Raw genomic sequence first — 72,089 nt, 5'->3', positions numbered from 1 at the left:
TCTGTAATAACTTTCCACCGTTTTGTAGAAGATGCAAACAATGAATATACGTGATGCACCACTCCCAAAAAAAATTAAGCTTGCGAACAAGAGTTTACCATATCACAAAGTGCAAGGTTAAGACTATGACAACCACAAGGTGTGTAGAATGCTATAGGATTTATCTCTAAAAATCTTTTTTGTACACCTTTATGTTTTCCTTTCATAATAGAACCATTATTTTACCCTTTTCCTCTTACATCACCAATATCAAGTTTAAGCTCTTGCAAAATATTTACAAGTTCTTCCAAAATTCCTCGTCCTGATGTATTATCCACCTTTAAAAATCCTTAAAAAAACTCCTCCATCTTTATTGGGGTTGTTGAAATATTCATGTATCTTAATATAAGTGACATTTTTTCTTCATGGCTTACATCCAGAGTACAATCAAGAATAACAGAAAAGTACTTTGCTTCTTCAATCTATACTTTGCTTCTTTAATCTTTTGGATGATTAAACTTTTGATCTCATCTGCTATTCGAAGAATAAATTCATTTTGAATTTTCTGACTAAGATAATGATAATGAATTTCTTTCTCCTTAACTCGACGAACATGCTCTTTCATTATTGGATCAAATTCGGCAATCATTTCTATTATACTTAAAAATTTTCCATTATTTTCTCCATAAAGCTTCTCATTATCTCCACGAAATGCCAAACTATTTTTAGCAAGTGTTTTCACAACAACAACTACTCTCAATAGTACTTTTCTTCAATGTTCTCGTTCTTTGTTGATTTGTTCTTCAACACTTTTATTGATTGTGGCATTTTGTCGTAATCTAATCTCTAATCCAATCTAACACTTCATGTTAACAATGTGTTCACTACTTGTTTCATGACTTTTAAGTCTGTCACTGAGATTTCTCCAGTCTCTAACTCCAGCATTTGCCAATTGAATTTTGTTTGCATCATATTTGTACAACTTACAACAAAAACAAAAAACCTTGTCCAAAGAATTTGAATAGATTAGCCATTTTCTATCATGATGTTCACCATTGGATAAGTTACGAATGTAATGTGTTGAGGAGAAATATTTGCCTTCTGAATCTTTTGGAAAATCAAGATTATCATTTCTTTTGGGGCCTCTTTTAACTAGTAAGTGTCTCAATCTTTGATCAATATTTTTCCAATTTATTGGGTCATTTATGTTTGAAGGCCTTCTTTCAAGGTTTTCTTCTTTTACCAAATCTTCATGTTTATTTACATTTACTTCATGTTCATTTACATTGTTAGGTTCTTCACATTATTCAATGGAATTTCTATTCTCATTCAAATTTTCATTAACCAAATCCTCACTTTCTTGATTTTCAGGTTGTTCATTTTCAACATTCACCGAATCTTAAACTAAATTAGAATATGTATTTCTACTACCAGTAATAAATTTTTTAAGTGCTCCTGCTTGAGATCGATTGAATTCTTCAATTTTTTGTTTCTTTATCCGTTTATCATGTCCAGACATATACTTTCTAGGAGGCATGATATCCAAATTTAATTCTGAATCTGCTACAATCTAATAAATATCGAGAAAAATTTAATTCTGAATCTGCTACAATCTAATAAATATCGAGAAAAATAAATTAATCAAGAATTCCTACCAAAAAACATGTTAGGGACTAAAATATATCAATAAATATCGAGAAAAATAAATTAATCAAGAATTCCTACCAAAAAACATGTTAGGGACTAAAATATATCAAATATTTAAATTGAAATTTGAAATTAAACAATAAAATCTGTATTGGTAAAAGATCTTACAATTTCTTCTAAGTTTGAACTTTGAAGATGCTTTCTTTCTTGACAATCCGCCAAATCCCGTTTGATTCTGTCCTAATTCACAAAACCCTAATTAATTTTAGTTTTAATTTCACAAATCCATAATTCCTAAACCCTAGTGAGAACTGAGAAATTACAGAGAAAGTTAGAATCCCTAACCTTGGTCAATGGCGGTGGCCGGCAGGCGAGAGGGAGGAGGACAAGCCGGCGGGCGATTGGAAGAAGAGATGTTAGAGAGAGAGACCTAGGGTTTTCTTTTTCTTTTTTTGTGAGAGCGATCAGCAGCAACTAAGATAGGGATGGAAGGGGAGGAAAGGCGATAGGAATCCATTATGCTATTAGAACCCTCTAACAATTTTACACAAAAGTCCTCTTACTTTTCGATATATATATCTATCTAAAATATATCAAATATTACATTAAGGGCCCTTGTTTTTTGGGGGCCTTAGGCGAAGGCCTATCCGCCTATACCCAGGGCTGGCCCTGCATTTCACGAGGTTATCACATCTGGCAATAAAACTTGACATTCTGTGATTTTCAGCTCCCGTCCACGTGATAGATTCTTGACTGAATCTCTGGCGGAGCTTCTCGAGAATGAGCATCCATTATTATTTAAGCCCAGTGAATATGGAGACTATGTTTGGTTTGCTTTCTGAAAAACTGGTTTTAGATCTACCTAGGCGTTAACAGATTATTGTGGGGTGGAGAGGCGAGGATCAAGAGGAGCTTAATTGATTCTTAGTCCTTATTGTTGAATTAAACCATTGAAGTTGGTTGTAAGTTATGAGAATTATTTGGACTCATCTTTATATCATGCGCGTAAATGCGAAATAAATAGATTGGGACAAGCTCATATTATCTTTGAGCGTGCTCTAGCGTGATATAAGTTCATACTGTAAACCAACGTCAACTATTAAAGTGTATTATTTAGCGCTATCTTAAGTTAGTTGTAAGTTATGAGAATTATTTGGATTCATCATTACATCAAGCATGTAAATGGTAACTAAATGGATTGGCACAAGTTCATATTATCTTCGAGCATGCTCTAGCTTGATATAAGTTCATATTGTAAACCAACGTCAACTAGTAAAGTGTATTAGTTACTCGTATCTTTGATTTCTGTTTTGAGTAATGTTAAGGGAAATAAATTGTTTCACTTGAAAATGCTCTGAGCATCCACCTGCCTTCATTTTTGGATCATGCTTAAACACACATCCCTATACCCTATGTTCCCCAAAATATCCTTTTGATTTATCTTTAACCTCTCTCATCTCTCTTCTCCTCCTCACTCAGATCTATCTAATTGTATTTACAAGGCTAGGGTTACAATGTGCGTAGATTTACAAAAGAACCCTTATAGGGTTAATTACAGGTTGTACACATACATACTAATGCTCCCCCTCAATCAAATAGGGGAACTGTGAGTGGGGGCCATAACCACGTGAGGGCCACAACCACGTGATAGTCCTTTCTCCGCGTGAGTTCTCTTTATATGTGAATAGACGCACACATGTACAGCGGGTACATGGGTTTCGAGTTTAATTTTTTTGACTGCATCTAGGATATAAATAGGAACCTGGTCTTTCTCCTAGGGTTGTGTGCATAAGGGGTTCGTGAGCAGAGACTTGGCGGCTACAGCAGGTGGAGAAAAATTATAGCAGCTTTTATTAGGGTTTTGAGCATCCATTGGTGGAGATATTTTTGTGAGATTTGAGAGTTTATGTGAGGGTTTAATTTGTGTGAACCCTATTTGTATTCTCTCTCTAATAGTAGATCTCCCCCCTCCTTACCCCATGGACGTATGTACTTTGTCAAACCACGTAAAATTAGTTTGTCTTGCTGTTTGTGTGATTTATAATAGCTTATTTAGGTTTTCTTGACAGGTCAATCCTAGAACTGATGAGAGGAAGAGCTAATATCCCACTTTGTTAAGATTTTTTACTCTTGGTTCTTGTTTCCTTGGTAAAATAGAAATTCCTATTGTGATATTACTATCTTGTTACGCCGAGGTGTTGTCAAAATTTCTGCTACACACAACAAGTGGTATCAGAACCCAGATTTCAAATCTAGGATTTTGGAATTAGGTGGAGGAAGATTCTTGTGTGAAGCTTGGTTCTTGAAGTTTTAGGATTCGCTGGAGATAGCATTAGGAGTTATCATTGGAGATTTCGCTTTCCCCGTGTGGATAGGAGATCTATTTGGAATCTGATCTAGCGTTTAATTGGGTAATTCTTAATTTCTATCAAAGTTTGATTCTTTCTCTACAACTTGGAGTTAGTTTGCAATGGGAGAAGAAGGTGAAAGTAGCAAGTCGATTGCGAGTACAGTTCAAGTTGGTTTTTAGAACACCAAAATTAGTATGGTAGAGTATGATGGTAAAATCAACTTTGGTTTATGGATGAGCGACTTACAAGATGCACTTAATGCTCAGAACTTGGAGGAGACCATCATGGTCCATGAGAGACCACTAAAATATAAAGAGGCGATATGGGAAAAGATGAATAGGAACGCTTGTAAGGTGATCAGGTACTATTTGAAACAGGAGCTGAAGTATGATGTGATTAGGGTAACATCTGTAATGAAGATGTGGGGAATTCTAAAAAATAAGTACCTTACGAAGAGTATTGAGAATCGGTTGCACTTGTTGCGTAGGTTATTCAGATTTTAGATGTCCAGAGGCACCCACTCGTGGCTCATGTGAACAACTATACAAAGTTATTATCAGACTTGGTGAATGTTGATGAGAAGATTTCAGATGAGTACAAGGCTATTATCTTATTGGGCTCCTTACCGGATGAGGAGCATGACATCTTTATGCTCACTTTGTTGAACGGAAGATCTTCTATTAGTTATAGTGAAGTTACTAATGCATTGACGAATTATGATTTGAGGAGGAAGGACGAAGAGACTTCCCGTGCTAGTACTTTAGGTGAGACCTTATTGACGAGAGGTAGAAGTACATATCCGAAAGGTGGTAATAAAGAGAGGTCAAAGTCAAGAAGCCGTCACCAATTAGCAAAGAACCAATGTGCATTCTGTAAGGAGCAGGGACATTGGAAGAGAGACTACCCGAAGCTCAAGGAGAAAGAAAATGGCAAGAAAAAGGGCCCGAAGGCCAATTAGGTGAATATTGCGAAAGGTGGTAATTCTGATGATTTGAGCTTTTCTCTACCGATTACTCCAGAGGTAAACCACATAGATGCATCAGATTGGATGCTTGATTCCAGTGCTACCTATCATGTGACCCCTAAGCGAGATTGGTTTGCATATTTTGAGAAGCTCGACGGGAAAGTTGTAGTCATAGGAAATGATTAGTCCTGTGGTATTTGTGGGATAGGTACTGTACGGATCCGGATACACGATAGAGTAGTTCATGAATTGAAAGAGGTGAGATTTGTTCCTCAGCTGAAGAAGAATCTTATCTCAGTTAGAGCTTTGGAGACAAAGGGATTCAATGTGACTTTTAAAAATGTTGTAGAGAAGGTTACTAAGGGATCTCTAGTGGTGATAAAGGGAGTCCGCAATCAAAATTTATACTATTTGAAGGGGAGCATCGAGATTGGCCAGGTTGTTTCGGCTATTTCAGAGGCGGACATGAGTAAGCTTTGGCATTACAGGTTATGACACACAGGCGAGAAGTCACTGCAGGCGCTGTGCAAACATGGGCTATTGAAGAGAGCTAAGAGTAGTAAAGTTGAATTCTATAAACACTGTGTTCTTGGTAAGAAGACGAAGTTGAAGTTCGGAATGGCCATTCATAGGATGAGGGGCATCTTGAACTACGTGTACACAGATGTTTGGGGTCTCATGAAGACTGCATCACTTGGTGGTCGACATTGGTTCGTCACGTTTATTGATGACTATTCTAGGCATTGTTGGGTGTACACCATGAAGCATAAGAATGAAGTCCTAGATTTATTTGTGGAGTGAAAGAAGAGATTAGAACTACAGACTAGGAAAAAGATCAAGATGTTATAATATGACAACGGTGGTGAATATACATCAGACCCCTTTCAGCAGCTATGTCGAGATGAGGGCATAGAGAGACACTTCACGGTTAGTCATACACCACAGAAGAATGGGGTGGCAGAGAGGTTAAATTGGTCTTTACTGGAGAAGGTCCAATGTTTATTGTCGCAGAGTGGTTTGGAGAAGATCTTTTGGGCTGAGGCACTTTCATATGCGAGCCACCTCATTAACAGGCTGCCTTCATCTACGATTGAGGGGAAGACCCCTATGGAAATATGGTCGGGAAAGCCAGTATATGATTATGACCAGCTCAAGGTATTTGGGTGCCCTACATTTTATCTTGTTAGAACAGATAAATTGGAACTTCGAGCTAGAAAGGCCATATTTGTAGGATTCAAACGTGGTGTCAAGGGATACAAGCTATGAGATCAAGTTGATAGAAAGATTGTGCTAAGTAGGGATGTCATATTTGATGATGGTTCTATCCTAAAGCTTCCTAGCTCTCATCAGGTAGAGAGCGACCCGACAGAGGAGATATCATAGGTGGTGGAGATCGATACAGCTCCACAGTATCCAGATGGTACATTATCCATTAGAGTACCAACTGAGGTGACGCCAGGCGAGCACGACGGTGACACGGAGGATACGGGTACTGATGTGTAGGATCAGGGACCGACGGCTCAGGTTCAAGACTCTATTACGGTTCGGAGACAAAGGAAAGACATACGGATACAAGCATGGTATACCGATACAGTAGTTGCATATGTATTTCCGATGGAGAGTATCAATGAGATGATGCCTACTACATTCATAGAGGCCGAGCAGAGTTCGGAGGCTGATTCGTGGCAGGTAGCTATGTAGGAGGAGATTGAGTCTCTTCATAAGAAGATATATGGGAGCTTGTTGAGCTTCCAAAGGGGCGGAAGACAATTGGTTGCAAGTGGGTATACACGAAGAAGGAGGGCATTAAAGGCATTCCATTGAGGTTCAAGGCTAGATTGGTTGCGAAGGGCTATGCATAGGAGGAAGGAATAGATTATAATGAGGTTTTCTCTCCGGTAGTAAAGCATTCTTCGATTCGGATTTTGCTAGCTTTGGTGGCACAGTATGGTTTGGAGTTAGATCAGTTGCATGTGAAGATGTCATTTCTTTATGGTGATTTTGATGAAGAAATATATATGACTCAGCCATTAAGATTCCGAGCTGTAGGGAAGGAAAAATTAGTTTGCAGATTAAAAAAATAGTTATACATGTTGACCCTATAGTTTTGATGATGATTTGTCAAACAATTTATCGCTAATATCTTCTCTAGTTTTTGTGTTTATGTTTCTCTTTTTAGGTATTTCAACACACGTCAATCAAGTGTTCAAGATTCAAGTTCATATGTGTGGATTTACCTAGGTATATGTTTGGTTTACTTACATATATTGTATGATTATATCTAAGCTCAATATATGTACACTTAACACGATTTTTGACGTTTTCTATCATATAAATGATTTTTCATCAAATGTTGTTACAATAACTTTTATCTCATGTTTACAGCTCTTTCATACTTCATTATATACATATAATACATGCATAATATATACATACACATTTACAAGCCGTATGTCAATTTTCATGTTCATGAAAAATAGGTTTTCTGAACACTTTTCAAAAACAGGAAGTTTTCACAAACGAAAATTGATTTTCCAAAAATCCCTTATCAAACATGTTTATTTCATCATTTAGAAACTTTCCCCAAAGTTTCACTATTTTTGGACTTGATTTGATATTTTTAATGAATTTTCAAAACAGCCCTAAAACCTGTCAATATGCCATATATCAGATTTCGGTCGACCGGTGCGGTCGACCGCCAGTTGATTTTTTCTGGCCTTAGTTGTTTTTTGCTCGCGGTCGACCGCACCGGTCGACTGAGAAAACATCCAGAGACTTCTCCGGTCGACCGGTGCGGTCGACCGCCAGCTTTAAGTTTTTATTCTCTGAGTTTTTGAATTCTGCCGGACCGATCGACCGCCGAACTGTTAGAACTTTACAACGGCTAGTTTTTTTACAGCTGTTTTGAAACTGTTTTTTTAGTCTTTTACTTATGTTTTTGCTGTTGTATTGGGGTGCTATATATACCACATTGCTGCTCATCTTCTACATATCCAAGAAATCCAAGTTTTGTGTTTAACAAAATATTAATTGTGTTTAAGAGCTGTTTAATAGTTGATTTCATCAATCAGTTTTCAAGAGAAGTTTTTCTACAACAAGAAGTGGCTTTCAAATCCTATTGGAATCATCTCTACTGTTTTTCTTGTTTGAGAACTTGAGGAGGAGGACACGGGCTAGGTTCCTACACTTAGTGTGTAAAGTGTGTTTGTTGAGTGATTGTGTAGTGTGAGAGTTTTCGGTGAACTTGTAAACCGAGTGTGTAGAAGTTCCGGCTTCCAAACCGGATTGTGATAGTGGATATCTCCTCGAGGTGAGGAGCGGGGACGTAGGTCGTGGTGACCGAACCTCGTAAACATATCGTGTGTTTGTGTTTTGCTTGTCTCATATTTTATTTGTGCATATTCTTATTGTTCTTATTGTTCATATCTATCTCTTGCAAGAACATATTGATCTATATAATTTTAATTAGGATTTTATTGGGATTAGATTAGCATAAGACCCTAATCACCCCCCCCTCTAGGGTCTAACAATTGGTATCAGAGCTTGGTGCTCTTTGATTTAAGGACTAACCGCCTTGAGTTAAAGATCCATGTTATTGTATTTGTGCTAATCTAATTTTGATTACATTGTGCTTCTTGCATTTCATCTTTATGGATATGTATGATTCATCTTACTTAGGATATGCTATTAATATTGCTCCTCGTTTGGATATTTTTTCCTATGCTCAATGGCGTATTAGATTCAAACTTTTTATTCAATCTAATCAATTTGATTTATGGGAAATTATTGAGGATGCCTATGTTGTTCCCATTTTTGAAAAATCCAAATGGTGTGAGAATGATAAAAGATTGTTTAACATGAATAAGCTTTTGTTAGAATATTTGATTAACGTTTTTCACTCATCGTTTTCTAACACATTTGCTAATTTTGATAGTGCTTACGCTTTATGGAAACTTATTGAAGCACATAAAGGGAAATTGGAGGCTATTCAACAAGCGTTGGAAAATCCCGCTTTGAGTTCTAAGGAAGCCTCATCTCCATGTACAATACCACTAGGTGATAACCCTAGTGAGGTATGCGATAACGATAATATTATTACTTTTGATGAACTTGCTCTTGAGTTTGAAAAATTACACAATTGCTATATTGATGTAAAGAGTAAGTATGTTAATATGAAATCCACTCATGAAACACTAGCTACTAAGTTTGATTTTATTACAAATGAAAATATAATTCTTAAAGAATGCAATAAAAATTTGAAAATCGAAAATGCTAGTTTGCTTCATGAAAAACGTGATGCTATGTTAGAAGTAGATAAGTTAAAATCTATGATGAGTAATCTTGTTTATTCTACTTCTAGTAGCAATGCTTGTATGCACAATGATGAGTTGAATCAAATGAGAAAACGAATATCTACCTTAGATTCAACACTAAACACTTGTATTGCTAATAATAAAAAGTTTATGGACTTATGTGCAAAGCTCAATGTTAATTCTTCTAAGAAACTCATTCACTATGCACATATGTATGATAAAATTCACAAATGCTCTATTTGCGGTCTTAAAGGCTATTTAGCTCAATTTTGTCATAATGCACCAAAAATTAATAAGCCTATTCATGATTGTACATCCCATCAAGCTTCTTCATCACATACGCATGTACACACACATAGTATAAATCATAAACATGCTCATGTCACATACGCATGTACACACACATAGTATAAATCATAAACATGCTCATGTGTATAAATGTGATTATTGTGATCGTTTTGGTCATTTGGCCATGTTTTGTTTCGATTTGAAAAGAAATTCTCGTTTGCAAAATAATTACAAAGAAAAATCTATTTTTGCAAATGAAACACGTGCATTCCATTTCGGTCAACGTAAACCATTCAAACCTCTATATTGCACAAATTGCAATCGTATGGGTCACGTTTACAATTTTTTCTTTGATCGTATCGGTGCACAAAATACGCCCAAATGGGTTCATAACCCTAGGGCCTTGAATTTAAATGATAGGGGTCATGTCCCAAGTTCTAGTGGTACCAAAAGTTCATAACCCTAGGGCCTTGAATTTAAATGATAGGGGTCATGTCCCAAGTTCTAGTGGTACCAAAATAATTTGGGTACCAAAATGATTGTTAAATGATAGGGGTCATGTCCCAAGTTCTAGTGGTACCAAAATAATTTGGGTACCAAAATGATTGTTATATTATTTCTTTTGTTTTTTTTGATGTTTTGTTTTATTCTTATTTTGAATAATTGTTTTTTTTTGAAGTTTTTAATGACAAATTGTATTTTTTTATGCTAAAAAGAATTATTTGTGTGATCTTATAGCTAAAAATATTTATATATATTTTATAAAACATTTGGTATATTATCTAACAATTTCTTAAAGGTTTAGGTTGAAAATCTTTAAAAACCAAGTTTTTACATTGCCTATACACTTTATTTTCTCGCGGTCGACCGACCTGGTCGACCGACGAAGTCTCTGTAAGTTGTTTCGGTCGACCGCGCCGGTCGACCGACAGAGAGTTTTCAGCATCGATTTTTGATTTTATCGGGTTCCGGTTTTATTTTGGATAACTATTTTGGACCCGAACTCTTCACCACCATTGATCTAATCATGAGTCAATCCCAGCCCTTCCTTCATCTCTCAAAAGACCCGACTCCTCATCTCTCATCTCAATTTCAAAATCAAAGAACTAGGGTTTGAAATCTCTCTCGGTCGCCTGATTCAGTCGACCGCTGCTCCTCTCCGTCGAGTTCCATCAGTTTTTTGCTGGGTAATTTCTTCTCTTATCTCTTGATTTCAGTGTTCTTATGTTTATATTCTCAATCTAGGGTTTTTGTTTTAGGGCAGTTCTTAATTTTCTCTAAATTTCCTTTTGTTGTTTCCAGGGGTTTCTAATTTATATTATATCTCATATCTGATCAAAACCCTAATCTATCATGCCTCCTAAAAAGAGATCAAAACCTGAGTCTAGTTCATCCTCTATAAAAGCTTCTCATTATGAAGATTTTCTGTTGTTTAAATCCCTAGTTAAAAAATATAGGGAGTTGTGCAAATTGAAAATCATTCCAACCATATATATCAAATTTAATCACTTAGCCATGTATGACACTCTCACAATTCTTTATGATGTTGGGTTGGCTAGGCTATTAGATGAGGAACATAAAGTTCCTTATTATCCTTTTCTAGTTTATCTGTTTTATGCCAACCTGTCTGTAACATCCTCTGCTGATGGTCGTCAGACCATTACTTCATCTGTTAAAAATGTTGCAATATCCTTTTCTGCTAACGAACTTGCGGGGATTCTTAAAATCCCAACAGGTGACGTTGACCTCATGTCTATTGAACTTGGTGATCCAGCTGTAAACCAACTCATGTTTAAGCCCGGTTGCTCTTATCCTATGAACAACAATTCTCTCAATCCAAATGCCAAACTCATTGCTAGAATCGTTGCTCAAAACTTGATTCCTAAAACCGGTAGTTTCGATCACTTTGCTTCTGACAAGATAAATGTTGTATATGTCATATTTGCCAAAATAAAAGTAGACTGGGCAACTGTTTTTCTCAATAATATGGCATCAAAGCATGTTAAATTTCTACCCTTTGGTTCCTTCATCACTCTTATCCTTCAACACTTCGGTGTTGATCTCACCAATGAAACCAAAATTGAATCTAAGAAAGATTTCTTTGATAGGGTCTCTCTCTCTCGTATGCAACTTTCGAGGTCCCTATCTGATCCTGTTGTGCCATCATCTTCTCGATCTAGAGCTTCCACCTCTTCCTCTTCTGATATTTGTGACCGTCTAGATCGTCTTGAGACTCAGTTCTCAAGTGTTCAGAAGCATGTCTCATTTATTCAGAGGGATGTTAGGACTATTCTATCCTATCAGCGTCAGTCTCTTGGGATCCCGGATCCTGAGTGTAATAACTCTATATTAGTGTGGAACTATGTGACTTTTTATGTATGGTTTGCTGTCTTGTGAAACAAACTATGTTTATGCAAAACTAAGTAGTTTCTAAATGCTTAAGTGATGATTTGTGATTTATTGTGTTAGTTTATCTTTTCTGTGATCAATGCATGGTTGAAACAAATGTTCATGTTTTGTTTGTGGAAAATAAGTTGCTAATGATGAGTTCCTTGATTTATATACTGTTTATGATTATTTTTGATGGATAATTGTTGTTTAGCTCCTATATATGTTCAATAGATGTCATTTATTCAATTTGACAGGGGGAGCTTTTGGTATACATTTTTTATTATCTGTGCTTATATGCAGGGGGAGCGTTGCTCCTATTTTTTTTCCCTTCTTCCCTTTTTGATGTTGTCAAAGGGGGAGAAAAATCCACATATGGTTTATAAATTAATTCATATTTACATATGGTTTATGTGATCATTCATGTATGATTTATTCATGTTTTGGCTTATATGTGGGTTATTAGTTTATAATTCATATTCATGTATAAATTGTTTGTCATCATCAAAAAGGGGGAGATTGTTGACCCTATAGTTTTGATGATGATTTGTCAAATAATTTATTGCTAATATATTCTCTAGTTTTTGTGTTTATGTTTCTCTTTTCAGGTATTTCAACACACGTCAATCAAGTGTTAAAGATTCAAGTTCATATGTGTGGATTTACCTAGGTATATGTTTGGTTTACTTACACATATTGTATGATTATATCTAAGCTCAATATATGTACACTTAACACGATTTTTGACGTTTTCTATCATAAAAATGATTTTTCATCAAACGTTGTTACAATAACTTTTATCTCATGTTCACAGCTCTTTCATACTTTATTATATATATATAATACATGCATAATATATACATACACATTTACAAGCCGTATGTCAATTTTCATGTTCACGAAAAACAGGTTTTCTGAACACTTTTCAAAAGCAGAGAGTTTTCACAAACGAAAATTGATTTTCCAAAAATCCCTTATCAAACATGTTTATTTCATCATTTAGAAACTTTCCCCAAAGTTTCACTATTTTTGGATTTGATTTGATATTTTTAATGAGTTTTCAAAACAGCCCTAAAACCTGTCAATATGCCATATATCAGATTTCGGTCGACCGGGTCGGTCGACCGCCAGTTGATTTTTTCTGGGCTTAGTTGTTTTGTGCTCGTGGTTGACCGCACCGGTCGACCTAGAAAACATGCAGAGACTTCTCCGGTCGACCGGTGCGGTCGACCGGTGCGGTCGACCGCCAGCTTTAAGTTTTCATTCTCTGAGTTTTTGAACTTCGCGGTCGACCGGACCGGTCGACCGCCGAACTGTCAGAACTTTACAACGGCTAGTTTTTTTACAGCTGTTTTGAAACTGGTTTTTTGGTCTTTTACTTATGTTTTTGCTGTTGTATTGGGGTGCTATATTTACCACATTGCTGCTCTTCTTCTACATATCCAAGAAATCCAAGTTTTGTGTTTAACAAAATATTAATTGTGTTTAACAGCTGTTTAATAGTTGATTTCATCAATCAGTTTTCAAGAGAAGTTTTTCTACAGCAAGAAGTGGCTTTCAAATCCTATTGGAATCATCTCTACTGTTCTTCTTGTTTGAGAAGTCTTCTAAACTCTTATATAGCTTATTATTTCATTTTCATTTCATTTAGCTATATTTATTGAGTTTGTTAGACCCTAGAGGGGGGTGATTAGGGACTTATGCTAGTCTAATCCGATTAAATGCCAATTAAAATTAATTAACAAGTTATCCTAGCAAGAATGAAATACCACAAGATATATGAGCTAGGATAAGCAATGTAAGCAATGAGATATATCCTATATGATGAAATATATATGCAGGGATATATAAACTAATACAAGAGTAAACAAAATGAAACAAGATAGAGGATAATATGAATAATGAGACAATGCACAATTGGCGATATAAGATAAATGCAAAAGCAAATGCGCCAATGACAAACTCAAACACACTCAAATGATCACGGAATTCGGACCTTCCGTCCTACGTCTCCGCTCCCCACTCCCGGGGAGAAATCCACTATCACAACCGGGTTTTCTACGTTCACCCGAATAAAGTTTACACCTCACAGTGTCGATTTTTAACGCTCACCGAACAACGTTCACTCCTCACACTCGGTTTTCTAGCTCACCGAAAACTTCACAATACACTCGGTTTCTAGCTCACCGAAAACCTTACAACACTCACAATGTAACAAATATAAATTTGTTCTCTACAATAGATGAGAACATAATGAAGCACAACTCAATATTACAATCTCTCACAACCCTAATATACTATGTATGCAAATACAATAAGCTCAAGTGGGTGTGTGTAACAATGAGATTCAATAAATCAAAACTAAACTCAATTAAAATCTAGCATATAGAAATTATAAACAAAATAATAAATAGCTAGAAATGAGTTTAGAGATTCTTCTCTGAATAACAAGATGGAGAGATGGAGATTGAAGCCCAAACAAGAAGATGATCTCCTTCACTTGTGAAAACCAAAACATCTTTAAACCAAACCCTTAAACAAGCTTAAAACAAGCTTAAACTCTTGTTAAAATCTTTTAAACCATTATCTTGCTTATCTTAAAAGTATGAGGACATAGGGTATTTATAGGTTCATCAAACAACCCCCAAAACCCAACCAAAACCCTTAAAAATATTAAAATAATTAAAGCTGGAAACTAGCCGTTACTGTTCAAACGGCTATATATAAGTCGACTTAACAGGTGACACAAGTCAACTTGACAGAAAGAAAAACACATGCAGAAAGACAGTTTATAAGTCGACTTATAGTAGACTTATAACAAGTCGACTTAGAGTAGACTTATGATAAGTCGACTTAGAGTAGACTTATAACATGCACAAGCAGTTTCTGCAGTTCTGGAAAAATACGTATCTGACTTTGTAAAATCAAATAAAAATAGTAAATAAACTCTAAAAATCATGAAATTTTGAGAGAAGGTTCTACGCATGTATATTAACATGTTAGAGAAAGAATTTCTGAAAAATAACTTTCCAATTGAGAGAAATAAATATTTGAACACAGATAAACAGTTTCTAAAAAATTGCTGAAAACTCGGTTTTGTAAATTCAATTGAAAATAACAAAACAACTTCAAAATTAGTAAAACTTGGGTAAATGTTTGTATATATGAATATAAACATGTAAACGAAGAAATTTGTATGTCCAAAACATGAAAAGTTGATATACATGAATTTTGCAAGTATGTCCAAAACTCATGTGAAAACTCATGTATTTTGCAAGTATGTCCAAAACATGAAAAGTTGATATACATGAATTTTGATGTTTTGACATAAACACAACTTTTGGAAACTTTTGTATGGCTTTATAAACTTAGGAAAAGATATAAAAACATATTATCAAGTCCATAAACCAAGACACAATATATTTTCAAATATGATAGAATATGAAACATATGAACATATATATGAATATATATTTGTTTCATATCTAAAAAATCAAACCAAAACATATATGTATATATATAACTATATATATATATATACAAAAACCAAAACGTGTATGTGTGTATATAATTGAGCTTAAAGTACTAACACACATAATATAAAACCTAAACTAAATTATACCCAAGCTAGATGAAGGTCTTCAATAAGCTCAACTTGGTAAACTATGTGGATGAAGCGGGATCTTGGATCTTTAACTTGAATGCAATGCTTCATTCCATAATTCTGCCAACCTCCATTAGATATGATCGTTATGACGCAATCCATCCATCCTCCAACTCGTTGTTTGCCTAGAATAAATACGAAAACATAAACACTAGACAAACAACATTAGATGTAAATTGTTTGTAAATCATCATCAAAACAAGAAGGCCAACAATCTCCCCCTTTTTGATGATGACAAACAATTTACAAAAGAAATATATGCATGAAGGAAATGAACATATACAAGATAATACACATGCATATAAACAAGGAATTTGTATACTCACAATATTTCTCCCCCTTTGACAACATCAAAAAGGGGACAAAAGAACTAAGAGAGCGAAAGCTCCCCCTACAAATAAGCATGGATGAGTATGAAGCAAGTATAGGGATTGCTCCCCCTATCAAAAATCCTCATGAATATAAGTATGGAATGAATACTAAGGCATACATATGTGAGCAAGCATAAATGCTAAACACAACTCACATACAAAGAGATAAAGAGAACACATATGAATATAACAATATGAAAAATAGTGTCTCATATCAAAGAACATAAAAACCATGTGTAAAGATAGATTTATGAAATCAAGAGAAAAAGAGATCAATCAAATAAAATCATAAATCAAAATTTAAATCATAAAACCAAATCATCATTGATTTTCAAAAATCAAGAGAGGCAATTATATCTAGCTATTGAGCTAGTATCAACCCATGTAATCATTTAAGCATCCGGTAAACAAGATTTGGGAATAAACACCCAATGATCTGGGGGGTTATATAAACGTAGTCCTCTCATCAAAACAAAAATAATAATCATGAAAACAAAAGATTTGATACAAGAAAGATTGTTTTCATAACCAAAAGATTTTAAAGCATAATTTTCAAAACCAAGAAAAAAAGCTAAAAACATTAAAATTCTTGGTTTAAAAAATCAAATTTGTTTTGGTACCCAAGAACTCTTGGTACCAAAAGATTTAGGGACATGACCCCTATCATTTAAGCTCAAAGCCCTTGGGTTATGAAACCATTTGGGCGCATTTAGTGCACGGGTCCGGTCATAGCAATAATTATGCAAATGGCCCATTCGATTGCAATAAGTGCAATGAAGAGGATGCATTTGGTTATGTTGACCATGTGGATGTGCACGAGGAATATTTGCAAATAAAGATGGTCTTTTAAGATTATTTTACAAATGAGAAATATTTTGAAACAATGTTGGACTACTTGAAATATTTTGTGATTTAGAAACTTTTCGCAAATCAAAACAAAACTTAGCTAAGTGACCAACTCTACCACAAAAATCATAATGATACACATTAGCATGCTTATGATGAGAAATAGGTGCATGTGTGTGTACATATGATGAAGAAACTTGATGAGATGCACAAAAAGGATTAATATTCTTATGTTTTTGTGCATCATAGCAAAATTTAGCTAAATGGCCTTTACGACCACAAATGGAGCACTTGTAAACTTTGCTATACAAGTGTGCATAGTATGTAGGTGATTTTGTAGCACTAGATTTAGCACTCTTATGATTATTGATGCATGTTTTCAAAGTTGAATCTAAGGATGAAATGCATTTTTTCATAAGATTCAAGTCTTCATTTTTAGGCACATATGCATTTTTAGAAGTAGAACATAAATAGTCATTTATAAAGGAAGCAGTATCATTTTGTATGTTCTCTACTTCTAACATGGCATTATCTTTCTCATGAGTTAACTTACCAAAGTTTGAAATTAAAGAATCATGATCCAATTTTAATTTTTCATTGTTTTCTTTAAGGATCATATTTTCATTAGAAATAATATCAAACTTAGAAGTTAAAGACTCATGATCGGATTTCAAATTTTCATGCTTGCTTTGTAAATCAATAAAATCATTTTGCAATTTCTTGTAGGCATGCAATAATTTATCACTAGCACAAGCAAGTTCATCACTATATAAATCATTATCGGGTTCGAACTCGCAAACCTCACTAGGGCTATCGCCTAGTGCTCGTGTGCATGAAGTTCCTTTAGAACTTGAAGCGGGACCCTCCAAAGCTTGTCGGATCGCCTCCAAGTCTCCTTGATGCGCTTCTATGAATTTCCATAATGTATAAGCGCTATCAAAAGAATCAAGCTTGTTAGACATAAATGAATCAAATGCATTTAATAAAAATTCTAACATAAGCTTGTTCATAATAAACATCTTTTTATCATGTTTGCTCCACTTGGATTTCTCCAACGTGGGCACAATATAAGCACAATCAATGATTTCCCATAAATCGATATTTTTAGATTGAACAAATATTTTGAATCTAAAACACCATTGAGCATAAGGGAAAGCATTGAATTTAGGAGCAAAAAGTGTACAAAGGTTCCTACGTACTAGTTGAAGCTGCAGATGACTTATATGTAGATATACATGACACTGTGGATGTTCTTGCTCTTTTCATTGCTCGAGCAGTGTGTTAGACTCTAGAGGGGGGGTGATTAGGGTCTTATGCTAATGTAATCCGATTATATGCCAATTAAAATTAATTAACAAGTTATCCTAGCAAGTATGAAATACAATAATATATGTGAGCTAGGATAAGCAATATGAACAAGGGATATATCCTAGCAAAGAGATATAGGCAATGTATGTGCAAGGATATATAAACTAACACAAGGGTAAACAATATGAAACAAGATAGAGGATGATATGAATAATGAGACAATGCACAATTTGCGATATAAGATAAATGCAAAAGCAAATGCGCCAATAACAAACTCAAACACACTCAAATGATCACGGAGTTCAGACCTTTCGTCCTACGTCTCCGCTCCCCACTCCCGGGGAGAAATCCACTATCACAACCAGGCTTTCTACGTTCACCCGAATAACGTTTATACCTCACAGTATCGGTTTTCAACGCTCACCGAACAACGTTCACTCATCACACTTGGTTTTCTAGCTCACCGAAAACTTTACAACACACTCGGTTTCTAGCTCACCAAAAACCTTACAACGCTCACAATGTAACAAATATAAATTTGTTCTCTACAATAGATGAGAACACAATGAAGCACAACTCAATGTTACAATCTCTCACAACCCTAATATACTATGTATGCAAATACAATAAGCTCAAGTGGGTGTGTGTAACAATAAGATTCAATAAATCAAAACTAAACTCAATTAAAATCTAGCATATAGAAATTATAAACAAAATAATAAATAGCTAGAAATGAGTTTAGAGATTCTTCTCTGAATAACAGAGAGATGATTTGAAGCCCAAACACCAAAGATTATCTCCTCAAGCCCTTGTGAAATTATCTTCACAAACCAAACTCTTAAACACACTTAGAAAACCTTAAACAAACTTGTAAAAACTCTTTAAAACTTTTCTCTTGGTTATCTTAGAAGTATGAGGACATGGGGTATTTATAGGCTCATCAAACAACCCCAAAAACCCAACCAAAACCCTTAAAAACATTAAAATAATTAAAGCTGGAAACTAGCCGTTACTGTTCAAACGGCTATATATAAGTCGACTTAACAGGTGACACAAGTCGACTTGACAGAAAGAAAAACACATGCAGAAAGACAGTTTATAAGTCGACTTATAGTAGACTTATAACAAGTCGACTTAGAGTAGACATATGATAAGTCGACTTAGAGTAGACTTATAACATGCACAAGCAGTTTCTGCAGTTCTGGAAAAAAAAGTATCTGACTTTGTAAAATCAAATAAAAATAGTAAATAAACTATAAAAATCATTAAATTTTGAGAGAAGGTTCTACGCATGTATATTAACATGTTAGAGAAAGAATTTCTGAAAAATCACTTTCCAATTGAGAGAAATAAATATTTCAACACAGATAAACAGTTTCTAAAAAACTGCTGAAAAATCGGTTTTGTAAATTCAATTGAAAATAACAAAACAACTCCAAAATTAGTAAAACTTGGGGAAATGTTTGTATATATGTGTAGGCATGTAAAATTGCTTATAGGTCCCTTAACATGGCTCGGCACAAACCGACGAATCAACGAGGCGACGAGGTTAACGAATCGCACGCGAGCAACGGAATGCATCCATTCACGTGCGGAATCAAACCAACAGTTCAGGGAGTCAACGAGTCATTCAAACAAGAGAGGACTCAGACGAATCACGATCGGATCTAGATCGGTTTCAGACTCGAACTCAGAAGTGGATTTACTGCCAAATCAGGATTCGGATCGACTGCCAAATCAGGTCAACAAATCGAGTCCAGACAAATCAACCGCACAACCGAATCACGGACAAAAGCGGATACAACGGAAAAAATGACGAAACCACGCCTAGCCTAAGGGGGGCTCGGCCAAAGCCGAGCCACCCATGGGTGGCTCGGCCCAGTGCCGGCCACCCATAGGTGGCCGACCCGGATCTGTGCGCGGGCACAGTTCAGAGAGCCTATAAATAGGCTCCCCTTTGTTCATTTGAAAAGGTTGGAACTTTGAGAGCCGAAACTCTGCCGAATTAAAGATTAATCTCAGAGTTTTGAAGACTTGAAGACTTGAAGATTCAGATCTGATTCTCGGTGAACGTCCACGTTACAAAAGGCAGGATTTCGAGAGAGGTAAAGATCGGATCTAAGATCTACACGAAATCACACTCCGGATCAAAGCTTGGCCTTTGATCCCGAGAATTAAAGGCTACTATTTCCTTGGTGAATTAGTACCCTACGGCTATTGTTTCCTTTGCGAAATAATACCCGTCGAATCGTGTAGATCCGACCGGATCTAGATCGCGCGGTGGTCCATGGATTAACCCCGGCGTCGGTAAAGAACCCACACAAGCAAGGGACCGCAAAACAGGATCTTGCGATTTGTTCAAAGGAAAAGTTGTAAAAGGAAAGTTGTAATTTTTTCTTTTTTCTTTGATTTCGTTGTAACCGGATCTAAAAAAGACCGGATCTTTTATAAAAAAAAAAAATCAATTACTTGAGATAACGATGAATTCAATGAAGACGATTTTCACCGCGAACAATCTGGCGACCACAGTGGGAGCCACCGATCTCGCTGCCGAGATCGTCACGTTGCAGTCGTGGATCTCAATCCCGGTCATGGAGGAGGTCGAGTATGAATTCGACCAAGCCAAGTTCGAGGAGTATCTCTCATCCTCGTCCGGATCTACCTCCCCCCGCAAGTCCAAGAAGCTCTCCTCCAGGAGAAAAGCTCGTTGGTTCGAAGAAATTCAGAACGCCAACGAAGCTCTCACCCCAGCTGATGCTAAAGTTGCGTTAGGTGAAGTTCCACCGACCTCCAACGAGGTTAAACCTGTTCTTGTCAACGCTTCTACTGTTAAGGGTGTTGTGACTCTCTCAAAGAGAGCCCGCCAGAGGCGACGTCAACGCCTTGCGCGGCAATTCGCCAAAGCGATGGAGTCCACGGACGGGGTCCGCTACAACGCAGATCTGAAGAACAGGAGAGGCAAACAGCCTCAACAATTGAAGAATGGCTGCTCCTCCAAGCCGCCAACGAACGAATGGATCCGAGTCAAACGGAACCATTCGACACTCGAAGAGCAGATTCACAAACGTCGCGCACTGCTTGCACAAGCAAAAATCCTTGTGCAGAAGGCCGAAAATTGAAGAAAGAAAGAGTGGCCAAGAAGCCGCCATCAACCCGCCAAGTGTGGAGGCCGAAACAGCCTCTAACCAAAGTTCAACCTCCGGTGAATCAACCAAAGTCGCTGGTAATCCCAATAGCTTTTCCGGGAGATCATGCAGAATCATCCCGAAGGAAAAAGTCAGTCTTGGAACGCCTCGGTCCAATTCCCGACGAGGGAGGCAAAGCTCCTGTTCAAGATCGTTTGGGCCCGATGAAGAAGCCCCGGACGACGCAACATGCTGGGGGTCGCCGTCACCTCCAACATGACAAAGAGACCAGGGCAGTCATGCGCACCAACTTGCGCATTGAAGTCCAGGAGCCCGCTGAGAACTCACGCCCAAAAAGGCATGTTTTGAGGCGCGTGACTTTTGAAAGCCCGAAGAAGGCAGTTCCCCCTTAGAAGGAAACATTATCGTCTGATGACGATAATGTTATACCTGAGAAGTCGTGCCAACACACGATAGGTTACTCCTATCGTCAAGCAGACGAGTTGTACTATCGTGCTGGGGGTACAAATAAAACCAGGAAAAGGAGTCCCCAAAAACAGGAAACTCAATGCTCCTGTTCCAAACTCATTCGGGCAGTATTATCTGAATGCAGCTGTATCAAGGCGGTCCCCAAACGAGTTTCGGTTTTCGAAAGGCTCAGTACCGAAACGCCGAAGACAAGGCCTAGGCGTTTCCGACGAAGAAGAACGGTGGTTGAAGATGGAGAATTTCCGAGGGTCAACACTAATATGACCAGCAGAGGGACATCGGCGCGAGATAATCTCGAGTTAATTCTGAAAGCATCCCGGCCTAGGACCCGTTTGCAGTCCGGAACCATCAAGCGAGCAACTTATGGTAGGGTTCGAACAAGGCTCCCTTCAGAAGATGAAGAATCTGATGCCGGCTCCGCGGTCGCATCAGATAATACAGTATCCAGCGAGGGACAACCCCGCGAGGCACTTATGATAAGTGCGGAGCAAGTGGCCAAAATGCTTGAAGACGCCTTAGCTAAACAACAGGAAACCTTCAGGTTCGAAATGCAGATGGCCATGCAAAACATGAGAGAAATGCATGACCAACAAATCCAAGCATTGACGAACCAGCAAGGAGAGCCAAGTCGTCGCAACCAAGTTCATCAGGAGGACGAGGATACGAATGAAGCTCGTAATACTAATAATCCTCCCGTCAATGCAGGGGGTGGTAACGAGAATGCCAATGAACTTGAAAATTAAAAACCTCGAAAGCAAAATCAATACATTGATTTCCGCTCAAGAGATGAAAAAGACGGGCATTCCTTGTCCATACCCAAGAGAGTTGGAATCAATCCCATATCCGGCGAAGTTCAATTTAATTAACTTCACGCCGTTTAATGGGATGGGTTCCCCCACTCAACATTTGATTTACTTCAAATCACACTTGGGAGTAATCTCCGGCAATGAGCCTCTGATGGTGCGGTCATTCGTCGGCACTCTTCGCGGAGCCGCCTTCGATTGGTATCGCCGCCTCAAGCCAGGTAGCGTGAATAGTTGGGATGACATGGAAACCAGATTCCTTGCCAACTTATTCGACGACGACACAGAGATATCCATCGGGTCATTGCTTGATGAGAAACAGAAAGACGGGGAATTGGTGGACACCTTCGTCAAGAGGTTCCGGAACAAGGCGATGAACTGTCGGGACCCGATCACCGAGGAATTCATCCTCCAGACGTGCCACAACAACCTCGTACTGGACGTGTTGGAAGCAATGGGGACAGCACCGTCCAAGACATGGAAGGATCTGAAGGTCCGAGGAGAGCAGGCCGAACGATTCATCAGAAGAAAGAAGGTGGAGAGAGGCCAACAGGCGAATAATGCTCCGCAACAAAATTTTGTCCCACGGGGGAAAGGTAAGGCACATGCTAATGCAGTTGATGCTAACCAAACCATTCAATTGCAACCTCAGCAACAACAACAGCGGCAACAACAACGAGCGCCACAACAATCGCAGTCGCAATGGCAACAACGACCTCAGAAGCAGAAGTCTTCAGAGCCAAGATTTCCCAAAGTGTACTCCTTCATAGATGACGAAGTTCCCGGCATCTTTAAATACTTGTTGGAGAACAACAAAATTCAGCTGCCGGCGATTGTGGATCAAGAAGGGGCTAGCAAAGTGACAGATCCGAGGTATTGTGCATACCACAGAGTGGTCCATCACCCTACGAAGTCGTGCTACCACCTCAAAGACAAAATCCAGGTGCTAATTGATGTAGGCGTCATAACCCCGAAGCCGTCCAAGAATGTTGGAGCAAACGCGGTTTCAATCAGCTTTGGATCAGTGCCCACAGCATGGTTCGAGCCGAAACACGTCACCAAGGTGGGAATGAAGACGGTGAATGATGACCCACATGGACAGCACCAAAAAGGGCTTGTGCCACACGCAGCCCCAAACGGCGAAATCCTCTGGGTTCACCCCGATCTGATTGAAGATGAACAATGGGCCGGGTCGTCATCTGGGAAGAAGTCCAAAGGAAAAGGAAAGTCTTGATGCGGAGTCTCTGCTATCCCAGGGGAAGATGACAAAAGAATCCTAGCTTTCCCGCTCTCCGAAGAAGAACAAGAAGTTTTTGCGACCCGAAGCGGAAACGAGTATCACTACAACTATCCACCACCTAGTGAGCAGGGGGTGAGTAAACGGGGACCAGCCAAAACTCTCACAGAGATGGGAGTGATTACAAGTCCTCGACGACAGTCGGTGAATAAACTGAAAGAGAAGAATCCCCAAGAAGTTCAGAATCCGAAGCAGTCTCGTTTCAGTCGCCCGATTGGAAAAGACAAACCGGAAAGCTCGAAGACTCCGCAAGCCTTCGATATAATGGCTCAACTAGCCAACATTCCAGCACGAGTAACACTATATGAATTGCTGTGGCTGTCCAAGGAAACCAGGGAGGCTTTGCAAGAAGCTTTGGCCAACTCAGAAGTGTTCCTGACTCAAGTCAAGCCAGTACCTGAACAGCCGGAACTGCTGAGTCAACATTGCAACATAGCTACTAAAAACCTTCCCTGTATTACCTTCACCAAAGAGGACATGCAGACAAAGAATTCGAACCACGATCGACCACTATATTTTATCGGATACATTGGCTCCAGCGAAGTCAACCGAATCCAAGTGGATCCGGGTTCCGCTGTGAGTATTATGCCGCTTCGCCTTATGCATAGCCTTGGCATTCCAGTCAGTAAATTGGCATTCAACACCAGCGGGTCAAGGTCTTTGGGAAAGATCCGGATAAAGTGCCAAATGGGCGATCTGAAGACGGAAGTCACGTGTTATGTGATTGATGCTGAGACATCATATAACTTACTACTGGGTGGGCCTTGGATCCATAGTAATGTTATAGTTCCCTCCACCCTACATCAGTGTCTGAAATATATCGACACTGATGGAAGGGTCAGGACGGTGGTCGCGGATAAACAACCATTTAAGGGGTTTGAGAATTATTTCACTGATTCTCTCCTTTATGGTAACGAATCCGATACAGAACCATCAGTCCAGGGCACGGACAGCGGAGGAGAAGCTGATTCCGAAGCCGGATTCGATTACGATGGTGGTTTTGTTTTAAATGACATTGTACCCTTTGTAATCAATCTTGACGATGATCAATCGTCAGATGGCAGTTGTAACTGGCAACTTGCCACTAATGAAATAAATAATGATTTAGAGTACTCCTTGTCTCTTGATGATGTGATAACAGAATTGTACAATAATACCGATTTGTATATGCCGCTTCGATCATCCTACGTAACAAAGGAGCGCCTCCAGCATTCTTTCGGAACAACCATGATCATCCCGAACAAGGTAGGAATGGTAAAGGAAAAAGCTCTCCATTGCCAGATCATTTCCTTAGTGAAGATGAAGATGATGACAAACCTGGTCAGCATTTGTCTAAATATAGTCCGGAAGCGCGCAAGCTCATGGAAAAGCAGGGGTACGATTTCACACTCGGAGAAGGTTTATACTTCGATTGAGGTCCTCGTACTCCAGCCAAAGCGGTATATGTACCAAAAGGGAGACCAGAGGATTATTATAAATACGGGCGAGGCTTAGGCTATGTTTCCTCATCCGATGATGAATGTGGTTGGCAAATTATCGATCAAATTGCTAACAAAACTAAGAAAGGATACTCTTTTGATTCTTCAACCGAGGATTCCGACACAAGTTTAGGGGAGGCATTCAAAGCCCTAATGGTAAACATGGCTACAACTGATCCGTCTACAATGGAAGACGATGATCAAATGCCAACATGGGAAGACCCGTGGGTTCACCATCTGAATATGCAAACTCTTTTGATTCTTCAACCGAGGATTCCGACACAAGTTTAGGGGAGGCATTCAAAGCCCTAATGGTAAATATGGCTACAGCTGATCCGTCTACGATGGAGGACGATGATCAAATGCCAACATGGGAAGACCCGTGGGTTCACCATCTGAATATGCAGTATGGCGATAGGTTCGAGCAAAGAGAACCACCCACTGAAGATAAAATAGTCCAGATTAACATGGGTGATGAGGCCAACCCAAAGCCTATATTCATCAGCGACAGTCTTCCCCCAGATGAGAAGGAGGAATTGATTGCTCTCATCAGGGAATATATCGACGTCTTCGCATGGAATTATGAAGACATGCCAGGGCTCGACCCCAATGTCGCAATGCACCGCCTCGATATCAAGCCGGATGCCAAACCTGTCAAGCAACAGCAAAGACGGTTTCGTCCGCAGATTATGGAAGCCATTGAGGCAGAGGTTAAGAAGTTGATCGAATCAGGATTTATCCGAGAGGAACAACATCCAGACTGGTTAGCTAATATCGTTCCAGTTATGAAGAAGAACGGTAAAATCAGAATCTGTATTGACTTCAGAGACCTGAACACGGCATGTCCAAAAGACGACTTTCCTCTCCCAATCACAGATGTCATTATCGACAATACATGCGGATTTGAAAGGATGTCTTTCATGGATGGGTTTTCAGGATATAACCAAATCAAGATGCACCCAGATGATGAGAAGCATACAGCGTTCAGAACGCCCCTCGGTGTCTTTTGCTACACCGTAATGCCTTTTGGTCTGAAGAATGCAGGCGCCACGTACCAGCGAGCAATGACCAAGATTTTCCAAGAACATCTCAGGAAAACAGTCGAATGCTACGTTGATGATTTGGTTGTAAAAAGCCGCAATAAAGAAGATCACATCAAGGACTTGAAAACGATGTTCGATCTCATGAGGAGTCATCAATTGAAGATGAACCCCACTAAATCATTCCTTGGAATGTCCAGCGGAAAATTCCTGGGATTCGTCGTCACCACTAAAGGTATTCATATCGATCCCGATAAGGTGAAGGCGATACATGAACTGCAACCTCCTAGAAACCTAAGAGAGCTCAGAGGATTGCAAGGGCGTTTAGCTTATATCCGGCGTTTCATCTCAAATCTTTCTGGGAAGTGCCAACCGTTCTCTAAGCTAAACAAGAAAGGGGTATCATTTATCTGGGATGATGCCTGCCAAAAAGCATTCGAAGATATCAAAACGTATCTGGCGAATCCTCCTGTTCTCGTTGCACCGAAATCGGGTAAACCGTTCTTGATTTACATCAAGGCGATGAACCACTCGATAAGTGCTTTACTGGCACAAGACGACGATAACGGTCACGAACAGGCAGTCTATTACTTAAGTCGGACCTTGATAGGCGCCGAGTCTCGATATCCGATGATCGAGAAAGAGTGCCTCGCATTGGTATTCGCGATGCAAAGGATGCGGCATTACTTGGTTGGACAGACGATTTACGTCATTTCCAATGTTAATCCAGTACGGGTGTTTATGACGCAACCGGCCTCTATGAATTGGCGATTAGCGAAATGGGCCCTTCTCTTATCCCAGTATGATTTGCACTTCAAACAGCAGAAGTCAATCAAAGGACAAGCGATTTGTGATCTTCTGATGGCAAACCCGACCACAGATACGGCAGAAGTATATGATGACTTGCCGGATGAAACCCACGAGGTTAACACGACGTCACACCAACAAGTGTGGCAATTATATTTTGATGGTGCTTCGAGGGCAGTTAATGGAGTAATAACCCCAGGGGGTTCTACAGTTTCTTCTGGGGTTGGGGTTGTCTTAATCTCCCCGGGAAAGCATGTGATGCCTCGAGCTTATTCATTGACTAGTCTGTGCTCCAATAACGTAGCCGAGTACAACGCGCTTCTCCGCTTCTCATTGGGCTCAGTTTCGCCAAAGAGCTGGGGGTCGAATATCTCGAAGCCTTTGGGGATTCTCAATTGATAGTCAACCAAGTCCGTGGAGAGTATGAAGTCAGGAACCAGGACCTGATCCCGTACCACCAGGAGGCCATCAAAATAGCAGATTCTTTTGAAGAATTCTACATTGAATACATCCCTCGTCTCCAGAACATTGAATATATCCCTCGTCTCCAGAACGCTTATGCAGATGCACTGGCGGCACTAGCGGTATCACTGGCACAGCCTCCCGAAACTGAGCTGTTAGTCACAGTAAGGACGCATCAGCTCTGCATACCCATATACGATATGGACATTGAAGAGGAAGACAATAGAAACATAAACGCCAAAGAGGTGAATTCAACTCAAATTGGGTCTGAGTCCCGAGATTGGCGTTTTCCCATCATTGACTACGTCCAATATGGTATTTTGCCAGAGGATGTAAAAGAAAGAGAATCAATTCGCCGAAGAGCGCCAAGATTCTTCTATAATGCCGAGACCCATACGTTATACCGTAGAGGGTACGATGGTTTATTACTCCGATGCCTTTCGAACAAAGAAGCAGAAGAAGTTCTTAAGGAAGCATACGAAGGAGAATGTGGTGCGCATCAGCCCGGTCCCAAACTGTATGATCGCATCAGGAGAATGGGATATTTCTGGCCAACGATGGTTCGTGACGCAATCGAATACGCACGAGAATGCCACGCTTGTCAGATACATGCAAATTATATGCATCAACCGCCAGAGCAGTTGCACACGTCAACCACGTCATGGCCGTTTGAAACGTGGGGTATGGACATTGTCGGTCCTATTTTTTCCCCTTCAGTCAAAGGCGATCGATTCATCCTCGCAATTACAGATTATTTCTCAAAGTGGGCTGAAGCAGTTCCGCTCAGAGAAGTGAAGACGAACAACGTCGTCAATTTCATCAAGCATCATGTCATATACCGACACGGCATGCCAAGACGGATCATCCATGACAACGGTCCGCAATTCATAAGCAACGCCTTCATCAGGTTCTGTGATAAGTTCAAGATCGAAGATGTTTCGTCGACAGCTTATTATCCCGCCGCAAACGGACTAGCTGAGGCTTTCAACAAGACGATCATTAAGATTCTGTCAAAGCTCGTGAAGACCAATAAACGAGACTGGGACGATAAACTCGGTGAAGCACTCTGGGCTTATCGCACCACCATACGCACACCTACGGGGGCCACCCCGTATTCATTAGTATACGGATGTGAAGCCGTGCTACCATTGGAGATTCAAATCCCATCACTTCGGATCGCTCTCACAACTGAGATGACGACGGAAGAACACCATCAAAAGCGTCTCGAAGAACTCGAGAGGTTAGACGAAAAGCGCTTGGAGGCTCAACAACAAATTGAGTTATATCAAGCCAGAATGTCCAGGGCTTTTAACAAAAGAGTCCGGCAGAAAAGCTTCAAGGAAGGAGATCTGGTCCTCGCTGCTTGCCGACCGATAATCCTCAATTCCAAGAAGAAAGGTAAATTCGAACCCAAATGGGAAGGACCGTTTGTAATAGACACAGTCTATTCAAACGGCGCATATCGCCTGATTACTCAAGAGGGCGCCAGGCAATTAATGCCAATAAATGGGAAGTTCCTGAAAAAGTACTATCCCTAGTACATTCAGGATAACCCATTTACCGGGAAGTTCCTTGAAGAATATTACACTTAATATTCTAGAGGATAACCCAAAATCATTTTCACCACCAAAATCCCTTACTGATCAATTTCAATTGACAGTGGGTCCACCAAAAATGTTTTTCTGGCTCTCTTGATTCTTTCCATGAACAAGAGGTCCACTTTCAGTTCGGAGTCCCCTTTCGATAAACGAAAGAACTCCTTCCCTTTTTCTCTTTGGTTAAACCTTTTTCATGGTTATAACCGGAGTTGAAAATTTCACTTCGATAAACGAAGAACTCATCTTCAGATTAGATAACAAGTCCTATAAAAGGTAACTTTATCTACATCTTCCAGACTCTCGGAGTGGACACCTCACTTCTAGTTTCTTCTTCGCTAGAAATAGAATATAAAATTCTTCCTTTCCAGAATCAAGGAATAGAATATAAAATTCTTCCTTCCTTGTATTCGGGTTCGCCTTCACCCTAAAAGAAGACCGGGAAATAGAATATAAAATTCTTCCTTTCCCGCACTGATCATTTCCAAAATTTGTGGTATTCTATCCTAAAACCTAAGTAAGGATAAGTCTGCGCCTAACACGCGCTGCCGGTTTAGTCTTTTTCCGTAGAAAAAGACACCAGAGTTCGATTCTAGGGTATTTTATCCTGAAACCTAAGCAAGGATAAGTCGGTGCTTAACTCGCGCCGCCGGTTAGTTCTTAACCGTTAAAAAGAACACCCGTTCACATGTTCAATATTGTGATAGGTTGTTATTAATAACACTTGAATCCATGCCTTAAACGCATGGGGAATTTCATCCCGAATCCTAAGAAAGGATATGCCGACGCCTAACACGCGTCGCCGGTTTAGTCTTTCTCCGAAGAAAAAGACACCAGAGTTCGATTCTGTGGAATTTTATCCCGAAGCCTAAGTAGGGATAAGTCAGCGTCTAAAACACGTTGCTGGGTAGCCTATTCCCATAACGATAGCGAAGTCTACGTATTCGAAATCGTAGCATCAAGCCTAAGGGAGATCATTCCTTTAGCACAACGTCACATGCAGAACGGATCTAAAGCAATCTGCATGCTAGCCCGACTCAAACGGTAGTCGGTAAAGGCTAATCAAACCCGTTAAAGGCTGGGGGTTAGCCAAAAATCCTAAAGTCAACACCTAACACGTGTCGCCGGGTAGCCTATTCCCGTAACAATGGCGAAGTCTATGTATTCAATATTATAGCACAAAGTCTCGGAGAATTTACTCTCTTAGCGCAACGTGACATGTGGAACGGATTTAGACAATCCGCATGCTAGCCCGACTCAAACGGTAGTCGGTAAAGGCTAATCAAATCCGTTGAGGGCTGAGGGTTTGCCAAAAATCCTAAAAGTATTATGGTCAATCATTTCAAACGGAATGAGGAATCATAATAAAGATAAAGATAAAAGAAACCAGTTCCACTAATAGGATCAAAAGTCAAGACATTCAGCAAATGAAATCATACATCAAAAACATGGCCAAAAATCTGCTGATTAAGCTTAGACAGCTTCTCATCATAAGCTTGTCTCAGCTCAGCTCTGATGGACTCCTCGTTGGTAGCTAAAGTCTTCGCAGCAACCTCCTCCGTCTCGGTCAACTTCTGCTTTAAAGATTTCAACTCTTCAGATAGAGCAGTGTGGGCTTGTTGATCCTGTACCTTCGTCATCTAAAGAATACCAAAAGTCTCATCCTTTTCACGGAGTGCTCTTCTGAGCTGGTCTATCTCGGTCGCACAGGAGGCAAGAGAAGAGTCAAGCTCAGTGAGTGAAGATGATTTAGCAACAAGGTGGGCCTCAACTCGGTCCACTCGATCCCGCTGCACCTGAATGTCGAACTCAGCAAGAAACCTAGCATCGCGCCATGTTTGTAAATGAGTGTCCAACTCGGCAGCGATGAATGAAGAGGCACCTGCATCCCGGAGCTCACGAAACATCTGAATCTCACGCTCTAGGCAGTCAAGATCATCAACAATAGACTTCGCCAGATCTGGGTACCTTGCATCCCTTATTAAATTTATCTTAAGATCAAGGAATGGCTTGAACTGGTGAAGGGAAAGTCCGCCGTGGAAGAGCTTATCAATCATAGCATTCACAAAGGAGAAGAAGGAACGGATCTCTATACAGATAACAATCTTTTCTGGGTCGTTGTCTGATAACAACTCCTTCACAAGGACGTGAAGCCGAGAAGAAAGCCCTACACAAAAAGGAGAAATCATTCAAAAAGCCTTGATGAAGAAATGAATGACATTCCTCAGTTGCTCAAGTTATACCTTCTTCCCCTTGAATCACCGGGGGTGGTGGAGGTGTAACGGCTGGGGGTGTATCAACTGGTGTAGTTGGTCCCACAGCCGGCTCAACAGGATCAGTCTCGACAAAAGCTCCTGTCAAATACAAAATAGAATTTTCAGATGCATCACATTATAGTTGCAGTAGTCAGAAATTGGCTAATCCTATAATTAACTTGAGAAGAGCTACGTACCTTCAGAAAAACCATCATCGGGATTCTTAGGGAGCGTAGACTCAGGAAATACATCTCCATGCAACTGGTCATTAATCTGAGGAGAACCATACATAAAGTGGAGCATAGGAGTGTCCACAAGCAAGCCTTCCTCATCAAAATCATCAGTCGAGAAATCTGACACAAGAGAATATAAGCACGAAAGGAGAATAAAGAGACTACGGCCAATAGAAATGAATTACCTCTTATGGGTGCGTCAGCCTCTCTATTCCCGAAATCCATGTTTGCCTCTTGCGAATTATCTAAAAGAACAAGAAGTATAGAGACGATCAGGGAATGCACAAATTCCAAATCATTCAACTCCTTTGTGTATTGTTAATGGTAGATGTACCTGGATTCATCGAACCGGGTCCTACATCGACGGTCTCCCTAAGGTCACCAGTTTCTGCAGGCCTTTCTACCTGGTACGGTGAGTCGGGCTCACCAGAAGATATAGAATCGTGAAAAACAGGATCAGGACTCATCTCGCTCTCCCCACGCTCTCCTATATAGAAATGGAAAAGCGTGAATCAAAGTTCTGAATGATCAAGAGGCTAGTCTATGGGATAGATATTACCTCCATCACTAGCAGGGTCGTCACCGGCTAAATCCATATCCGATGCTCGTGAAACTACATGCGGCTTGCGGACTAATCTCTTCCGCCTAGCGGCAGGGACAACAATCAAAGGTCTCGCCTGGGGAGAAAGACGGAAATCTTCATCCTGGCCAGCTGTGGTCCCTGAAACATCAAACCATTGTCAGGCTGAATAATTCTGGAAGATAAAGGGAAAGAGTAAGAAACTGACCTCGTTCCCACTTGCAGCTTAAGAAGGTGAGGTTCAACTGCCGCTCAGTACTCGGGAGACTGAACTTAGCACCAGTACAGCCCGTCACGGTCCACAACCATGCACGAAGACCGTCCACCAAACCGCCGTGGGTCCGAAGCTGCTGACGTGGATTCCCGACATAAAGCTGATCATAGCCAAACTAGCGAGCGAACTGGCAGGGTAGGTATGGCTCTATGAAACACTGATTCCTCACCCGGAAAGTCAGATAACCCGGCCTGATGTTCACCAGCCAGTTAAAGCAGCCGACGTCTAAATGAGTTCGATACCCCCTCGGCTTTTCCTCATCAATCAGACACTCGCCGTATCGGCCGGAGAACTGTGGAAAGCAAGTGGAAAACGCCTAACACTTGTGGACCTGTAGCTGCTGTCTGACGTCAGGGAATCCTCGCCCCTCCCACTTGCCATTCTCAAACAGCTGTAGTAGGGGAGCGGAGGGGTCTGTGGCATACGGTACTGACATCATATCAGAACGATGAAGGACGAACCAAGCCATCAAATAAGTGTACGGAAGCTCCACCTTAATAGTAGGAATCTGAGCCGGTGATTCACTTTCCTTCTGTGTAAAAGCACTAGAAATCTGTCGAAGCCCTCGATGAATGTTAGCCACCATCACCGGAAGAAGCGAAAGTTCCTTTTTGTAGGCAAGCTAAACCGCTGGGTAGAGCACCTCCAATGGCAAGATATCACTAGACTGATATGGGACCACGCATTTCTTTAACCAGATAGCTAGGTAACCGGCGAGAAGGGTCATCGGTCGAATCGGCATGGTCGCATGCCACAAGAATGATTTAAACTTGGTCCCTGTAGGAAAACCACTCTCAGGACTGCTAATGGTATAGGAATGAGCATCAACCTTCTTCAGTAGACTATTAACCCCTGAAGGAGTGAGTGGTGCCAGCTCACAAATAGCCTCGCCAGAATTGCTCTCTAGATTCCTGAACAAATAAGACGCAAACTGTTTCTGGCTCACATGGGATTTAGCCCTCTTCGCTAAAGGTTCAGACTGCGCCAAAGCGATATGATAGTGACATGTGAGGTCCCATAAAGTCTCGTAGCGGTCGGGCATGCGATCCTTCAGCTGACTTAATTCTTGGTTGGAGGGAAAATATTCCTGATATAGCATCTGTCCCATGGGCAAACCAGAAATCCTGTGCATCTCATGGAGGGCCAAGCCCAACTCCCCTTGCCGTGTCAGAAAAGTGTTCGAATCCGGGTTGTAGAGCTCGCACAAAGCGAAGAAATGCTTCGTGCTAACAGGCAAACCATACATGGTGGCACGAACGGCTGCATACAGACCACAAGCGTGCAACTCCTCGCTCCACCGGCTCAGGACGTACTTCGTCATGCGGGTCCACCAGAGCTTGTCCAAAGAATGGACCCAACCATAGAACCTGTGGCGTGTCGCAGGCATCTCCCGTTCTAAAGCAGCAAGGCGATTCTTCAAAGTAGAAGCGGCGACAAGAAGCTCATTACGTGGCGGTGCATCTAATCCCAATACTCCAGGATACAATCCAGTGATGTGACTCCTGCTCGAACCAGGAGCTGCCTGATGAGTGATGTATCCGCAGTGAACGCTCTCATGCTCCTCCGTCAAACGCCACGACATCTCCCGTGTCACAGCCTGACGCCGGAGCTCAGTCAACGAACGATGCCGAGGAATATTCGGCAAATATATGAAACCGCTGCCAGTCTTATGAAGCCACTGCTCAGCATCAATAAATACGGTATCCGGATCTCTGGCAGAATCGCCAAATAAAAAGTTGGTCTTCTTGAGAGGCTGAATCGAGCTGGCATCCTTCACGAGGGGCGCATCTGTAATCAACTGGCGAAGAGCTCGATATCCACCTTCCTTCACCACTTGGGCAACCTCTGTCGACATGCCCGAAGCAAACCGAGGAATAACTGGGATGGGGGAAAAATCGTCGGAAGTCGAATAATACTCGCCACGATGCCCGTACACTGCGTGAGATGAGAACGCCCCAGAAGGATATTCCACTGGAAGCAAAAATTTAAACAGTTGTTAGTCTCAATCATAAAAGGAAGTTGAACTCATCCTACGAATGGGTAAGATAGAGTCACTGCCTTATAAAGGGTGAGACGATTTGGCCACATTATGCACTTATAAGATAGGGTATATCGACTATATGTCCCTGCCTTATAAGGCACAATGCAGCATCAAAACGCCCCCTTTTATTAATTTTGAGATATGGTTTTGACCAAGCAAAACATATCTTTAAAGCGTCGATCCTCGCTAAGGAGAATCAAGGCTCTTCCCGATTGCCTCACCAAGGAGAACAAAATGGGGTGAAAAGGACCAATTTGCAAATTTCCAAGAAAAAAAATGGACTAATTTGTAAATTTCCAAAAATAGCTCACCAGCATAAGAAGGAGGAGCGCCATCAGCCGACGTGGTAGAGGATTGACCCCTCGCAATACGAGACATAGAGACCTGCAAAATAAGTTAAGGAATCAGATCTAAAAAAAGTTCCTCTTTTTTGCAATTTCCCCCCTGAAAGGTGAGCTCGAGGCGCCAAATCTTAATCCTAACCCTCGCATGCGACCTCACAAATTCATAAATTGAATTAAGCATAAAATATGCTAAAATGGTTGAGGATTTACCTGAGGAAAAACTCGTGGATCCAATAAAAATCAGATCTTGAAAGGGACTCAGACCACGCGCTCGAGGGGCCTGAGAGAAATTTTAAATATGGAAGTTTTGAGGGATTTCTCAGTCAAAGATCCAAAGGAAGACTAGATCTAATGCAACTATGAAGTTTTGAGGGAGAACGGATACTCGAGGGAAGAGAAAATCCAAAAAGAGGAGGAGAAGGGGGCCGGCCCTAATGAAAAAAAAAACCCCTCTTTTATAGTGTTGAACCAAGACCAAACTGAACCGGACCAGACCAAGTTGAACCGGACCAGACCTGGTTTGAACCAGAATTCAAATTGAAGCTGAATCAAGCATCGAAACAACTTCAAATCGACCGAGGGTTCAGTCATTGGTTTATCATTGCCTCTCCCACATATTCGGAAGGATCAGAAAATTTTTTGAGCCGAATTACTGCCTTTTTTGGCTCATTATCAAGCCGGTTCAGCTCATTTGGGCACAGAAAATACTCCAACAAAGTATATGAGTATAAACTATTCCCTATTTTTGGTTGAGAAGTTTCTGGAGAATATTTTTTCTAAAAATATTCTTAAGGATAACTCAACAACACTACGCCGGACAACACGTCGCAAACAAAAACTCAACGCCAACAATCGATGGTCAGCTAAAGATTGAAAAAAATCAGGAATCGACTTCAAGTTTAAAATTCCGACAACGGTCAGACAATAAATGCAGCACCGGAACTCTTACAGACATTCGACAAAGCACCGAATAGCCTGGAAGATTGAAGGAATCAAGAACAGAAGCCATTCCAAAGTCCCGTCACACCGACTAAAGGTTGGGACAATCATATCCAAAAAATCCCAGACTATTCTATAAAAGAACGAGACTGAAATACTTTGGAGGGGGTATCTGTAGGCATATAAAATTGCTTATAGGTCCCTTAATATGGCTCGGCACAAACCGACGAATCAACGAGGCGACGAGGTTAACGAATCACACGCGAGCAACAGAATGCATCCATTCACGTTTCAAAATACCCGAGACACTCACAAGTGTCTCGGCCTGGCCGAGCCACCTGGCCGAGCCAGCTCGGATCTGGGCCCAGATCTGGGCCCAGATCCGCTTTTAATGCCTATAAATAGAGGGCTGTAGGCTTATTTTTGAAAGGTTGGAACTTGGAGAGCCAAAACTCTGCCGAATTGAAGATTGAGCTCAGAGTTTTGAAGACTTGAGGACTTGAAGATTCAGATCTGATTCTCGGCGAGCGTCCACGTCACAAAAGGCAGGTGTTCGAGAGGTAAAAATCAGATCTAAGATCTACACGAAACTACACTCCGGATCAAAGCTTGGCCTTTGATCCCGAGAATTAAAGGCTACTATTTCCTTGGTGAATTAGTACCCTACGGCTATTGTTTCCTTTGCGAAATAATACCCGTCGAATCGTATAGATCCGACCGGATCTAGATCGCGCGGTGGTCCACGGATTAACCCCGGCGTCGGTAAAGAACCCACACAAGCAAGGGACCGCAAAACAGGATCTTGCGATTTGTTCAAAGGGAAAGTTGTAAAAGAAAAGTTGTAATTTTTTCTTTTTTCTTTGATTTTGTTGTAACCGGATCTAAAAAAGACCGGATCTTTTGTAATAAAAAAAAATCAATTACTTGAGATAACGATGAATTCAATGAAGATGATTTTCACCGCGAACAATATGAATATAAACATTTAAACGAAGAAATTTGTATGTCCAAAACATGAAAAGTTGATATACATGAATTTTGCAAGTATGTCCAAAACTCATGTGAAAACTCATGTATTTTGCAAGTATGTCCGAAACATGAAAAGTTGATATACATAAATTTTGATGTTTTGACATAAATACAACTTTTGGAAACTTTTGTATGGCTTTATAGACTTAGGATTAGATATAAAAACATATTATCAAGTCCATAAACCAAGAACACAATATATTTTCAAATATGATTGAATATGAAACATATGAACATATATATGAATATATATTTGTTTCATATCTAAAAAATCAAACCAAAACATATATGTATATATATATATTTAACTTGAAATGCAATGCTTCATTCCACAATTCCGCCAACCTCCATTAGATATGATCGTTATGGCGCAATTCATCCATCCTCCAACTCGTTGTTTGCCTAGAATAAATACGAAAACACAAACACTAGACAAACAACATTAGATGTAAATTGTTTGTAAATCATCATCAAAATAAGAAGGCTAACAGAGTTTCATTCACTGTTATCACACACACTTATTGAGCTTAATATTTTCATACCATATAGTGTGGGTTGTGGGGTGTGATTTAGTGAGTGTGAGCTTCATTGTGTTCTCACTTGTTATTTGAGAACAAATCATTGTATTTAACTTTTATTTGTGAGAATTACTTGTAATACACTTGTACACCAAGAGAAGTGTGAGGAGAGACATGGGGTCGAATCCAATAGGAGTGGCGTCGATTGACGAACCTAGGAGAGGTAGTAATCGAGCACTTGAGGAGGAGGACACAGGGTAGGTTCCTACACTTAGTGTGTAAAGTGTGATTGCATAGTGTTTGTGTAGTGTGAGAGTTTTCGGTGATCTTGTAAACCGAGTGTGTAGAAGTTTCTGCTTCCAAACCGGATTGTGATAGTGGATATCTCCTCGAGGTGAGGAGCGGGGACGTAGGTTGTGGTGACCGAACCTCGTAAACATATCGTGTGTTTGTGTTTTGCTTAGCGTACAATCTATTCATCATTATTGTTCATATCTATATCATATTTCTTCTTGCAAGAACAAATTGATCAACATAATTTTAATTAGCTTTTAATTAGGATTAGATTAGCATAAGACCCTAATCACCCCCCTTCTAGGGTCTAACAATACAGTTTGAAGTAGTCTCCTTGACAGTGGTATAGGCGATTCGATAGTTTTATGATTGGTCATTCGTACACTCGGAGCCAGTTTTTAAACCAGAAGGACTTGATGCCCTAGCTGGTAAAGTTTGTAAACTTGTTAAGTCTCTATATGGACTTAAGCAGGCACCGAAACTCTGGCATGAGAAGTTCGATGGAGTTATTCGTAACAATGGGTATCAAGTCAGTGAATTTGACAAGTGCATATATATTAAGGTCATAGAAGGAAAGGTGATGGTTATCTGCCTCTATGTGGATGATATGCTCATCATCGGGAGTAATTTGGAGATAGTAATATCTACCAAAAAAAAATTTTCAGCACAGTTTAGCATGAAGGACCTTAGATCTGCGGACATGATTTTTAGAATCAAAATCATATACTCTGAAGAGGGTATTGGATTATCCCAATCTTATTATGTTGAGAGCATGCTAAGAAAGTATGACTACTACAATGTGTCAGAACTGTCAGTGCCTTATGATTACCACAAAAAGCTACGACGGAAAACTGAAAGACCAGTAGAGCAGCTAAGCTACTCAAAGATCATTGGGAGCCTTATGTACATAATGAGCTGCACAAGGTCAAACATAGCATTCGCTTTAGGAATGCTTAGTAGGTTCACAAGTAATCCTGAAAAGATTCATTGGGATGTTGTTCATAGATTGATGAGATACTTGAAAGGAACTATAGTTCTGGTTCTATTTTATATTAGACTTCCGGCTATAATCGAAGGCTATTTAGATATGAGCTGGTGCTTAGATCTAGATGAGTGCAAATCTACTGAATGTTTTTTCTTCCCCATGGGTAGAGCTGCCGTCACGTGGAAGTCTAAGAAGAAGACTATGATTGTACAATCATCGATGGAATCTGAGTTTTTCGCACTCTGTGCTACTAAAGATGAAGCTAAGTGGCTCAGTTATTTTCTCCAAGACCTCCCATTGACAAAATTGTAAGGCGCAATTACTATCTATTGTGATAATCAGGCGACGAGCGCTATAGCAGCGAACTCGATGTTCAATGGAAAGAAGGGAACCATTCGTCTGAAGCGTGGCTATTCGAGAGAACTCATTTGCTAAGGAGTCATCTCTGTGGTTGATGTCTAGTCTTTAGAGAATGTGCCTGATCCTTTGACTAAGGATCTAAAATAAGACATAGTCAGAAGGACGTTTGCTGAAATGGGTCTCAAAGTTTTATGAGTCTTACAAATACTTACCATGTACATCAAGTTATTAATTCAAATCTTATGCTACTAATGATAAGATAATTGGTTCAAAACTCAAGTAAGATTTGCTAAGTTTGATGAGTCTTACAAATACTTACCATTTACATCAAGTTATTAGTTTAAAGCTTATGCTACTAATGATAAGATGATTGGTTCAAAAGTCAAGTAAGATTTACAAGTGAAATCCTATCATGGTATAGAGATGGTTGTTAAACCTTAATGAGTCCAAAACATTTCAGATGCGGGTTGTTGGATAGGTAACTTCCCTAAAGGACTCACCGATGATCCTATCATATAAAGAGGATGGCTACTAAGCCTTAATGAGTTTAAAGAATATCGGATGCAGGGTGTTAGATAGGAAATACGTCTAAAAGACTCACCTAGAATCCTATCATGAGAGAGGATGACTCTTAAGCCTTAATGAGTTCAAAGCATCTCGGATACAGGATGTTTTATAGGAAATATGCCTAAAGAACTCACCTATGCCTGTGTGGAGATTTGGCCGTCTCCTATGGTGTCTTATGGAAAGATACCTAGAGCCCTAGCAGAAACCAGGACATGCACAGGGCCATATATGTGCAAGGCAAAGGCAAAGGCAAGTGTGGTTCACAGTGAAAACTACCACAAATGAGTTTGATCTTGTGTGATCGCTAGATTTTAGACATATACTGGTTCAAGTCTTTGCGACACCATACATCTATCTTTTATTCAGTTGGTCTAAGCGGGATTCAAGTCCTTGCGATATCTACCTTATGCATAATGATTGAAACAATGACATTGTTACACGATAATAGTTTAAAAACTTGTGGGGGGGTTGTTGGAGTTTAAGTCAAAACCACTTTCCAAACATGAGTTTTCAAACTATGTATTTATTAATTACTAGTATTTTTTAGAAATCTTTAGTAGCGTAGTGAAAAGTTAAAGATTTGATGTTTCAAAAGGTCCTGTGTTCGAGGCTTGCCAACGGTAAGCCGAGAATTGTTTTTATTTAATTAATCATTCATAAGTTCTAGTGGGTCATGGGCCATGGGTCGTAGGCTCGTGGGCTCATGAGTCGTGGGCCGTGGAATAATAGGTCGGGGATTGTGGCTAATCGGGCTAAGGCGCAAAGTGGGGCTTTGTAAGACGCACTTTGCACTTCGCATGAAGGCATCGGGGCTAGGTGCCGCTCTTTGGCGTGACCCTCACGTTCCCACGAGACTGATAGCGACCCTCACGTTGCATGAAAACACAACCCTCGCATTCAGACGTTTATTCATGCAACAATTAAAACTGCATGTAGCAGTTACTGCAAAGTCATTTGCAATTATAATCATAATTGTCATTATGATTTGTAACGGTCAAATAACTCTTGAGTTGGCCTTAGAGACCTATAAATAGAGCCCCTTGGGGCAGTTCTCAAAGATACGAAAAAACACATTGACGTGTTTAAGTTGTTATGCTGCTGCTGCAGAGTTTGAAAAGCATTTAAGATTTAGTTTGTGCCTGAAGGAACAAAGCCCTGAACTGAAAGGTTATTACAAATCAAAAAATCTTTGTCTTAACCGAAAGGTTTTTGAACCGAAATGTTTTAATAGATCAAGGAGATCTTTGCCTGAACCGAAAGGTTTAACAGATCGAGGAGATATTTGCCTTGACCGAAAGGTCATATAGATTGAGGACAGTACTTGGTCCGTGCACACCAGTGTACTTATTGCTGTTCCTGGAAGCAGTTTGGCCATGGGATCATTGCACCAGAGTAGGCCAAATATTGCTTTAAACATAGCGTTTCATAAACGCACAACAGCTAAACTTGAAAAAGTTTTAAAATATAGCACTTGAGCTCTCTAACAAATTTATATGTATTATTCCAGCTTTAGCCACAAGCGCCAACAATTCTCACTTCCTTCCTCTTCATCAATTTTTATATACGTGGTTTTCATGGGGTGACATGTGAGAGCTTTTTGCTGTGACTTGTTGTGAACGTCCTCAAGCCATTAAATCAAGATTAGATATGTGGCGGTCCTTCTAAAAATCTAGTAAAAATAATCTCTAGACAAGATATTTACATAGAAATATCAGCATGTTTAGTTTACAACCTACTAATTTAAGAGACCTACAGAACGTCGTCGTTTGCATAGCAAAGGCATTGGCCATATATATAACATAAAACTTGCATGACTGAAGCAATTAACTAAATATCCTATCGCATACATGTGCTCTCGCATTTCAAAATCAAAATCCTGGCTGTCATGAGTTTTGTTTTGTTAGTTCCGGCTGTCATGAGTTGCTAATATCAAAATACAAAACACTAAGCAAGTGAATCCCTTCATTCCTTAATTTTTAGTTTGTGTCAATCATCATCCCATCATCACCACTTCCTACACGTGCAAGCCCATAATGAAGCCCATAAGTTAACCAACCAAGTCTAATATAAAGGACCAGACTCTTAACCTAGGTATTGTGTCCAAATAACAAGAAATAAAAACCAAAAAAGGAAAATGGGCTCCGAGGACGAACTCCACCTTCCAAAGATTATTTTCTCCGGTCTCAATCCGATGATCACCGGAGATGATAAATGGGCTGAGATACGGGCTCTTGTTTGGGCTGCAGTTGAAATACATGGATGTTTTGAGGCCGAATACGATAAAGTCACGCCTAAATTGCGAGATGCTCTCTTTGGGAAGTGCATGAAGGAGTTGTTTGAGCTGCCATCGGAGATAAAAATGAAGAATACCTCGAATAAACCTTATCATGGGTATATTGGTAATATCCCCTGCCGGGCTTATGAGAGCTTGAACGTTGATAATGCCAATGAGAGTGAAGGTGTAGAAGAGTTCTCGGCTCTCATGTGGGGAGACAAAGGAAATCCAAGCTTTTGGTATGTATTTACTTATTCATTCATTTGCCTTTGCTTTGATCTTGATATTAATTAGGAGGTGTGTGTGGTGAACTAAAAGTTTGTAACCTAATATTAATTTCTGTAGTGCTCCACATACGATCTTGGAATCTAATGCATAATTGCATGTTTCTTTTAAATATATATCTACAATTTACCTTAAATTTTTTTTGACAAAGTTCATCCCCTTACATCACTCGCCCTCCCTCCCTCCGGACACCCACAAAACTGGTTTATTTTGAATTTGAATGTACTGCAACTTTATAAAAGCCTTTGTTCAAAGTTTTTATGATAGACTACATGAAGTTTATTCTTCCATTTAGTTATGATAAGGATTAAGCATGTCTCTAGTTTATTTAATTATTTTTTTACACGTGTCCTTAATATATTTAAAAAACTAGCAACGAAGTTTCTCCATTAATTTGACTCTTCCTGAAACAAACTATAACAATCATCTAATTAATATTTTTTCACTTCAATTCTACACGACACGATATTTTAATTCCAATATCCAATTTAGGAGTTAATTAACTACCATAATATATGCTAGATGGAACCTGTATTGTCAAATAATTTACAGTCCTCAATTTATAGTTAGATTAGTATTCGTTTGAAATTTTTAACTAATTAATATATCTCGTCAATTACTTAAACACTTACATCTTAATTTTCACATTGCATGTCAGCAACACAATCTTTACATTCTCAAAGCACATAGCAGAATTGGAACAAATGGTTCGAAGAATGATCCTTGAAAGCCTAGGCATGGCGAAATACTATGACGAATGCATCAAATCTACGGCCTACGGTTTAAGACTATCCGAATACGGTATAGGCTCAACCAATAACATTGGAATGCAAAGCCATAGAGATTCAATAATACTCGCCATGGTATGTCAGCATGGAGTTGAGGGCTTAGAGGTTCAAGCCAAAGATGGGAGGTGGCTCACACCATCACTTAATTCCTTGACCGTCATAATTGGTGAAGCATTTTGGGTATGTGTTCTTGTCACATATTACCAATTGTAGCTTACTTCTCGAATTAGAATATATTTTTCGAACCAAAATTGCTATCTGAAATGGGCTATAAAAGACTTGGAGACCAAACAAGCAGTCAATTTTGCTTGACAGCTTGTTAGTGCGCATTATGGGATGGAAAATCGAAATGTTATAGGGGACACTCTGTAGAAAACATACGGAAAGAAAGGAGAACCTGTGACATGTGTTCTATTTTCTCTTTTGAATATGTGTACAAAAATAAAATTAGTTCAATCACCAAATTAAAAATTGCGAGCGCAATAAGTGTTGAGTCCTCCTTTCTTCCTATATGATATTCTATATGTGACCCTTTACAAGTATTTATTTTTTTTAAAACATGGATTTTCCTCTTGTTAGACCCCAAAATATATCTTAGTTTTATGTCAGGTCTCTAAATCTTCACATTTGTGGTTAATTCACACCTTCATAACAATTAATTTGTTTCGAATCCGGAGCTATTTAAGCAACTTATTGAGTATGGAGGTTACGAGTTACTACAAATATGGGTCCTATATAATGGATTTGAAGAGTAAAGTACATCTGTGAAGATTGGAATCCCTAATATGAAAATCAAATAGAATTATAATCTACTTCAAGGAAACCCTTTTTTTTTTATTTTGAGCTGGTGTGGGTTTGGTTGGTTGCTATGCCAATTTAGCATCAAAGGTGATCATCTCAGCCACTAATGGGGTGGTATCATGTTGTTGTGAGAAGTCATTGCTTGCTTATTATTTACAGTAGGACAGCACCTTATTCCTTAAAAGATTTGATATTCTTGTATACTTGATCATGACTAGGTTACTCCATCTCTTTCCTTCATTCTTTTGATTAATTTTAGTCTCCCTATGCATTAAATATTGGTTGAAAGCTACCCTCGAACTTTCATAAACGTCCTATGATTCTAATTAAGTGGATAGGTAGTGGGCCTATAACATAATCAAAATTGGAATAATAAGTTAGAAGGTATTTTTCTAATATATAGGACAGCTCTTATGTTTCGTAGATTAATACTTGGGTCCGAAGTTAGGTCGATCCAAAATTACTAGGTAGCAGGAAACAAGTGTTTCATGAACCAGCTAGCGTTCTGATAGTTTCATTTTGAAAGATGATAGCTAGGAGGTCACATGCATCACCAACGTCATGGATGATCCTCTAACATTTAAAACTACTTTAGCAACCAAACTTGAGATCGGTTTGTTATTTGAAAAGGTAAAGTGCATATAATCCTTTCACCTATGTCTTTAGTAGCATTTACCACGTACGCTTCAACTAAATTATTTAACAGCCTTCACCTAATTCATTAGCACTTAACGTCCGCCAACTCAAGCTCGATCGAGAAGAATGTTTTATAATTGTCCTTCTAAAAGTCGCGATCCAGAAGTGCTAGGTGCTAACGAAGTTGTTGAAGGGTGCTAAGTTGTTGGGGAATCCGAAGCAATTAATCGGATCCTAGTCCTTTCGGACCTTGTGTTGAAAGTAGGAAAGTAGGAAAATACCACAAATAAAGATTTAACCTTGCAAAAATAGTAAAGGAGACGAACACATAGATTTAACGAGGTTCGGCAACGTGCCTACGTCCTCGGGAGCCACACCACACAATTCTTTTATTAATTGAAGAAGAAATACAAGCTCTCAAACTAGGGTTTAATCTCTCTGAGATTCTCTCTCTCTTTTCAGTCAAAAAACTCTCTTTTTTCGTGTCTTACAAACCCTAAAAACATTTGGGGTATATAAAGAGTCCTGGTAGAAACAGAATCCAAAACAGTTTGGGAAACTGTTTGACTGAGTCGCGGTCGACCGTGACGGTCGACCACGCAAATTCCAGAGAGTTGAACGGTCGACCACGATCAGACGACAGAAGCTCCTCAGATTCTAGAGAGTTGAGCGGTCGACCGTGGCGGTCGACCACGATCAGACCCAGTCTCTTCTCAGCCTTGTGCATGTTCGCGGTCGACCGTGGATCTGTCAGGTCGTGTTCTTCGTCATTTTGATTTCAGCTCTCGTCTTAACTTTGGATCTTCACTTTAGACTAACAATCTCCAACTTGGAGACCAAAGTGCCTGCAGTAAGTTCACCCGAACTCTCCCCTTCTTCGTATGTATCTTCTCCCCCAGAAAATTCTTTCTTCAATCAACAATATCCCGGCGATCGTGCCGATCCTCGTAGTATGGCTTCGCCTTCATCTTCTACTTGTGAAGACCAACTGAAGTTGCGCAGAACTCCAATTTCTCAATGGTGACTGCCTTCGTCAACATGTCCGCCTGATTTTGACTCCCTAAAATCTTTATTAAATGCAACTTTCCATCTTCAACTAGCGAGCGTATAAAATGGTATTTAACGTTGATTTGCTTCGTTCTGGCATGATATACTGGATTCTTGGCAAGATGTATAGCACTCTGGTTATCACAATAAAGAACTCCTCTCCCTTGCTTCAGATCCAACTCTTCCAAGCACCCGTTCAACCATATCATCTCTTTGCTTGCTTCAGTCACCGCGACATACTCAGCCTCGGTTATAGATAAAGTCACAATCTTCTACAGACGTGAGACCCAGCTCACTGCTGTTGACGCTAAGGTATAAACATACCCCGTGGTGCTTCGCCTCATATCATGATCACCGGCGAAGTCCGCATCCACGTATCCCTACAGCACAAACTCCTTCCTTCTAAAACATAGTGGCTTGTTCGTTATCTCCCTCAAGTATCGTATTATCCATTTCACGGCCTCCCAATGCTGCTTCCCTAGATTACTTGCAAATCTGCTAACAACTCACACTGCATGGGCGATGTCCGACCTCGTGCAAACCATCGCGTACATAAGGCTCCCAATGGCTGAAGAATATGACACCCTGCTCATATGCTCTCTATCTGCATTTGTCTTTGGCGATTGCTCCTCAGATAATTTGAACTGGCTTCCAAGGGGTGTGCTAACAACCTTAGCATTCTGCATATTGAACCTTTGAAGTACTTTCTCGATATATTCAGCTTGGCTCAACCTCAATGTCCCTTCAGCTATATCCCTCCTGATTCGCATCCATAGAATCTGCTTCGCTATACCCAGACCCTTCATTACAAACTCCTTTGCTAGCTGATTCTTCAAGCTATTTATCTCATGTAAACACGGTCCTGCTACCAACATGTCATCAACATATAATAACAAGATAATAAAGCTGGACTTGAACCTTTTGAAATAGCAACAATGATCCGAATTACATCTTCTGTAGCCATTGTTCTGCATGAAGTTATCAAACTTTTTATACCACTGTCTCGGAGCCTGTTTCAAACCATATAAGCTCTTCTTGAGCTTGTACACTATCTCTTCCTTTCATTCTTCAATGAAGCCAACAGGTTGCTTCATGTAGATTTTTTTCTCTAGGTCACCATGAAGAAAGGCAGTCTTCACATCCAACTGCTCAAGAAAGAGGTCTTCTACAGCCACCAAACTCAACACCACTCTGATGGTTGTAAGTTTCACAACAGGGGAAAATATCTACGTGTAGTCTACTCCTTCCCGCTGTTGAAACCCCTTTACTACTAATCTGGCCTTGAATCTCTTGCTTCCATCACTCTCTTGTTTGACCCGGTAGACCCATTTGTTATGTGAGGCCTTCTTCTGTACAGGTAGCTGGGCTAACTCCCATGTCTCATTAGTGAGTAGAGAATTCATCTCCTCCTGCATCGTATGCTCCTACTGCTAAGATTCACTCACTTGTATTGTCCCTTCATAGCTTTCCGGCTCATCGCTATCTGTCAATAATAAGTAGTCAAGAGATGAAAGATATTTGGGATTTGGTTTGGGTACCCTGGATAACCTCCTAAGCTCCACACCCTGGTTAGTTTCTTCTGCATCTGGAGCCTCCTCCGTTCTGTGGTCAGAACAAACATCATCTCTCCTGTCTGGAAGTTTCTCTATATCCATGTACTTAGATCCATCTGTATCTGAAATGTTGCTCCCACTACATTGGCTATCCTTGGCATCTTCCTTGTTCTTGTACATCACATCCTCATTGAATATCACGTTCCTGCTTTTGATGATCTTCATGTTCTTCTCATCCCAAAGGTGATATCCGAACTCATCAATGACGTATCCAATGAATGTACACTTCTATAACTTAGCTTCTAGCTTGTCCCTAACATGGTCACTGATATGAACATAAGCCATGCAATCAAATACCCGCAAGGGAGAGAGATTTATCTTCTTGCCACTCCAAACCTCCTCTGAAATCCCAAAATCTAATAGAACTGATGGCCCGTGATTAATAAGGTAGGCTGTTGTATGCACTGCATCCGTCCAAAATGTCTTAGGCAGACCTACATGTAACCGCATGCTCCTGGCACGCTCTGTTAAAGTCCTGTTCATCCTCTCTGCAATGTTGTTCTGCTACGACGTCCCTGGAGTAGTTCTCTCTAAGCGAATACCATTCATAGCACAGAACCTCTTGAAATCTCCCAGCTCGTATTCCCCACCATTGTCTGATCTCAAACACTTCACCTTCAGATCTGTCTCGTTCTCTACCATGACCTTCCACTTCTTGAAGATTTTAAACACCTCTGACTTGTGCTTCATGAAATAGATCCACACCTTCCTCGAGTGATCGTCGACGAAGGTGATATAATATCTCAAACCGCCAAAAGATGATACACTGGCTGGGCCCCATACATCTGTATGAATCAACTCTAGCTTCTGAGCCTTAGGTGGCCTTCCACCCTTCTAAAAATCAGACACTTCACCTTCAGATCTGTCTCGTTCTCCACCATGACCTTCCACTTCTTGAGGACTCCGAACACCTCTGACTTGTACTTCATGAAGTAGACCCACACCTTTCTCGAGTGATCGTCGATAAAGGTGATGTAGTATCTCGAACCACCAAAAGATGATACACTGGCTGGGCCCCATACATCTGTATGAATCAACTCTAGCTTCTGAGCCTTAGGTGATCTTCCACCCTTCTGGAAACTAACCCTCTTCTGCTTCCCAAAGATATAGTCTTCACAAACCCCGACTTTCACGGCGTGGATCCCGGTTAGCTTTCCTTATGAATGCAAAATCTTCATCCCCTTTTTGCTCATGTGCCCTAACCTATTGTGCCACAGATCTGTACTCTCTTTGCCAGCTATAATTGCGAGGGTGTCACTCGCATGTAAGGTGAGGTACAGAGTTCCTAGTTTGTTGCCTCGAGCAACTATCATTATACCGTTGGAGATCCTCCATGAATCCCCAGTGAATATCGAAACATAGCCTTCTGCTCCAAGCTGTCCCACCGAAACAAGATTCCTCTTCAGCTTCGGCTTCTGCTCCAAGCTGTCCCACCGAAACAAGATTCCTCTTCAGCTTCGGCACGTGTCTCACGTTCTTCAAAGTCCACTTAGAGTTCCTCTTCAGCTTCGGCACGTGTCTCACGTTCTTCAAAGTCCACTTAGAGCCCTTCATCTGAATCTGCACTTCACGCTTTCTAATAATATTACAGGGCTCATTATTTCCTAGATATACTTTTCTAAAGTCCCCTGCTACATAATTCTCAAATAGCTTTCTGTTAGCAGTGGCGTGGAAGAAGGCTCCTGAATCGATGACCTAAGAATCTGAATCGCTGTCCATTGTAAGAATCAAGGCATCCTACACGATATAAGCCTCCTGCTCACCCGTATTCTTCTTTGGACTTTTGCAGACTGAAGACATATGGCCCTCCTGGCTGTAGTTTCAACACTTTCCTTTGATAGGCCTAACCTTCGAGTTCGACCTCTTCTTTACTGATTTCGACCGATTCTTGTTCTGGTTTTCTTTCTTCTGGCTTCTGCCTCTCTGTTCGAAACTTAGAGCTTAACCTGAACCTTCTGATTCGGACGATTTTCTTCTAACCTCCTCGGATAGAATCATGCTAACTACCTCACTCAACTTTAACTTCTCCTTCCCCGCCGAATTACTGATTACCGTCACACAACCTGCCTAACTATCCGGCAACTATGATAGTAACAATAGGGCATGCACTTCGTCATCAAACGTGATGTCTACTGAGATAAGCTGATCAACAATCGTGTTGAACTCGCTGAGATGCATCGTGAAGGATTGTCCTTCTGCCATCTTGAGGTTGAAAAGAGACTTGACGAGATGCACCTTGTTTACTGCCGACGGTTTCTCATACATCTTTGCGAGCGCTTCCATAAGTCCCACCGTCGTCTTCTCCTTCAAGATATTACGGGCTACTGATTTGGCAAGCGACAGCCGGATTTACCCTAGAGCCTTCCTATCCAGTATCTCCCAATCACTATCTGACTCCTCCTTCTTCTGTCCTTTTTCCTTGCCCATCAACGGGCGATACAAGTCCTTCTGGTACAGATAGTCCTCCATCTGTGACTTCCAGTAGGTGAAATCTGATCCGTTGAACTTCTCGATCTTTGATTTGTTTTCCTTTGCCATGACTTTCACATAAATTACTGAACGAAGCTCTGATACCAGTTGTTGGGGAATCCGAAGCAATTAATCGGATCCTAGCCCTTCCGGACCTTGTGTTGAAAGTAGGAAACTACCACAAATAAAGATCTAACATTGCAAAAATAGTAAAGGAGACGAACACACAGATTTAACGAGGTTCGCCAACGTGCCTACGTCCTCGGGAGCCACACTACACAATTTTTTTATTAATTGAAGAAGAAATATAAGCTCTCAAACTAGGGTTTAATCTCTCTGAGATTCTCTCTCTCTTTTCAGTCAAAAAGCTCTCTTTTTTCATGTCTTACAAACCCCAAAATTGTTTGGGGTATATATAGAGTCCTAGTAGAAACAGAATCCAAAACAGTTTAGGAAACTGTTTGACTGCGTCGCGGTCGACCGTGATGGTCGACCGCATAAATTCCAGAGAGTTGAGCGGTCGATCGCGATCAGACCCAGTCTCTTCTCATCCTTGTGCATGTTCGCGGTAGATCGTGGATTTGTCAGATCGTTTTCTTCGTCGTTTTGATTCCAGCTCTCGTTTCAACTTTGGGTCTACAGTTTAGACTAACATAAGTGCTATTAATTAAAGATACATATAGATGATAGGGATTACGTGCAATTAACCTCATTTGAATTAGACTTGCAAATTGGGTTTGGGATGGTTGGAAACAAGGGTATCTTGGTTTAATAAATTATTAACAACTAACCTTGCTTATGCTTCAATATTAGTAGATCAAACAAAATTCTCAAAAGTACGCAATATATGATGATGTAGTAGTATATAATAGGCTAAATATTGCCCCCCCCCCCCCCCCCAAACTTTGGATGATTAGAAGAACGAACCCCTCCCCATCCCTCGGCCCCAAAAAAAAACCTTCTCTTTTAAAGTTAGGGGTTATCAGAAAACCCTCTTTAACTTAGATTTTTGCAGAAAACCCCCCAAAATTAGGGGGGTCTTCCTATAAAATCTCAAATTTAAAGGGCTCTTTGATGAAATCTGAAAGTTAAAGGGGTGTTATGTGATAATTCCTATACTTAAGAGGGGGGAGTTCTGATAATTTAGAGTTAAAGGGGGTTTTCTGATAATCAGCCAAAGTTGAGGGGGGTGTGGTGTGGTGGTGGTTTATGATGTTTAGCCTATATAACATATATGTAGAGTTGACACTCATTTTAAAACCTTCATTAACACTTCATTATTTTAATATTAGACGTAGTCTTGTTAATAGATGTTTGTTTTATTTCTAAGAGATATTGCCTTGATGCGAACAAATCAATGAAAATGCTAATAGAAAGGCATCAACTTCAAATGTCAAACCTGTTCGTTGCAAGTATTTCTCTACGCATATGAATGTAGACATATACATGTATAGACGATTTCTGCTCCAGATTCATATACGGTTGGGTTTCAAAATTTTAAAAATAGACCCATATTAGATTAGCTCAGATAGGGTTCAGGTTCAACCTAAGTTCCTTGACACACCATTTTTTGAGTTCCAATTGGATTTGGATCCTCTCCACTACAAAAAAATAGTGGAGAGACCACTGCTTTTAATCTCAATCGTTGATTATTTAGTAGGCGGTTATGATACAATCTAAATCTAACACTTATCATACCCCTGTGTATTGCACTCATTCCTAATTTGCACTAAAAGAAAAAATCACAACCATTAACTAGATAATCAATGGCCGTGATTATGTAGTGGTCTCTCCACTGTTTTTTTTGTAGTGGAAAGGATCCGAATCCGTTCCAATTTTCTAAATTCCTGGATGTGAAGAAATCTTAGAAATCTGTTGGACAGATTAATAACATTTTTCCTCCTTAATTCGTTCCTCAAAGCTGTAGAATTTCTTAAATAATCCATAGAGGAAGAAACATTATTGACCAAACATGACGTTATAGAGAATAAAAGTATTGCCCAGGATCGTTACCACAAGTTTAAAATTTTGTTATAGTGAAAGAGATTTAATTTACTATTGTATCAAAACAATCCAAGTTCGACACCAAAAACCCACGAATTTAAAACGCTAACTAAATAGTATAGTCAGTTTGAATCAAGATCAGCCCATTAACAGATCAACCTGCTTATGATAATATGAATTTTTAGTATAGTGAAAAGTGTCTTACGACACATTGCAGCGTTTATCTGCGATTTAATACATAGAGAATCCCTAACCCCCTCATTTTAAACAAAATTATTCCTTATGTCCTTTCTTGACTAGTACTCAGCAGTCTTCAGCTCTCGGCCACGTGACGGAATCTTGGTGGAATCTCCGGCAGAACTCATTGACGATGAGCATCCATTGCAATTCAAGCCCTATGAATATGGAGATTATGTTCGGTTCTCTTACTCAGAAGCTGGTTTTAAATCCAAATGTGCTCTTAGAGATTATTGCGGGGTATCTAGCAAGGATATTGAAGAGGAACGGGATTCTTAGTCTATCATGGAAAATGCTGTTAGAAGTGCAAACTTATGGTTGTTTGTTAGTTATGGGAGTTATTTGGATATATTTATATCATGCAGATGCTAAATAAATGGATTGGGACAAGTTCCAATTATTTCGGAGCATGCTCTAGTAAATATAACTTGGTATAGGTGAAGATTGTTCCTCCCCTCTTGGAGTCTTGATAATTAGACTACGTTTTTCAAATTAATTCTGTATTACTAGAAATAAAAACCATGGCATCCTTGATGACTCATCAAATTTTTGTACAATTTAAGATGAAGAACTTCACACTTTTGTTCCCTTGTAGTTCAAAATTATTATAAGGAGGGATTAGTCAAATAGAACTCAAAACTAGGATAACTTGTGAGAGAAATTTTATAGTGTTAGTCAACTAGAACTAAAACTATAATAAAATTTAACAGTGTTAGTCAACCAAAACTCTAACAAAACTAAAATTGGGATAATTTTACAAAATTATCCCACGTTTTTATTTTTCTATACAAAAATAAGAGTTCTAGTCTCCCAAATTATCTCATGTCTTACATCTTAGAACTAAGTGGTAAAAAAACTAGAACTACTATTTATTTTATTATTTTTTATATTTCTTTTTTTACTTCTTTCCTTACTATGGTCATCACCATCATTAAACCATACCGTCACATTAGATCTCGTCTACTCTTAATCATCTCTAATATTTTTCTTCCAGAATATTCTAATTATATAATTAATTTTGAAAGTAAAGATTGTATCAATCTATTATTTATTAAGCAATAAAATTGAGAGATGAGGTGGAAAAAATAAGAAAAATGTGAAAAAAATTTAGACTTGTACTTTAATAATAATTAAAAAATAAAAAGCTACAACATATATTATAATAATAATTGTTAATATCTTATAGTCTAACCAAAAGTTATTTAATAGTAAATAACACTCTCGTAAATAAATATCAATCAATACGAGTAAGTTTAAAATATATAAATAGTAGTTATATCTTCAAAATGCATAAATATATACTTCATGATTATAAAAATGTATTCCACTTTATTTTATCAAAATATTTTACTTTACAAATATTTTCCTTTTTATCCAACTAAAATGTCCCACTAGTAAAAAATTATTCCATTTTAACAATTATCCCACTTTGCATAAATATGCCACATTTGACTAACACACGCTAAGAGATATGTAGTTCCTTTTTTTATCAATGAAAAATTTTATTCATTCGCCATTTGAAATTGAGAGTACATCAAGGTCTTAGATGATGATCTAAGAATCACTTACACGTAAGAAAAAATTATATTTGAATGTGGAAACAAATGATAAAACTAAGAGATAAAGCTATACTTCACTACGGGGGGACTGATAACCTTTTGAATCTTCTTAGTACATGTTTCAACAACTCAAAATCTCAATTATCTGCTCTATACTATGCTCTTTCCCCAGCTACTCAAAGGGTGCCATGGCATGATACAATGTGGGACAAAATGTGCTACCCTAAACATTCTTTCATCTGTTGGCTTAAAGTTCAAAACAGATTGCTTACCCATGATAGACTGATGAGAAGGGGTGTTATACATGATAATATGTGTTGCTTATGCTCGGGTGATGGTCTGGAAAGTCGTAACCATCTATTCTTTGAATGTGGGTTCTCAAGTGAAGTGTGAAAATGTATTATGAACTGGCTAAAATTCAAATGGAAGGCATGTGATTGGAGGCTTCTCATGGACTGGTACTGTTCAAGGCTAAAGGGAAAGGGATTTAAGCAAGAAATTAAGCGCATGACTCTATCGGCAACTATCTACAGGATCTGCAATGAACAAAAAATCAGACTTTTTTGGCAAAAATACAGAAGTGTGGAGCTATTGGTTAAGGACATAAAGATGGATATATTGTCTACAAATCTAAATATGCCTATATTAGATGAAAACAGGGATTGGTAACTTTCTTTGTAATGCCCTGCATGAAGGATTTTGTTAGAGTAGGTTGTTTTCAGGTTTTGATATCTAATATGATATAATGAGATTCTTGATGTACATAAATTTCTCAATTTGGTAAATGAATAAAATATTTTCACTGACCAAAAAAAATTATATTGTATCTATCCATCTTCTACAATCATAACTCGAATTATTATAAATAACAATAGTAACAACATCAATTTTGATTTTCCTAACAAGAGCATCCTGATCCCCTTTCATGGCAACTATGGTACACTGAAGTAGAGAGAACTAGCCTCTTTAGTTTTCTCCTAAATTCATTCCCCTTCAGTCGATTAGAGAACCAACCAATAAGATATATAACCAGTTGCAAGATCTCCATTCAAACTGTGTCCAAGCCATTACTGAATTTTAGGCTTGCGCAGCATACGTACACTTAAGGAAGAGGAGTTGATGTGTATCTTCGGTAGCTTGCGAACAGAGCGAGCACACAAGCATTTGCAGAGATAATTATCATATCACATAACCCATATTGTGTAAGAAGCTTAGATTGGATAGCCAGCTCTAGCATGATAGAAAAGTTACTAAATAGGGTCCCAAATATTAAGACACACCATGGGACTTTAGCATGATTTCAGCTGAGCTAAGAATATAATGAGGACAGATGAACTGTGTATCCATCACGGTAAGTTTGTATCTTAGCTATCAGAGAACTGATCCCACAAAAATGGTGAATAGCAATGTCTCTACATTTCAGAAGTTCCTTCCACGTCCATGAGTTGACAGTTTTTGGTTGTACTTTCCATATAGTAACATTCTTCCAATAATTTTCGTGGATCCATTTAATCCATAAAATATCTTTTTTCGCGTAAGCCACCATATTCCATTGCTTTTCTGAATAAAACCTTAAACCCCGAAACACTTATTTTTGGGAGACCTTACTCCACGCAATGAGTGATATTTTTTATGAATGGCCTGCTTTCCCCCACAAAAATCTTCTGCAGAGTCATCTATTTTATTCAAGACCCTTTAGGTAAGACATAGTTCTAATCTATCTGTATACCCATAATAACATTTTTAGTCAATTGTAATCCACCAGCATATGATAATGTCATATTTTTAACACATCCAATAAGATGACTTGAAATCTTAGCAATGAGAGAGCTACAATCCATGAAAGAAAGCTTTCTATTACTTAGAGGCATACCTAGGTATCTGATAGGTATGATTCCCTTAGAGTAGCCAAGATTATTAAGAATATCCTGCTTAATATCTTCCTGAACACCACTCACCAATGAGTATTACCATTCTGCTTGGGTTTGAAACAAGTCTAAAAACCAAGATAAATTCCAATAAACAGAGACGTAGCTTATTGATAGTTATCATATCTCCTATACTAAAGTAACAAGTCATCAGCAAATATGAGATGAGTGAAGTTAAACTTTGCACATTTTGGGTGGAAACTGAAGTTCTTTTCTTGCTTAAGGAGAGCTAGTCTTTCAAAGAAGTATTTCATCCCAATGTAGGTGTAAAGTGGATCACCTCGCCTTAATCCTCTCTTACCATCAAAATAACAATGAAGTGGCATATTCAGGAAAATGGAGTACTTAGGAGTTTAGATACATGTCATAATCCAAGCAACTATTTTTTATGGAAACCCCAAACCCAACATCATAGTTTCAATAAAGCTTCAACTAATAGAATCAAAGACCTTGCTAATATCAACATTTAGCATTGCTCTTAGTGATAGATTTCCCCTACCATATTGTTTAAGAAGCTCATGCGCAAGTAGAATATTGGTGGAGATGAGTCTATCTTTAACAAAAGCACTTTTGGACTCATTTATGAAGAAACCCATGATTGTTAGAATTCTATAAGCAATGATTTTAGAGATTTTCTTATAAATACAATTGTAAAAGGATATTGACTTATAATCACTAGTAGATAAATGAATTTTAGGTGCTAAACTACTAGAGGTTGAGTTGAACATACCCAAAAGCATTCCATGAGTAAAGAACTCCTGAATTACTAAAAACACATCACCACCAATGATATCCCAATTGAAGCTTTGAAGAAGAAAGCACTACAAGCATCAGATCCAAGTGCTTTATCGTCAGACATGGAGAAGAGTGCTTGTTTAAACACCTCAGAAGTGACAGGAACACAAAGTTGTTGAGCTTGAAAGATATTTAAATTTAAAGTTGTCCAGATATTTTATCATTAGACATGGAGAAGAGAGCTTCACTATAATTGTCCTTCTTTTATACACTATAAACCAACATTACTTTTAAGTGTGCCTACCTGGCCCGGTCTAGACAAAGATCTTTATGTGGACTCCAACCCGATTAGGCTAGCTAGATCTAGGTCCAGATATGGGTACTCCATCGGCCAAGTGCCGAGTAGCATAATTAATTAGCGTGTTTTTTCAAAAAAAAATTTAAATTTAAAAAAATCTAAAAAATTAAAAATTGGGACAAAAATTCAATCTTATTATTAATGACTTAAAATTATAGTTTAAAATTTAGTAAAACTAAAAAAATAAAAAAATTACGAGGATCATTTAATGTTACAATGTAAATCATTTAATCCCTCCTACAACAGGGTCAAATTAAGTCTTACAAGTGTTCATCGTTATAAAAAGTTTAGTATATTTAATCTGCACACACAATGTGATAGATTTTAGAACTATTCCTATTTGTTGAAAGTTATACTTGGTGTTCATTTCTATGCTACATGTTAGACTCTTTTGTTTTTTGGTTTTGTTTTTTTTGTGGATGCTTTATAAATTATAGCAAGATTATATTTATTTCTACAGTGTTTCACAAATTAAATGACTGTAGAAAATATCACCAAAGGTTTTGACATGCTTATACACTACAAATAGTACTTTAATGATCTGTACAAAAATATATGAAGATTACAAATAAATGTTCAAGCTATCACATACCTAATTTACAAATAAATACATACTTAACTTACAAACAAATAGTCAAAATATCGCAAACTGTCTTCCTGACTTATTCTTTTACAGAGAGGAATCTATATAAAGAGGTGGGAATAAATTATGCATTTGAATTGGAAGAGGTACAAGCAAGCTATGGGGACACCGTCAATTCTGCAAAAGAAATTGCTAGGACAAAAAATAAGTCAAAAATGTTGAAAACAGAACTGTTATTTAGTAAAGGCCATGAATTTTATATAATATTTATACAAAAGATTTTGCGAAGGCCCATAAGAAATCAAAAGATAAATAATATATCAAAATTCCTTCACCTCCAAACACTCCGCCCTAAAACCCTTCACCTCCATGTTCACAAAAACCCTAATTCCCAACTTTGCTGCCTTAAGATCTTTCTCATTCGCCAATCCCTTGAAGCATCCCCCACCTCTCCCTAATAAGGATAAAGACATCCTTCCTCTATCTCTAACCTCATCTCTGGCCCTAGAAGCACATTGGACTTAAATTGTTAATAAGAGAAGGGCAGCGAAAGATTGTGTTGCTCTAGCCAAACATGGTGTTCCCCCTCTTAAACTAAGAAGGTGTTTTTTATGATGATCTCAACTATATGGCGAGATCTTGCAAGTTAGGAGCTTTTTGTTATTTCAAGTGCAAGGCACTAGGCACACTTCTCTGCATGTCCTACTTCTCTATCTCAGCCTCCTGTTGCTCAGTCATATTTTAATATTCTAATCTTTTCCACACTATCATCGATTAAGTATAAGATCATTAAGTTCTCATCTTTTGGCATTCTATTTCTGGATGTGGGTTCCCCCTCAATTGCAGAGCTTAAGGAAGTGCTTGAGTTCTGCTTTAATGTCAAGGAATTATCAAGTTCTTCATTCTAAACAATCCTCCGATCTTCTAGATCAAACAGTCCTTAAAGGTTACATAGATATAGATTTCTTTTGGGGTACTTTTTGCAAATGGACAGAAACTAAAGGGATGCAAGTTTATCCCAATCCCAAAGTTCTATAGATCAAACTGTCTAATCTTTCCCTTCACATATGGGATTGTGGTTTTCTATCTGCTCTGCTTGAAGACTATGGAGAACTTTATGCTTGTTTTAGAGAGGTTTTGCTCATGGAGGAAATCTCTACATGCAAAGCTTGCTCAAGATAAATGTAAATAGGATATTCCTAAATCTACACTCTTCTGTTATGTATCTTTTGTTGGTGGTTGGCTCATGAGGGAAGAGTTATTACTAACATTCTCGGCCAACCTATTTCGAAGGACTTTCTTAAAACTAAGAAAGTCATCGTATTTCTCATGAATGAAGGAGATTTCTCATCTCAATTCTCTTGGAAAGGTCTGGATGACCTATGGTGAGAAATGAATTCAGAGATTCAGTAGCCCTTTCCTCTCAGATGATCCACCATCAGAACAGCCATCGAAACCTAGAGTCAAAGTTTTAGAGGTTGACGTCAAGGGTAGAATGGTAATTGATCATTTTTCAAATTCAATGAGAAAATAGGAGGAGGTTAAGGAAATAGATTACCCTACAAAATTACAGAAGATGGAGCAAGTCAAAAGTTTTCCTATTTTAAACTTACCAAATATGCTGGAGGTGGTATTTAATGGTTATACAGTTCTTTTACCAAGGGCAACTTGGGAAGCTTTCTATTCTAATCTTTAAAAAGGCCCAAGCACAGGTCCATCCAGACAAGATCTAACCCCAGCCCATGTTAGTTTAGATTCAAAATCCTCTTCATCTTGTAGAAACTCCACAAATGCTATCTCCTGTTCTGCTCGGTCGTTGTGGTTTGAGCGACCAACCAAATAGAAGAAGCGTAGGATTGCTACCCTATCTCTTTACCACAAGCCTTACCAAAGATTCATGGCTAGATCAGGAAGGTCCCTCCAACATTTAATAAAATGGGTCAGTCCTCCTACAATTCTATTCATGCTTTACCTCTTAATTCTTTATCTGAAGATGCGCTTTCTAATATAGCTATCAACTGTGGTATTAAAGAGCCCTTGTCTAGAAAATCTCTAAGTAATTTGAAAGACTTAGAAGTAGAGAGAGCCAATCACGATTCTTAATCTTCAACCATCCTTTTAGATTGTGGTTGTGTTAGTCTGAGAATTTTTTTTATGAAGATTGGGTCTTGGAATATCCGAGGGTTAAAGAACCCCATTAAGAGAAGGTTGGTAGAGATTGTATGTTTTTCTAGTGTGGACATAGTGGGTCTTCAAGAATCTAAGCTTAATTCTATTAAAACTAGAATTCTTAAAGCTTTGGGTAGCCAATGAATCAATGCTTGGCTTACCTTAGATGCTATTGACTATCTTTGTTGTTCTTTGTCATAAACACTCTAATTGAAAATTTAATGTCACTTCCGTCCCTACGAGAGTGAATAAAGAGTTGTGTGCTAGTGGAAACTTAAAAGAATTAATTCTATCTTTCCATTATCGTGGACCATGTTTGGGGACTTCAATGTGACTCTTAATGTTAGGGAAGAAAGGGTAAACCTAGCTCTATAAGAGATAATAACTTCTTTAAATTCATAGTTGATTCTCTTTTCCTTATGAACATGCATCTTAGTGGAAGGCAATTCACCTTGTCAAATAAGAGGGATGATCCCGGTCCTGCGAAGCTTGATAGATTCCTCATCAATATTGCCTTTGAATCAAATTTTATTACTTTGATTCATTATGCTTATCCTACTTCCTGTTCATATCAAATTCCAATCATCTTGGACTTAGGTGGTCCCATTCTCAAACCCTTTTTTAGATTTGAGAAAGTTTGGCTTTCCCACTCATCTTTCAAAGATTTCATAGGTGAATGTTGATTCCCTTTTTCCTGTAAAGGTAACTCTGTACTTGTTTTTTATTTCCAAACTTGAATTGTTTAAAAGAAAAATTAAGTGGTGAAAAAAACATATTAGGTTCCATTAACATCTCCAAAAGGAAAGTTCTATCATCTATTGAATCTCTTCACCTTATTGAAGAGAATAGACCCCTTTCAGAGTCTGAGGCCTCTTCTTGGAGGCAATTCATGTTAGATCTTGTATTGATAACTAAACAAAAGGAAATTTATTAGCGACAAAAACTAGACTACTTGGCTGAAAGAAGGTGATAACAAAAGCTCTTTTTTCGGTAAAAAATCCTCCTTCAATGGAAGGAAAAAATTTCATGCCCAATATCATCTCAAATGACCAAATTGTCTCTTCTGGACAAGACAAAGGAAAAAAAATTTCTTGATTTTTTCCAATTCTCTGTTCCCTGCCAAGGGTCCTTCTTTCAATCTTGAGTGGTCCTCTCTTTATCCAAATAATGTTCTGGATCTTCAAAGACTTAATGTGAAGTTCTCTCATGAAGAAATTAAGAATGCTATTTTTGGACTACACCCTAATAAATGCCTTGGTCCCGATGTTTTCTCAATTCTCTTCTATCAAGAGTTTTGGGAGGTCATCAAAGCTGATATTTTCTATTTTTGATGCACTCTACCTAGATGCTTCTCCCGTTCACAGTATCAATTTCTCAATTATCTCCCACATCTGAAAAATTGAAGGGGCATGCCATGTTAAATACTTTAGACCTATAAGCCTTTTAAATAGTCTCTTTAAAATTTTTACTAAGGTTCTTGCTAATAGGCTTGCTCCCTTTCTATCTTCTTAGGTTGATCATTCTCAATTAGTCTTCCGACATAGTAAATCAATTTTTGATTCATGTATTATTGCTCATGAGCTTCTTCACTTGTGTTCTAGTAAACACAAGGAAATTTGCATGATCATAATTGAGTTCATGAAGGCTTTTGATTGTGTTAGCTTGTCTTTCATTCTTGAGATACTTAAAGATAAGGGCTTTGGACTCAAGTGGTGTCAACGGATAGGAGAAGTTATGCACTTCTCCAAGTAAGCTATCTTGGTGAATGGTTCTCCTTCAATATTCTTTAATTGTTCTAGAAGTCTGAATAAGGGTGACCTCTCTCACCCATAATTTTTATCTTTGCTACAGATGTCCTTAATAAGATACTCATTTCTAGTGTCATAGCTAGAGATTAATTAGAATTGCATTTTAAGGGGGAGCTTAATAACATCTCCAATTTGCTGATGACACCATCATTAGGTGTAGAGCTACCATCACTGATTTTGTTATCTTAAAATCCATATTTTATATTTTTGAGAACAATTCAGGTTTAAGCATTAACCATGCTAAAACAAATTTATTTTTACTTATTTTGAGAAATCAACCACCAAAGGTGCTTTATTTGCTAAAATTCTTAACTGTTCTCTTGAGCATCCTCCCTTTAAATATCTTGAAATCCCTATAAAAAAAAGATTTTCTCAACAAACAAGACTGGCAATCTCTTTTAGATAAATTCTTTAAGAAATTATCTATGTTGAAAAGTAAGCAACTACCAATAAGAGATCGTTTAACTCTTATTAACTCGGTTCTATCCTCTATTACCTTATATTATATGTCATTTTCAAGATTCCAATTTGGTGTATCAAGACATTGGATAAGATCAAAGGAATTTTTTTTAAGAAGGAAATAATAATAACTCCCCAGCCAAATTTTTAGTGAAGTGGAGTTTGGTTAGTAAACCCAAAAGGCAAGATGGATTGGATATCCTTAATTTACATGATTTCAATCTTTCTTTGATTTCTAAATGGATGTGGAAAGTGATCTATATTGATTCTTTTATGGGAAAAGTCTTTTCTTCTTTGCACTCTTCAAGATATCATAATCCTAGTTGCACATCACCAAGTCTCTCTGCTTCTAAAATTTGGCAAGATGTTTTCTCTAGTAGTCAAGCTTTAAAGTGCCTATTGCAATAGAATTCAGGTAATGGTTCTTCTGTCATTGTAGACGGTCAAAATATATTTTCACCAAGGACGATGATCAGCTTGGATCCGAGAAGTGAACGACCATGGGTTAAACACTTCGAATGGGCTCAAAGTTAAGCTCACAACAAGCTGCAGTAAAAGTCACCTGACGATTGAAGTGAACCTCGCCAGACAGCCCACATCGACTGGACCGACCAAGTCAAACATTAGTCAACGTTCACAACACACCTTAGATCAAGTTGAAAGATGTCATCAATTGATCAAATCACGAGCTAAATTTTATACTAAATTTGAACTCGTAGGTGAAGTTCGCCAATTAATAAACTCCACCTATGTGGACTAAGTCATCCACTTCCAAAGAAGGCGCGCCTACGTCCGAAGTGACCTCTGTCCACTTCTTCAGCGAACTTCGCCAAGTCCGTGAGGTTCGCCTAAATAGCCGTTTCAAAGCTATTTTTAGGGGATAACCACTCACCCACTAACTCTTACTTTAATGACCACTTGATCTACAATTAATAGAACCATTAACTCTTTCTTTTAGCTTATAAAAGGAGAGGAGATCATCCATTTTGGGAGGAAAAATGGGGGACCGAAAGCTTTGGCTAAAACAAGCTACACACGCATCACATTTGCAATCCCATTGAGAGATGTTGCTAAGAGAAGATTGAGCCAAGTTTCACGCAATCTAATCCTCATCAATAGTAAAAGACCCATCATCTTAATCAGCGCGTCAACGGAGTACAAAATCGACACTTCACTGGCACATGGAAAAGAACTCTAGGAAAAAATAAAATTTTCTTTATTTTGTTAACTTTCTTTCATTTATAATCTGTGTTAATTAAAATAAAAAAGAACCCAAAATAGGATGGTGACTCTGCTGGGGACATCTTCTCCTCCGACAAGAAGATTATGTTGCACGCTAAGACTAAGAATTTCAGGTCTTTTGCTGAAACGCTGGTCATTGAATTTGACCAAGCGAAGTTTGAGGAATTAATTTCTAAGAATAAAATCTCTACGACAACAATTGTATACAGTTGTCACAAAATTCACCGCAATGCGAATCTTGGGTCTAAAACGACCCCCGCATGTGAAAAGGCCACCTTCACCGAAGATAGTTTGAGCTTAGCTGAAAGCCAAACAAACTTCACCAAGAACAAAGGGATTTCGTCTCTCGCCTTGAGCGAAGATCAAGATGTTATCACATCTGATCTCGAACTTTAGTCCTAGACTCCTTTAGGAGTTTGATTTAAAGCGTCTCGCAACGCTCGCTATTCTTCCTCGATAGAAGCAAAGAATGAAGGAAATTCCTCATCTAAATTCCCTCAAAAGAATAACATCATCGTCCATGATTCCGTTGGACAAACTTCTGGCCAACGTCATCGTAAGTGACATTCGCATTCCAAGGCCAAAACCAGCGAAGTTGGCACCAATGCTAACCTAAGAGAATTCATAACTCTGAAGAGAGCCCACCAATGTCAGCATTGTGCAAACCTCATAGAAGTGATCTTGGCAGTTCGAAAGAGTTGCCAATACAAATGATCAACCTTTACCCATCTCGGTCATGTTCCTGAGCCTTCAGAGGTTCAAACTAAACAACAACGACACACTCAAAGAAGAAAAATGCAATTGTTCACTATCAACATGACAAGCATGAATTCTAGAGACGATGAGGAAAGTACAGGTAGCTCGCCTAATCCAGTATACTTTCTTGGCATTGAATCCATTCTACCAGAAGCCGATGATATATATCGCAACACCAGACTCAGTAGAAGAGTGGCTATTCCTTTTGACTACTCCTCCATCCCTATGTGAACATCGCAATCTTCATCCCAGATGAATCAGCCCACTTCCAGTGGAGCCAACTTCGCCATGACATCAAATCCATCCCCTAGTTCAAGTCAAGAACGACAATAGGAGATAGACATCACAAATGGAGAAGATATTTTGATTCAAATGGCAATTCGGAATAAAGATTCAGATGAAAAAATTGAACATTTGGAAGAGATGGTTAAGCAACTTCTATTAGCCTTACGTCTTCAGGCAAGTTCTTCAAAAGGGAAAAGACATTTGGTGAAAATATTCTTGAAGACGACCCAAAACATCAAGATGATGTAGACTCTGAACACGCAAGGTCAAGAATTTCGCTACCTTCTAAGCCAAATAAGGAAGCGAAAGCTTTGGAGAAAATACAGAAACAACTCAATATTCTTTCTCAACAAACTGAGCTCAAGAAGTTCAGAAGCACCCAACCTTATCCCATCGAATGTGACATGGTTCCCGACCCGATGAAGTTCAAGCCCCAGCGCTTCACACATTTGATGAAAAAGGTTCTTCGAACCAGCATATATACTACTTCCACCAGCAAACTGGAAATGTAGTGGGTAACAATGCCATTAAGGCATGTCTTTTCATTGGCATCCTTCAAGGATAGCCTTTAATTTGTTCCAAAATTTTCCCGAAGGTTCTATCAAACCCTTGGAATATTTTGAATCAAAATTTCTCTCACAATTCCACGAGGAACAATCCGACATTACCATGGCCAAACTCCTTTTTGAGAAACAAAGTGGGAATGAAATAGTCAGTGAATACATTGAAAGATACTGTAACTTGACATTGAGATGTCGAGATATGCCTTTACCGATGCTGCTTCAAACTTGTCGGCACAACTTTGTGAAACAAATTAAAGATCACATAGGTATTGTCATTGCTCATACTTGGAAGTATTTGATGGAGCAGGCTGAGATAGTTGATAAGTCATCAGAGCGGTTGAACAAATTTGAGTCACGCACTAATTTTAAAGGCAACAAAGGCAAACAAGGGTAGACATCACAACCAAAAGCCAAAGAGACTTTTACAATTGGAGTTCAGAATCCCAATAACAACTAACAAAGAGAGCCAAGGAAGAACTTTTAGTGCAATTCTTCGTTCAAGAACGAACATATAGTCGTCATCTTCAACATGCTCAACAAGGGAAATCGTCTAAAGCTTTCAGAAAATTGACACCTGGAAGAAGTCAAAAAGACCAATAACCTCAACTACTATCTCTATCACAGAATGTTGGGACACCAAACGAAGAACTGCTATATTCTCAAGGACAAGATCCAGATATTCGTCAAATCATGAATTCTTAAGGTCAAACCTGAGCAAAAGAAAGTCACCGCTAATATGGTAACCTTCCAATTTGGCTCTATGCTAGAAATTCAAGCCCAAGATGGCGTCATCCCCATTCCTACTGCAAGAATGGAGGTGGTTAATCATGATCGCCAAAACCAGCAAAGCCGAGGCTTGATTCCTCTTACCATGGCGAGAGGAGAAATAATGTGGGTACATCCAAGTCTTCTTCAAGATGAAGATTGGATCTTCAGAAGTCTAAGAACAAGCAAAAGATGAAGGCTTGTAACGTCATCTCTACGATCATTGAAGAAGAGTCTATGCATGTCACTTCACTTACCGACTCAAATGAATAGAAGATGGCCATGACAGGGACAAGATCTGGCAAAGATTATCTAAGGGATTATAATCAGCCAAGAACGTCCAAACAACCCGAACCAGCTAAACAAAAGGAGACCTAGTTCAATAAAGCTTTATATCGTCCTCCAAGTGACCCTAAGGCCCCATTCAAATATGATATCATGGCACAATTGGCTAACGTTTCATCTTATATCATCTTATTCAAGCTACTGCGTTTGTCTAAGGATACAAGAGAGGCTTTGAAAGAAGCCCTGAATGACAGTGAGGCATTTCTCACCCATATAATCGAACCTCCTCAAGATGAAAGACCCGAGCAATGCTATCAATGCCAAAAGTAGATGATATGCATCACCTTCACCCTGAAGGACATGTTGGTCAAAGATTATCATCACAACCGACCCCTTTACTACACTAGGTATATAGGGTCATCAAGGATCGAGAGGATTCACCTCGATCCAAGCTTTACATTGAGTATAATTCTGTGAAGGCTCTTGAGCTTCTTATGAATCCCTTTTACAAGCTCTCAAAGATGTCTGCAACCATACTCAGCTTCAACTCCAACAATAGTTGATCTCTTGGAAAAACCCGACTTAAGTTTCAGATTGAAAACTTCAAATAGAAGTGACTTGCTATGTCATCGGCGTCGAAACACCTTACAATCTTCTACTTAGACAACCGTGGATTCACTCCAACCAGATCGTCCCTTAAACACTTCATCAGTATTTTAAAATACATTGATGACATGGAGTCCTACAGAGAGTTGATGCTAAAAAGCATCCTTTCAAGGGGGTGGAGAATTACTTCACTAACTCTCTCTCGTATGACGGAAGTTAGACAATTGAGATTATCCTCCCCAATGACGTGGATAGCCGAAATGAAGTAGATATTGAGCTAAATCTCATTGACAATTCAGTCTGGGAGATAGATCCACTTGTAATTACCCTAGAGGACCTTTGTATTGACCAATCTGCCGAAGATCAAGGCGATTGGATCTTCAATGAAGAAGAGTTTGCTTACGACTACTCTTTAGACTCTTAGTTTGAAAACTAAAGAGTCGAAAATCTAATGGCCAGGTTAGCCTTAGAACCAACATTGCATATGCCGATGAATGAGTCATACTCCGCTCACAAGCAACTAGACAACTCGGAGGATGCCACCTTCATGGTTCTATCCAAAGAGAACACTTTGGACCCAATCATATTTAGAAAAGTTGAGTCACAAACTCACTTACAGAGCTCCGACGAAGAAGCTAAGGCAGCGCCATAATTCTCCCGATACAGCTAACAATCTTAATAAATTATGGTAAAAATAGGATAGAACCTCACTATTAAATAAGAGTTGAATTTTAATAGATGACTACGAGTCTCTTTGATCCCCTTTACATAAGAAGGTGAAGTTTTTGATTATTATACTCAGACCAAATGAGGATCAGTCATCTCTCTAGAAACTGAGCCACAACCAAGACCAGCATCCAGTGACTTTCTAAGTAGTTCTTCAGACATGTCCAACTGAGATTCTGATGTCATCCTTAGAGTCTTGTGTAGTGAATTCACAACTAACATGGTCTCATATAACCTAACCAGGGATCTCGATGAATCTGAGGTGTTCAAAGATCCTGAATATGATTTATGGGAAAAGTAACTTGAGAAGCAATAGAAGTCATGTTTCGAAGTCAGAGAACTACTCACCGAAGATAAAATGGTTCAAATCAACATAGGCGACGAAATCAACCCTAAGCCCATCTTTATTAGTAAAAATCTATCATCCGCTGAAAAGAAAAAACTCATAGTTCTCCTTCAAGAGTACATTGATGTCTTCGCCTAGAGCTATGAAGACATGCTGGGTCTAGACCCCAGTGTGGCTATACATCGTCTTGACATCAACCCTAGTGTTAAGCCGATCAAGCAACAGCAACGACACTTCCGTCCTTAGTTGATGGAACAAATCAAGAAGAAAATCTACAAGCTCATTGAGTGTTGGTTTATCCATGAATAACAACATCCCGATTGGTTAGCCAACATCATAGTGGTGATGAAAAAGAGCAGCAAGATTTTATGATTTCAACCTCGCTTGTCTAAAAAATGAGTTCCCTCTTCCTATCACGGACGTTATGGTCGACAATATATGTAGGATTGAGAGGATGTCTTTCATGGACGGTTTCTCTGGATACAACCAAATCAAAATACATCTAGATGATCAAAAGCATACATCCTTCAGAACACCTTTAGGAATATATCATTATGCAGTAGAGTGCTATGAACACGATCTTTTTGATCTGAAGAATGCTGGAGCTACCTACCAACGCGCTATGAATACGATCTTTCGGGAACATTTGTGTAAAATAGTAGAGTGCTATGTTGATGACCTTGCAATCAAAATTCATCACAATCAAGACCACGTTGGTGACCTAAGAACGGTATTCGAAGTTATGCAAAAACACCAACTCAAGATGAATCCAACCAAATCCTTCCTGGGGGTATCATCATGCAAATTCCTTGGGTTTATTATACATCCACAGGAATACACGTTGACCCTGAAAAAGTGAAGGCCATCCAAGAGATGCCATCTCCGAGGAATCTCAAAGAGCTTAGAGGTTTACAAGGATGATTAGCCTACATACAAAGGTTTATCGCCAACTTATCTAGGAAATGTCAGCAATTTCAAAGACTCATGAAGAAAGGCATTTCATACATCTGGGATGACACCTGTTAAGAAGCTTTCAATGAGATCAAGGCTTATCTTATAAATCCACCGATTTTAGCACCCCAGTATCGGGTAAACTATTCATGATCTATGTTAGGGCAATAGATCATTCACTCAAAGCCCTTCTCACTCAGAAGAATAACAATGGCCACGAACAAGCTATTTACTATCTAAGCAGGACTATGATCGGTGTTGAGCATCGGTATATCCCAGTCGAGAAGGAATGTTTAGCATTAGTCTCTGCGATTTAAAAGATGCAACACTACCTTACCGTCCAATCCATTCACGTCATTTCAAGAGTCAATCCTCTATGGATATTCATGAAAAAACCTGGGTCACTGGATTTTAGGTTAGCAAAATGGATGATACTGCTATCATAATATGATATGATATTCATGCCGCAGAAAGCAGTTAAGGGTCAAGCAATAGCCGATTTTCTGGCAGAACACCCTATTCCCGAGTGCAAGTCAACAAGACGATCAAATACGTAAAACGACAGAAAAGACAAGTCTCGGAAAATCAAAAAAAACACCAAAAAGTTCAGCCAAGGCTAAAATTCCCGCGCCTGAGTGCGTCGGTGAACGACCCCAGCGCCCGTGCTGGTCGGACGGCACAGTCGACCCGGCCGCGCAGTGGGACTCACCAAAATACTATTACAGGCGACTCCGTGCCCCCCGCAGGTCAACAGAGCCCGACGCGCTGTTTCGACCCCCGAATGTATTTTTGACGGTTTTGAGCAGTTTTCTCAGGATTTATCTATTCCAAGGGTTCCCAACTGACTGGATATCATCCACAAATGTGGTTACACGGTTACTAACTGAAGATAAGGTTGAATCGATGGTTCTTATCCGAAAACCCCCTAATCGAAGTCTATAAATACAAGATTTGGGGCTCATTTCAAAGGGCACATCAAGAGGGCGAAACGCTGCCGAATTGGAGAGTGGAGCCACAAATTTACAGCAAGGGTTAGCAGATCTTGGCGATCTCCTGTGCATAAAGAGTAGAGTTCGAGAGATCTGAGATTCATCCTCTATTTCTTCGGATTTAAGCTTAGTCTTAATCTCGAGAAGAGCTGTGATCTCTCTTGGTCGGGATCATCGCTGCAGCGATTACTTCTTTCATAAAGTAAGATCTTTGATCAACTTAATCTGTCGACCGGATCTGATCCGTGGCGGTCCACGGATATTAACGTCCCTGGCACAGGTGAAGTTCCCACACAAGCAGCTGGTGATAAACGTCAGCTGCGCTGTTTGACAAGAGTTGTACTTTTTGTATTTTTATTGTATAAAGAGATCTTATTAAAAGATCGAATTTTCTCATTTATTTGAGTTTATTGTAATGACCAAAGTTGTAATAGATTCTATGACAATAAAAACATCAACTTTTGACACAAATACGCTGGCGACCACAGTGGGAGCCGGCAGAACAGATCCCGATTGAAGAAAAGGTCGAGTATGAGTTCGACCAACAGAAGTACGAGGAGTATTTGTCATCCTCCTCCTCTAGATCCTCCTCCACTCGCAAGGGTAGGAAGATCAATACCCCCGTTGCTGTGGTAGCTGCACCTTGAAACGCCCCTCCGGCCTCCAACAAGGCCTGATCTGCAGATCTGAACTCCTCCTCAATTAGGGAGTTGAGTACTAAATGTTAGACCCTAGAGGGGGGTGATTAGGGTCTTATGCTAATCTAATCCTAATTAAAAGCTAATTAAAATTGTGTTGATCAATTTGATCTTGCAAGAAGAAATATGATATGGATATGAACAATAAAGATGAATAAAAGTACGCTAAGCAAAACACAAACACACAATATGTTTACGAGGTTCGGTCACCATGACCTACGTCCCCGCTCCTCACCTCGAGGAGATATCCACTATCACAATCCGGTTTGGAAGCCGAAACTTCTACACACTCGATTTACAAGATCACCGAAAACTCTCACACTACACAAACACTATGCAATCACACTTTACACACTAAGTGTAGGAACCTACCCCGTGTACTCCTCCTCAAGTGCTCGATTACAACCTCTCCCTAGGTTCGTCAATCGACGCCACTCTTATTGGATTCGACCCCGTGTCTCGCCTCACACTTCTCTCGGTCTACAAGTGTATTACAAGTGATTTTCACAAATAGAAGTTAAATACAATGATTTGTTCTCAAATACAAGTGAGAACTCAATGAAGCTCACACTCACTAAATCACACCCCACAACCCACACTATATGGTATGAAAATATTAAGCTCAATAAGTGTGTGTGATAACAGTGAATGAAACTCAATAGATATAGCTAAATGAAATAAAAATGAAATAAAAATGAAATAATAAGCTATATAAGAGTTTAGAAGACTTCTCAAACAAGAAGAACAGTAGAGATGATTCCAATAGGATTGAATGCCACTTCTTGTTGTAGAAAAACTTCTCTTGAAAAAACTGATTGATGAAATCAACTATTAAACAGCTCTTAAACACAATCAATATTTTGTTAAACACCAAACTTGGATTTCTCAGATGTAGAGAGGAAGAACAGCAATGGGGTATATATAGCACCCCAATACAACAGTAAAAAATAAGTAAAAGACCAAAAAACCCAGTTTGAAAACATGTAGAAAAACTAGCCATATGGCATATTGACAGGTTTTGGGGCTGTTTTGAAAATTCATTAAAAATATCAAATCAAATCCAAAAATAGTGAAACTTTAGGGGAAGTTTCTAAATGATGAAATAAACATGTTTGAAAATGAATTTTTGGAAAATCAATTTTCGTTTGTGAAAACTCCCTGTTTTTGAAAAGTGTTCAAAATACCTGTATTTCGCGAACATGAAAATTGACATAGAGCTTGTAAACATGTATATATATTGTGCATGTATTATATGTATATAATGAAGTATGAAAGAGCTGTAAACATGAGATAAAAGTTATTGTAACAACGTTTGATGAGAAATCATTTATATGATAGAAAACGTCAAAAATCGTGTTACGTGTACATATATTGAGCTTAGATATAATCATACAATATATGTAAGTAAACCAAACATATACCTAGGTAAATCCACACATATGAACTTGAATCTTTAACGCTTGACTGAAGTGTGTTGAAATACCTGAAAAGAGAAACATAAACACAAAACACTAGAGAACTTATTAGTAATAAATTGTTTGCCAAATCATCATCAAAACTATAGGGTCAACAATCTCCCCCTTTTTGATGATAGTAAACAATTTATACATGAATATGAATTATAAACTGATAACCCACATATAAGCCAAACATAGACAAATCATACATGAATGATCACATAAACCATATATGAATATGAATAAGTATATGAGCTATATGTGGATTTTTCTCCCCCTTTGACAACATCAAAAAGGGAAAAATGAAAGATAGGAGCAATGCTCCCCCAAAAAATGTATGCCAAAAGCTCCCCCTGTCAAATAGAATAAATGACACTAAAGAGTATGTAAAGGAGCTAAGCAAACTAAACAATCATAAACAGTACATAAAACAAAGAACTCATTATTAGCAACTTTAGTTTCCACACACTAAAACATGAATATTGTTTCAACTATGCATTGATCATAGAAGAAATAAACTAAACACAATAAGTCACAAATCATCACATAAGCATTAGAAACTACATAGTTTTGCATAAACATAGATTGTTCCACAAGATAGCAAACCATACATAAAAGGTCACATGGTTCCACACTAATATAGAGTTATTACACTCAAACTAAAAACATAGATATCAAGTTTTCTAACTCAAAAAGAAACAACACCATAAGCATAGAGATCACTTAAAAGAACTCCAATAATCAGCAAGATCAATCATCACCATCACCATCATCATCACCATCACCATCACCATCACCATCACCATCAGAAGATCCTGATCCTTCAGCAGGGCCCTCCTCAGAATCAGACTCAGAGCTAGAAGAGGGATCCGGAATCCCGAGAGACTGACGTTGATAGGAAAGAATGGTCCTAACATCCCTCTAGATAGTTGAGACCTGCTTCTGAACACTTGAGAACTGAGTCTCAAGACGATCCAGACGGTCACAAATATCAGAAGAGGAAGAGGTGGAAGCTCTAGATCGAGAGGATGA

The 72,089-nt window shown here is 39.0% G+C and overlaps 1 protein-coding gene across 1 annotated transcript; it reads left to right on the top strand.

Moving 5' to 3' along the window:
* Positions 41,769-52,068, top strand: LOC109835995 (2-oxoglutarate-dependent dioxygenase AOP3-like). The gene is made up of 3 exons (XM_020403945.1): positions 41,769-42,148; positions 42,853-43,162; positions 51,853-52,068. The coding sequence occupies exons 1-3, from the start codon at positions 41,769-41,771 to the stop codon at positions 52,066-52,068; spliced, it is 906 nt and encodes a 301-aa protein (XP_020259534.1).

The sequence above is a fragment of the Asparagus officinalis genome, chromosome 1 (assembly GCF_001876935.1).
Source record: "Asparagus officinalis chromosome 1, Aspof.V1, whole genome shotgun sequence".
Classification (NCBI taxonomy): domain Eukaryota; kingdom Viridiplantae; phylum Streptophyta; class Magnoliopsida; order Asparagales; family Asparagaceae; genus Asparagus; species Asparagus officinalis.
This window is presented reverse-complemented; position numbering and strand designations above follow the sequence as displayed.

Coding starts and splice junctions, on each gene's coding strand:
- LOC109835995 (XM_020403945.1), top strand. CDS start 41,769: ATGGGCTCCGAGGACGAACTCCACCTTCCAAAGATTATTTTCTCCGGT. Junction 42,149..42,852: donor AAAGGAAATCCAAGCTTTTG/GTATGTATTTAC, acceptor ATTGCATGTCAG/CAACACAATCTTTACATTCT. Junction 43,163..51,852: donor TAATTGGTGAAGCATTTTGG/GTATGTGTTCTT, acceptor TTTCTTGACTAG/TACTCAGCAGTCTTCAGCTC.